Raw genomic sequence first — 72,089 nt, 5'->3', positions numbered from 1 at the left:
CCCGACAATCCAGGCGTGCGTGGGACGTGGAACAAACCCCAAAATTCTGCATGATGGCCACGTGTTCCTTAGATGCGAATCGCCAGGGGCACCTGTGTAATAACGCAGTGCCACCCCTGTACCTATAAATACACACTTCACGGCGGTCATTATCTCTTCTTCCACTCTCGCACGAACCCTAGCGCCACCGCTAGCCCTCGACGACGCCGGCGACGAAGCGCTTCGCTGCCGCAACCTCTCTGACGCCGTCTTCACGCCGACCGCGGACATCATCCTCTCCGCCGTCGTCGTAGTTGTCCTCCGTCGCCAAGTTAGGGCACGGAAGATCGAACTGCTCGGCCTCATCTTCCACTCCGTCTAGTAGTTCTTAGTGTGGTAAATAAAACTTCCTTTTTACGGCACCGTTGATCCTATGGCTTTGTCACTTTCTACCACAAGCAGTTTCTATTCACACAAGTTAGATCTCTCTCATACTGCATCTCATAACATGCCTAGTATATTCACTTATGCTTCACAAAGTAGTTAGATTCCTCACTTGTACTGATCTCTGGATTCGTACAAATCTGGAACCAACTCCTTATCTATGAGTGAATGTCTTCGCACGATGAGGTCAATATCTTCTAAACTGATTTATATTCAAAATCTTCTGAGAATGCATATGACCTCTTCCCCTTCCCTCGCACCTTAATGCTGTCACAGGTACATGTCCATGGGAGAATCCCTTGGTTCTCATAGTCTGCATTCATTTGCAGAATTCTTACAGCATCATATAAATTCTCCCGAAGCAAGTTCCTGTTTGTCCAGCAAGCGAAAATCTTTGAAGCCTTTGAACGTATTGAAGCCTTTCAGTTTAAAGTTCATGGCTTCAGAGAAATCAGCTAGGAAGGGTGGCAGAAAGCATCATGGAGAAATATCTAGAGATCTGCCAGATGATCTCTCAGAACTGTACAAGACAGATCCTGAAGAGGATTACAATCAGCGCAAGACCCGAATCCAATGGATTCGAAGATATTGGGCAGAACAATGGTTCAAATACCGATTTGTAACCCAGGAATATGCTGAGAAAAATGCCATCAAGAGACCGTGGGGAGACATCCTATACAAGAATCTTCAACCCAGGTCCAGAGATGAAGCCATTGAACAAGGCTTCTATCCCTGCATGGTCCGTGGGCCACAGCCTGTTGATGCACACCCATCGTCACTACTATGGTGTCGTGACGACATTCTGTTCAAGCGCAACTTCCAGTTTGCCCAGAACTCAGCGAAGCAAAACAAGAAGACATTGGGACTAGACTTCAACCCTGGTCCCTCAGCTCCAAGGGCTGATGGCACACGAGATGCAGAACCCAATGTCGTCGGTCCTTTCTACAACCTTGAAGGCCTCATCACCCATATCTTGGTTCAAGGGACTGCAGTGAATGAGCCTGCAGCTGACGCTGAATCAGATGAAGCGCCTGCAGCGCCGAAGCCAAAGAAGTTGAAGAAGCCTAAAGCTTCAAAGTCTGCCCCTTCACCAAAAATCTCACGGGCGAAGCCACTGGCAACTACACCTCCTGAAGACAGTGTGTAGTCCGAAGATTTATCACGCATCTCCAAGCCCCAGAAGGTCAAGATGCCTCTGCCACACACCGGCCAAGAGCTAACAGCTGCTGCCATCCTACGCAATGATGCCATTGATCTGTCAAGTGATGAAGATCTTGCAGATGACGCTCTTGAGCAACTCATCAAGAGCAAAGAAGAAGCAAAAATCTTCAATGATCTGCCTCTCTTTGATGTAACAGTCATTCACAACTTCATTGATGAATGGTTTGACACGCCAAACATCAGCTTCGACGATCTCCAACTACCCATTGGCCTCAGTGTCGCCTTCCATGGCGCCATTGCTTCAGAGTTAGCTATCGCCTAGCGCATTGTTGAACTGAAGCAGAAGATTGACTTTGAGAAATCTCAGTTCAAGAAGCATATGGCCAAGCTCAACGTGCAAGACGTGAAGAATTTCAAGATTATGCTGCACGAGCTCAAGGAAGCCTTTCTAAAGAAACGTGCAGAAGCTCAGGGTTCTCGTGAGCGCATGAAGGTCTTGGTTGATAGGTGTGTGCAAGCCTACAATGAGGCTGAGAAGCGCAAGGCCCTTGGGCGTCCTAGCATCGACCCCAGGATGGCTGCCAAGAAGCAGAAGAAGCCCGCTATGGCTGAACTTGAAGCACCACGGCAGGAGGCAGATCACATGACTGGCCCGAAGCCAAAGGCCAGGTCAACCGCTTCAGAACTGAAGAAGACCAGGACTGCTGAGGCTGAAGCAAGGAAGAGAAAACATCCTGAAGCCTCTGCTACTGCCCCCGCCAAGAAGAAAAGAAAGACCAAGAAGGAACGGGCTGCTCCCACAGAGCCCTTGATTGTTGAACCCATTTCCATGGTTCACCTCGACGCCGATCCACAAGAACGTCAACTGACTGTCCATGAGCCTGCTTTCACAGAGGCTCATGAAGCTGAAGACTTTCCAGTAGCTGATCCCATCACTGCTGAAGACATTGGTCATCATGACCATGTTGAAGATGATGCAGCCCTTCCTCAGCTAGAACACCAACAGGTATCATCGCCTGTGCTAACGCACAGTGAACTCATCAGCATTGGTCGTCCACTAACGCCAATTGCACAGGATGCTTCATGGGCGGATCGCCCACAAGAGAATGAAGACCTTGAGGCCCAGCCAACAGCAACTCCACAGGCGTCACCCGCATTGCGCAGGCTTCACAAAGGTCCAAGGCCTCAAGTCTCTGCTAAAGACAATCCGGCTGCATCAGCCGCGGAAGAAGAAGTCCCACAAGTTGCCACTCCCCTGTCCCACCAAGAAGCAGTTCTCGAGGAGAACGTGATTGAAAATCTTGCGGCTGCCACCACCAACACCACTGAAGCTACTGACGCTGTCATGGCTGAAGCTAATGTGGAGCCCTCACCAACAAAAGCACCAGAAGTCAGCGAAGCCACTGATCCCGCCACTTCTGTTCCTGCATCAGCTGCCGGTCCCCAATTCGACTATCATGTTGAGCACAGGCCTCAGGTATAGAAGCCAATACCAAGATTGCCAAGGTTCCCAGGTCCTGCATCAGCACCTGGCTCCTTCAATATCAATGGCTTCAGAGCAAACAACACATTCTTCAATAGCTCCAGGAACCCCTACTCCAGGGAAAGAATATCATCTGATCGGTTCTGGAGTTATCCGCAGCGAAGCTATTACTCATGTGTTCTTTACAACCAAGGTCGCATCTTCCCACACAAGCGCCTTGACATTGAAGCAATAGCTGGTCTGCCCAGTCTGGAAGAAGCTCTGGATTGCTTCAAAGAGGTTGGACTGCTGTCGTTCGTCACTGACCAAGAGCATTGGAATGAAGAGTTGCTGCTCCAATTCTATGCCACACTTCACATCCGCGGGTATAGCAGAGATCCGAAGACTTGGGTCCTGGAGTGGATGACAGGAAACGTTCATCACGAAGCCAAAGCCTTTGACATCATTGAGCTCACTGGTTTGCCCACTCCCGGTGATCTCTACGAGCATGGCTGTCAGCTTCATAGTGAAGCTATTGAGAGCATCTTTCAGAAGACTGAACCTAATATGAGTTAGATGCTCAGTATGATGAAGCCATTGCCCCAAGATGCTGCTTATCCCACGGAGTTCTTCGTTGAAGACCTTGAGTATCTGCCAAGAACCATTTATCACATCATAAGGCGAACTCTCTGGCCAATCAAAGGACATTATCCCCATGCCAAGCTGGAAGGTGCAATGAAGTCTTTGGTCTTCTACATTCTTCATGGAAAATGCTTCAATACACAGGATTTCTTCATTCGCCAACTTGCTGCATCTGTCTCTGATCTGTTTGGTTTGAAGTTCTACGCCCCTAGGGTGATGCGGCTGATCAAACTTCACTCTGCTATCTCATATCAGCCCTCGGCCCGCAACCATCGGATCTTTTTTCCTGATGTGGATATGTCTATTGAAGCCATCTATCCTGAGCCTGCCAAGGAACCTCTCAGTCTTCAGAATGCAGAGCATCAAAGTTTCACTCAGAACATTGAAGGCGTTGAAGCCGTAACTCATGTGTATCCTTTGGCTGGCACTACACGTGCACCGCATCCTGCTCTCACTGAAGCCACTGACAGTACAACTGCTCCACAACCCAAGAAGCGCACTCGTGTTCTCAACGACCGAGAGCTTCTTTTGGCTCTTCATCAGAAACAGGATAGGCATCATGACTGGCTGAAGCGTCAGATGCAAAGCCTCTTGGTGGATGTTAATCGCATTCGTAATCTTGCCACCAAGAATGCTTTTGTTGCCCATGAAACCTCTCGCCGCACATGGAAAGGGCTAACACTGATGTGTTCTGAAGATGATCTTCAAGAGGATGGCTTCACTGAGCGATTCAAGTTTGACTCCACACCTCCTCGAAGGACAGTGCTGCGACGAACTCCATCCCTTGAAGACTCTGAGTTCTCTTCCTCTGCTGCAACTGTGAATGCCAGAGTAATCGAGGATGAAGACGATGCTACTTCACCGCCACCTCCTTCAGCACGCTTCGACTCTGCTCCAAGCTCTTCAGCACCGCCAAACACAACCAACGACCCTGCTGCTTCACCTACTCCTCATGGGAACGAGTAGATGCTCTATGTCTTCAAACCTTTTTGGTCCTTACTGACAAAAGGGGGAGAAGCATATGAGGTTGATAGTCTTCAAGCGGGTCCATATGGGCGGGTGCTTTATATTTTGCTTCATGCTTACAACTCTCATTTTGCTACATTTGGTTCTTTGAGTTGTAACACTTAAACTCGATGGTCGTCTGCTACTTATTTGCCACCTTGTGTGTGACGATAAATTCCGCACTTAGATCATTCTGCAGACGTCCATTTTCCATTATGCATGTCATTATCTTCATATACTTTCACATGCATAGTGGATTGTCATCATAAATTGAAGTGGATCTCCACAAGTACAACCTGCCATGTGCATTTGCATTCCAAAAGCAAATTACTTATATGCACATCTTCAGGGGGAGCCCTTGCAACTTATGAAGACAATTCCTTATCCTTTACAATTTCACAGATTATATTCCCCGTTGAAAACTTCAACTAGTTTGTCATCAATCACCAAAAAGGGGGAGATTTTAAGTGCATCTAGTGCCACCCCTAGTTGGTTTTGGAGTATTGACGACAAACCTAGTTGAGGGACTAATGTGTTTGTGAGAATTGCAGGATAACACAAGTAGAAGTCCCTCATTGATTCGGTTTTCCTACCAGAGATGACCCCTAAAAATGTATGAAGACATTGAAGTCAAAGGTGGTATATGAAGATATTCACATTGAAGACTATGACAAGAAAAGACACCACATGAAGCCTATGGAGCTCGAAGACTTAGATCTTTCGTAGTTCTCTTTCTTCTGTGTTGAGTCATAGGAACCACCGTACTGTTAAGTGGGGTCCAAGAGAACCAGTCAGAATGACTGAAGTGATGCTTAAACAAAACCTATGTCTTCGAGTGAAGACTTTGAGAGCGAATCTTGTCCAGAGTTGGACAAGTCAGCTTTGCTTGTAGCCCAAGTAAAGTTGTCGTGTGAGTTTGAAATCTGACCGTTGGAACACGTGTCAGTTCCTTGTGACTCAGGGTCATTTCGGACAAATCAGGTCGGGTTGCCAAGTGGCTATAAATAGCCCACCCCCTACAACCATAAACGGTTGGCTGCTCAGATTCAGAGTACGGCTTTTGTCGTTTGAGAGCAACCCACCTCGAAGCCTTTGAGAGAGAATTCCTTGCGAGGATAAAGCCCTAACCACCCAGAGCTAAAGAGAATTAGGCATCACTTAAGTCTTCTTGTCTGTGTGATCTGAAGACTTATTACACTTGAGGACTGTGCATCCTCCAGCCGGTTATGCGTCGCGTTCTGAGCATCCAAGAGACATTGTGGATTGCCGGTGAACGAAGTCTGTGAAGGTTTGGGAGTCTACCTTGAAGACTTACCAGAGTGATTGGGCGAGGTCTGTGTGACCTTAGCTCAAGGGGAATACGGTGAGGACTGGGTGTCCTGAGCTGCGTGTTCAGGACTGGGTGTCCGGGACTGTGTGTCCTAAGGTTTAAATACCTAGCCGCCCTAACCAGACGTACAGTTGTCACAGCAACTGGAACTGGTCCAACAAATCATTGTCTTCAGCGAGTCACTGGTTTCATCTTCCCTTCCCTTTACTTACTGTTACTCCTTGTGAAGTCATTGTATGTTCGCACTATCTTTTGTCTTCACTGAGTGACTGCGTGTTCTGTGTGGCTTCACAATATCTTCCTACCTGATCCTTACTACATTGCTGCTATTAGTCATTGTGCTTTCACTCTATTGAATACTTGACTATGGCTTGCCTAGTGTAGTCTACCTTCCGCTGCAGGGTAATAGGTTTATTTCTATCGTTTGTCTTCATAACTTCCACGTTTTGAAGACTTTCATAAAAATCGCCTATTCACCCCCCCCCCCTCTAGTCGATATAACGCACTTTCAGGTGTGCAGCGCCTCCGTACTGGGCTATATCGCGACGCAGCTCAAATGAGTCTTGTCCGCTGTGTTCGGCCCGGCCGGATTTACTTTTACTGTATCCGGCATGACGGTTATCGTCTCGCATAGTGTCGTGCCCTTGTGATCCGTAGATCGATCTTGCATGTTTTGCTTTGTCCTCCAATACGTCTCGCAGGTCTGGCGTATTTCCCCATGCCTTGACATTTTTATTTGAGTGGCGTCGGGGTGCGGGCTGAGCTTTTGGCTGAAATGCCTCTTTGTCATGGCCACGAGGTGGCAGATCAGCCACGTCATACGCTAGAGATGTAGGTTTTAGTGCTTCCTCCTCCAGTCGGGGTAGCAACCTGCGCTTTGGGTAACTCTTGGAGGGGCGTTCGAGTTTATATTCCTCGGCCGCAAGGACTTCAGTCCATCTGTCAGCTAGCAAATCTTGATCAGCATGAAGCTACTGTTGCTTTTTCTTAAGGCTATTTGTCGTGGCTATAAGCCGGCGCTTGAAGCGCTCTTGTTTGACGGGATCCTCAGGCACGATGAATTCGTTGTCATCTAGGCTTGCCTTGTCTTCGGAGGGAGGCATGTAATTATCATCCTCCGCCTCTCCATCCGCTGCTCTCTCGGGAGGGCTGGCTTCTCCATTCTCCTGTTCTAAATCTTGCTGGAGGGGATTATTGTCATCTTCGGCACTGTCCGGAGTGCTATTATTCCTGTGCCGGTATCACCGCTTTTGCCTTGGCGAGACTTAGAGCGGCGCCGCTGACGTCGGCACTTGGGTTGCTTCTTGGAGGGGTCATCCTCCGTTGTCCCGTCGCCATTGCCTTCTTTGGGTGTGTCCACCATATATATGTCATATGACAAGGTGGCTGTCCAGTGCCCTGTGGGCAGTGGTTCTTGTTCGCCTCCTGCATCGTCGTCCATGCCGTCGATGTCTTCGAAGTCGAAGTCGAGCATGTCTGTCAAATGGTCGACAATGGCTACTAAGTGGGTGGTGGGTGGGCGGCGAATTTCTTCATCATCTGCATCCCAATCCTGCCTGACATAGTTCGGCCAGGACTCTCCTGACAATGAGAGAGACCTTAATGAGTTCAGTATGTCGCCGAAGGGCGAGTGCTGAAAGATATCCGCGGAGGTAAACTCCATGATCGGCGCCCAGTCGGATTCGATAGGAACGGGCGCAGGCGGTTCGGAGTCCGTGGACGGGGAAGGATCCGGCAGCTTGGCATCATGGCTCTCGTGAAGGGTAAGGTCGATACTCGGCTCGATCGCCGCTGAGGATACGGCCTCCGTGGCGGGGTCTATCCACCCGTCCATGGATGGCGCGACTGGTTCCGAATTGAGGGTCGGAGCGGTTGCCGGTGCGATCTCCTGAACACTGTCTGATGGTAGAGCTAAATCATGCTCATCGCGACCGTGTGGCGCACTAGGCAGGGGCTCGAATCCGTCGAAGATCAAGTCTCCGCGGATATCGGCCGTGTAGTTTAAGCTTCCAAACCTAACCTGGTGGCCAGGGGCGTAACTCTCGATCTGCTCCAGATGGCCAAGAGAGTTGGTCCGCAGTGCGAAGCCGCCGAGTACAAAGATCTATCCGGGGAGAAAAGTCTCACCCTGGACTGCATCGCTATCGATGATTGAAGGAGCCATCAAGCCTAATGATGACGACACAGAGGAACTCTCAATGAAAGCACAAATGTCGGTGTCAAAACCGGTGGATCTCAGGTAGGGGGTCCCGAACTGTGCGTCTAAGGCGGATGGTAACATGAGGCAGGGAGACGATGTTTTACCCAGGTTCGGGCCCTCTTGATGGAGGTAAAACCCTACGTCCTGCTTGATTTATTCTTGATAATATGAGTAGTACAAGAGTTCATCTACCACGAGATTAGAGAGGCTAAACCCTAGAAGCTAGCCTATGGTATGATTGTATGTTGTCCTACGGACTAAAACCCTCCGATTTATATAGACATCGGAGGAGGCTAGGGTTACACAAGGTCAGTTACAAAGGAGGAGGTATGCATATCCGTATTGCCTAGCTTTCCTTCCACGCCAAGTAGAGTCCCATCCGGACACGGGACGAAGTCTTCAATCTCGTATCTTCATAGTCCAACAGTCCGGCCAAAGGATATAGTCTGGCTGTCCGGAGACCCCCTAATCCAGGACTCCCTCACCCATCAATTGATGTCAATGCAAGGAGTAGTGATTGCCATGCAACGGATGCACTAGAGCTATAAATGTATGAAAGCTCAACAGAAGAAACTAAGTGGGTGTGCATCCAACTTGCTTGCTCACGAAGACCTAGGGCACTTGAGGAGGCCCATTGTTGGAATATACAAGCCAAGTTCTATAATGAAAAATTAACACTAGTATATGAAAATGACAAAACAAGAGACTCTCTATCAAAAAGATCATGGTGATACTTTGAAGCACAAGTGTGGAAAAAGGATAGTAGCATTACCCCTTTTTATTTTTATTTTTTATTTTTTTGGGCCTTCTTTTTTTATTTGGCCTTTCTTTTTTTTGGAAATTCTCTATTAATGATGATCATCACACTTCTATTTATTTACAACTCAATGATTACAACTTGATACTAAAACAAGATATGACTCTATATGAATGCCTCCAGCAGTGTACCGGGATGTGCAATGACTCATGAGTGATATGTATGAAAGAATTATGAACGATGGCTTTGCCACAAATACGATGTCAACTACATGATCATGCAAGGCAATATGACAATGATGATGCGTGTCATAATAAACGGAACGGTGGAAAGTTGCATGACAATATATCTCGGAATGGCTATGGAAATTCCATGATAGGTAGGTATGGTGGCTGTTTTGAGGAAGATATAAGGAGGTTTATGTGTGATAGAGCGTGTCGTATCACGGGGTTTGGATGCACCGGTGAAGTTTGTACCAACTCTCAAGGTGAGAAAGGGCAATGCACGGTACCGAAGAGGCTAGCAATGATGGAAGGGTGAGAGTGCGTATAATCCATGGACTCAACATTAGTCATAAAGAACTCACATACTTATTGCAAAAATCTACAAGTCATCAAAAACCAAGTATTATGCGCATGCTCCTAGGGGGATAGATTGGTAGGAAAAGACCATCGCTCGTCCCCGGCCGCCACTCATAAGGAAGACAATCAAATAACACCTCATGTTTCAAATTTGTTACACAACGTTTACCATACGTGCATGCTACGGGACTTGGAAACTTCAACACAAGTATTTCTCAAATTCACAACTACTCAACTAGCACGACTTTGATATCACTATCTCCATATCTCAAAACAATCATCAAGTATCAAACTTCTCTTAGTATTCAATGCACTTATATGAAAGTTTTTTTATTATGCCTAAAAGCAAATTGCCATGTTGTTATAAAGGACTCTCAAAATAATATAAGTGAAGCATGAGAGATCAATTATTTCTATAAGATTAAACCACCACCATGCTCTAAAAGATATAAGTGAAGCACTAGAGCAAAACCTATATAGCTCAAAAGATATAAGTGAAGCACATAGAGTATTCTAATAAATTCCGATTCATGTGTGTCTCTCTAAAAAGAGGTGTACAGCAAGAATGATTATGTTAAACTAAAAATAAAAGACTTAAATCATACAAGACGCTCCAAGCAAAACACATATCATGTGGGGAATAAAAATATAGCTCCAAGTAAAGTTACCGATGAACGAAGACAAAAGAGGGGATGCCTTCCGGGGAATCCCCAAGCTTAGGCTTTTTGGTGTCCTTGGATTTTACCTTGGGGTGCCTTGGGCATCACCAAGATTAGCCTCTTTCCACTCCTTGTTCCATAATCCATCAAACCTTTACCCAAAACTTGAAAACTTCACAATACAAAACTTAACAGAAAATCTCGTGAGCTCCGTTAGCGAAAGAAAACAAGACATCACTTCAAGGTACTGTAATGAACTCATTATTTATTTATATTGGTGTTAAACCTACTGTATTAAAACTTCTCTATGGTTTATAAACTCCATTACTAGCCATGGATTCATCAAAATAAGCAAACAACACACGAAAAACAGAATCTGTCAAAAACAGAACAGTCTGTAGTAATCTGTAACTAACGCAAACTTCTGGAACCCCAAAAATTCTAAAATAAATTTATGCACGTGAGGAATTTATCTATTAATCATCTTTAAAAAGAATTAACTAAATATCACTCTCCAGTAAAAAATGGCAGCAATTCTCGTGAGCACTAAAGTTTCTGTTTTTTACAGCAAGATCAAAAAGACTTTCCCCAAGTCTTCCCAAAGGTTCTACTTGGCACAAACACTAATTAAAAGCATAAAACCACATATAAACAGAGGATAGATGAATTATTTATTACTAAACAGAATCAAAAAGCAAGAAAATAAAATTGGGTTGCCTCCCAACAAGCGCTTTTCTTTAAAGCCTTATAGCTAGGCATAAGATTTCAACGATGCTCACATGAAAGACAAGAATTGAAGCACAAAGAGAGCATCATAAAACACGTGACAAACACATATAAGTCTAACATACTTCCTATGCATAGGCATCTTATAGGCAAACAAATTATCAAGGCAAGCAAAAACTAGCATATGCAAGGAAGCGGAAAGAAACAATAGCAATCTCAACATAACGAGAGGTAATTTAGTAACATGAAAATTTCTACCACCATATTTTCCTCTCTCATAATAATTACATGTAGGATCATAATACAACAATATATCTATCAAAAAACATATTCTTAACATGATCCATATGTATGCAAAGTTGACACTCTTCCAAAATAGTGGGATTAACATTAACTAAAGTCATGACCTCTCCAAACCCACTTTTATGAAAAACTTCATAAGACTGAACATTCTCCAAATATGTGGGATCTAAAGTTGACACTCTTCCGAACCCACTTTCCATATTATTGCAAACATTATCAATCTCATATTCATCATGGGGCTTAAATAAATTTTCAAGATCAAAAGAAGAATCACCCCAATCATGATCATTGCAACAAGTAGAGGACATAGCAAAACTAGCATCCCCAAGCTTAGGTTTTCCATATTATTAGCACAATTGACATTAAGAGAATTTATAATAGCATCATCGCAATCATGCTTTTCATCGAAGGAACTATCAAATATGGGTGCCATAGCAACGATCTCATGTTTAACATAAGGAACTATAGCAAACTCATCTTCATAAATATTGGCATCATGGCCACAAGAATAGCAAGCATCATGTTCATCAAGGGATATTTCAATCAAATCATCAGAATCATAATTATCTATATATTCATGCATATCATTATTTTCTTCTGAAGCAACGGTCATTCTTTCAATAAATTCTTTGACATAGACATTATGAGCATAGTTTTCATAGCAATATTTAAGTATGTCAAAATTTTCAGATTCGTAGAGAGTAACATCATATTTTTCAATCAAAGAAGCAACTTCATAAGCACCCTTAAAAGCAACAAATTCTTCAATTTGTTCGATATCGTAGTAACTATAAACACCCTTTGCATAAGAAGATAAGATTTCATTGTCATTAAACTCACATAGGTAGGGCAGGTGTTTTTTAGGGTTCTTAGGGCAACAAGTAAGATCACAAATTTCACAAAGATTCCAAGCATAACATAGCAATCTGTTTATTTGATCCCATAAGAGTCTCCCTTTTTCAGACAAACGGTGACGCACAAAATGAGCACGCTCGTCTAAAGATTTCCCATCAACTAGGCTAGTTGGGGTTTCAGCACGAGCGCATAAGGATCAAAGATGATCCAAGTATAACACTTTAAGTGGATCCATAGCAATAGATTTTTAGCAAGCAAAGATGCAAGCAAATAGAAGGCACACGGAAACACAAAGAAAGATACATACGGGAAGAAGGCAAATGGAAAAAGTGCGAATAAAACGGCAAAGGTGAAGTGGGGGAGAGGAAACTGATAGGCAAATGGCAAATAATGTAATGCGAGGGATAAGAGTTTGTGATAGGTACTTGGTATGTCTTGACTTGGCGTAGATCTCCCCGGCAATGGTGCCAGAAATCCTTCTTGCTACCTGTTGAGCATGCGTTAGTTTTCCCTTGAAGAGGAAAGGGTGATGCAGCAAAGCAGCGTAAGTATTTCCCTCAGTTTTTGAGAACCAAGGTATCAATCCAGTAGGAGACCACGTGCGAGTCACCTTGTACCTACACAAACAAATAAGAACCTCGCAACCAATGCGATAAAGGGGTTGTCAATCCCTTCATGGCCACTTGCAAGAGTGAGATCTAATAGAGATGATAATAATAAGATAAATATTTTTGGTATTTTTATGATATAGATTGAAAGTAAAGATTGTAAAATAAAATAGATTGGAAACTTCTATGATGGAAAATACACCCAGGGGGCATAGGTTTCACTACTGGCTTCTCTCAAGATAGCATAAGTATTATGGTGGGTGAACAAATTACTGTCGAGCAATTGATAGAAAAGCGAATAATTATGAGAATATCTAGGTATGATCATGTATATAGGCATCACGTCCGTGACAAGTAGACCGACTCCTGCCTGCATCTACTACTATTACTCCACACATTGACCGCTATCCAGCATGCATCTAGAGTATTAAGTTCACAAGAACAGAGTAACGCCTTAAGAAAGATGACATGATGTAGAGGGACAAACTCATGCAATATGATATAAACCCCATATTTTTATCCTCGATGGCAACAATACAATACGTGTCGTTTCCCTTTCTGTCACTGGGATCGAGCACCGCAAGATTGAACCCAAAGCTAAGCACTTCTCCCATTGCAAGAAAGATCAATCTAGTAGGCCAAACCAAACTGATAATTCGAAGAGACTTGCAAAGATAACCAATCATACATAAAAGAATTCAGAGAAGATTCAAATATTGTTCATAAATAAACTTGATCATAAACCCACAATTCATCGGATCTCGACCAACACACCGCAAAAGAAGATTACATCAAGTAGATCTCCAAGAGAATCGAGGAGAACTTTGTATTGAGATCCAAAGAGAGAGAAGAAGTCACCTAGCTACTAGCTATGGATCCGAAGGTCTGAAGTAAACTACTCACACATCATCGGAGGGGCCATGGAGTTGATGTAGAGGCCCTCCATGATCAATGCCCCCTCCGCCGGAGCTCTGGAAAAGGCCCCAAGATGGGATCTCTTGGGTACATAAGGTTGCGGCGGTGGAAATAGGGTTTCATGGTGCTCCTGGATGTTTTCGGGGTATGTCAATATATATAGGAGGAAGAAGTAGGTCGGTGGATCAACGAGGGGCCCACGAGGGTGGAGGACGCGCCCAGGGGGGTAGGCGCGCCCCTGCCTCGTGGCCTCCTCGATTGTTTCTTGACGTCCACTCCAAGTCCTCTGGATCATGTTTGTTCCAAAAATCACGCTCCCGAAGGTTTCATTGCGTTTGGACTCTGTTTGATAGTCCTTTTCTGCGAAACACTGAAATAGGCAAAAAAAACAACAATTTGGGTTGGACCTCCGGTTAATAGGTTAGTCCCAAAAATAATATAAAAGTGTAAAATAAAGCCCATTAACATTCAAAACAGATAATATAATAGCATGGAGCAATCAAAAATTATAGATACGTTGGAGATGTATCACTCTTCATCGGCCGTGAAGGTCATTGCCATGTCGTTCCAAGGATTTACTGCTGCTACCCGGTTGACTTCGGCAAGGTCGCGCAGCGCCCTCTTTCGCCAGTTGTTGGAACAAAAGGTCTTGAAGACCGTAAAAAGTTGAGATCGGCGTTTTCCGAAGAGTGCCTCTCTTGAGGAATGCTGGTGAGGATGGCCTCACTGCTTGTAGCCATCTGCTGGAGTACCCAACATGCCCGAAGGCTATGTGTTGGTTCAGTATTCGGGGTTGTGTGTATCTGGCAAGGTTTATCGAGCAGGTCATCGAGGACAGTTCTGTGCCCCAGAAAGGGATTTGCTTTTTTGTCCATGGGATGATGATCGGGTACCCCATAGGGGTGCATCCTTTTTGTCCGTCCGGTGGGCTACTTGAAGGCCAGAGGATCCCACCGAGATTTTTGTGCCCTCCAGGTGCTTTCCATTGCACTAAACTTCTGGACGATGTGTGCCAGATCTGAAAAGTGTGGTATGCGGTGGCGGTTGAGGGCGTTAAGGATTCCCTCGTCCATGCAATTGTAGTGAAATATTGAAATCACGTCACCGTCAAGGCAGTCCTTGATCTTGTCTTTAACAAGGAGGAACCTGGCCCAAAAGTGGTGGACTGTTTCCCCAGGTTGCTGCCGCACGTACATTAGGTCGCATACATCTGGAAGACCTGAGTTGTTTGGGGAATATTGTATGTGGTGGGTGGGCGGGCTGAAATCCTAATCCTGACCCATTGTTGCATCCAGAATTTGAAGAATATGTGAAGTCACCGGTCCAGGGTCCGGAGCGTCCTGGCGGTCTTCGGGCTCAACGCCTGGTTCTATGTTAGGAGGACATGAGGTCTCTTCCCGAAGATGGGTATCCGGCTCATGCGACTCGGAAATCCAAACATAGTTTGTTCTCAACTTTCGGGGAGAAGTATCATCGGCCTGTTCTTCCATGACCGCAACCGTATGGGTGATCGGCGGGGACCTGATTTCCCTCTGATCAGGTTTAAGCCCAATCCGATCTTAGTCTGTTGCTACTCCCAGGGCGGCGATGCAAGTAGTTTGTTTAAAGACGAAATATTTGCTGGATCCATCTTTTCAGGGTGTTCGAGGCCGACAAGAAGACGGTGTTTAGCGATCTCGAGGGCTGCCCTTGGCTTAAAGACCATATGGGTGCCCATGGTGAAACCGTCGAGCTGGAGGAGCTGTACCGGAGCTAGGGTTTCTCCTGAGGTGATGTTGTCATTAATGACGAGGCGAGCCATCGATCCCATCTTCGACGGCACAGTGGAACTCTCAATGAAAGAACCAATGTCGGTGTCAAAACCGGGCAATCTCGGGTAGGGGTCCCGAACTGTGCGTCTGAGGATCGAAGGAGACAAGGGCGACACGATGTTTACCCAGGTTCAGGCCCTCTTAATGGAGGTAAAACCCTACATCATGCTTGATTATATTTGATGAGTATAGGGGTTACAAGAGTTGATCTACCTCGAGATCGTGATGGCTAAACCCTAGATGTCTAGCCTATGTGATTTGTGATAGCCTTTATGGACTAAATCCTCTAGTTTATATAGACATCGGAGGGGCCTAGGGTTGTACAGAGTCGGTTTACAAAGAAAGGAAACTACACATCCGGACGTCAAGCTTGCCATCCACGCAAAGGAGAGTCCCATCCGGACATGGGGGACGGCCTTCTATCTTGTATCTTCACGCCCCATCATTACGGCCCATGCTACACAGCCCGGACACCCGAGGACCCCATAATCCAGAACTGCCTCAGTCGTCCCTGGTGTAGGCCCAGGTCCCCATGAGTCGACTTTTTCTAGGTATTTTCCTAAAAATGTAAAAATAAAATAAAATAGGAACTGAGATTGGTCACTGAATTAATACATTAGTCCTAAAAATTCAAAACTATGCTCAAAGTATTTTTTTTTATTGATAGCAAAGTAGCATGAATCATGCGAAAATTACAAATATGTTTGAGACATATCAGTTGTGCAATTAGGAGAACCCTATCGTTCGAATGGCATCTTTATTCATCTCGAAGTAATCATCATAGGACATGGCACCTTGTAGATGTGTTGGAACAAATGTCATTGCATCCAAAATTACCAATGGAAATATGATTCAAATTGTGCATCACAGGCAAAGTAATCGTCGTACAATATCACATGCCTCGTTGCCATCTGTCGATTAAACACTCGATGTCCCTTCGTTGAACCTTTGTAGTTGTGAACATGCTCTTTTGCATGCTCAACATCTTTAAGAATAGCCCATATCATCGTCGTTTCACCCTCATCCAATGAAGACAAACACATGAACTCGTTGTAGAAGTACTCCTTTGTTGACACCAGATTTTGGCATGGTTAAGAACTTATTTAAGATGGCCTCAAATGGAGAAGTGATCTACACCAAAGAGTACCGTATTGTTGATATGAACATCCTTAAAGTTTGGGTCATCACCGTCCGATTTGATCTCGAAGGCCGAAACTATGCTCAAAGTACTAAAATCTTATATTCAGAGTACAGTTTGGCCGATTAAGCCCCAAAACTACCTCAAATGGAAAAAGTTTCAACATGAAAGTTGGGCGCCTCGTCGAAACGGTTGATTTTGATATAAAAACCGTATCAATCCGAATTCGTATGCAAAAGTTAGAACCATCGGTATACAGCCCTATCAAGAGGCAAAAAATGGCGCACCCCACCAGGCACCCTGTCTGATGGGTAGCACGAATAATAGTCTGTTTTGCGCAAGCGATTTGACCCTCAAGATGACCTTGATCAAAAAACATTCAACATGAAAGTTGTTCGTCTCGTCGAAACGGTCAAGATTGATTTTGGGCTCGTTTCCATCCGAAGTTGTTTACTGCCACAAAAAAGACCCATAAGGTGCAGCTAGTTTAATCCGAGCAGTTTTGGAAAGTTCGGACAAAACCAATCCGAATTTGACTAGGGTTTTGGACATGAATCCAAGCTTTTTCCTTGCATGGTAAGTCCAGCCGCCTCTTATATACCTAAGGGGTGACGACTGATTGAACAACACACAATCGATCAATTCATCTACCACTTTTACCTTACTTTTATGTCTCTCCCTTGTTCTTCTTCTTCCTCGTTCTTCGTTCGTTCTTCTTTTTGCAGGGCGGCAAACCTCGAGGCCCTAGGGGTGGTCAGGCCGACCTAGGGCAGCCCATAGCCGCCGCTTGTCCAGACGGGGTCCCTCCCGGGCGCGTGGGGTTTCGGGTCCTCAAAAGCACCCGCCGGATTGCCCGCGTACCGCGCTTCCGGGCGGATCTCCTTCGACGTGAGCTGCGGTGCATCACCCCCGGCATAGAGGGTACATGGTGATGTGTTCGTGTGCGAACATCCTTGTCGGAATCCATCAAGTTTGCTTCAAAGTTAACAACGAAAAACATCAAAAAAGTGTCTATGACATTTGACCTAACACTAACTGTGTCGTGGTGTACGCTATGGATGGCATCGGCATGGCAGAGGGTATGTTGGCGACGGCAAGATCCATCATGAAAGCGCAGTGTAGGCAAAATTGGGCAGGCGCCTAAATGGAGTGGCGGAGGTCCGTCAAGGCCTGGGCAACATCCAGTGTGGTACACAACGGAGACGGACTCTCAGACTGTGGATACAACCGGCAAGTGGATTGATGGTTTGTGGGAAAGGAGGTCTTCAGGTGGGGGTTTTGGATGAGCCGAGGCGGCAGAGTTCGATATAGCGGATGTTCGGACTTCCCCCTACCTTCCATTAGTTTGGTGCTGGTTTGGAGGATTTCACACATGTAGACCTGTCCGGGCAAATTGGAAGACTACCGTTGGATGGCCTAAAATTTCTAGAATCCGAATATTTGGGGGAAATTCCGTGATCCACGTTGGTGATGCCCTTACGGCAAGGACAACGATAGGGGAGACACCATCCGACTAGAGTGACTAAATGCCCGGTCAATTTGAACGAATGTTTAACAAAAGCGGTATTGGACGGTGACCTCATAAGCATGGCCTCCGTCTCCGCTGATGTCCAAGCCGTCGTCGCCAACCTTCAAGTGGCACAGACACGACCAGGTGTTGCGGCAGCCCTGATCGGCCTCTGTTGCACGCTCGCGGCGCAGCCGCTAGGCCTCCTCCACTTGGCACAAAACCTCGGCCCGGCCCCGCCCCCTTTGAGTCGGGCCAAGTGTGTGTGGTCTGCTAGGACCTAGGATGACATCGTGGCGAACCTCGCGGATGATGCCTTATGTTGTGCTTTGTGTCGCTCCGGGCAAGCTGTTTCGAAGGCCGCCGTCATTGTTGAGGGTGAGTCGCCGTCGCCACCATCGAGGTAGTAGGCAAGGCGACATTGACGACCGTCGGGGATGGCATGCGGAGAACCAGTTGCTTCCGTCAGACTTGCCCATCGCGGCAGCCGGTTGTAAAGGTGTGCGGAGGAGAGGAGAGGAAGAACGACGGTGTTGGTAGGGCATTGATCGGCACTAGTTCAATGCGGGCACATCAGCAGGGGTAGTCTTTAGGATCCCTGCGTTGATGTGAATGCCCGCTTGGTCAGCCCTCCAGGTCACTTCTGTCTGACCGGCATCAATCCAGATAGGTGCCTCTCCGGGCACATCCACTTTATAAGAGCATAGTTAATAATATAGCCAAGAGTAGGCTATGTGGAGTTGCCATGTCACTTAGAGCATCTCCAACAGATGCGCGGTTGCGCTATATTTTTTTGCAGCGCTGAAATAGCGTTTTAGTGCGCTGGGCAGGTATTTTGCTTCACGAGAAGCGCAAGAACACGGCGCCCAATCTGGCGGCCCCACCTGCAGCAGCTCAGCTTTTGCAGCACGCGCGAGCGGGCGCACCAAATAAGCAGCGCATGATGCCGTTTTTCTTCGCGCGCTGAACCAACTTTACCGCGCGTGCGATTTTAGCGCGGCTGCTAGAGCACCCGTTTTGGTCCCGGGCGCACAATAAAGCAGTTTTTTAGCGCGCGGCTAAGATAGCGCGCCTGTTGGAGATGCTCTTCTAGCCAACCTAATAGCCCACCCATACAATAGTTAGCCATACTAATATGTCATACAATTAATATATGGCCCATCTCTTTATCTCACAAAGCTTCCTGGGTCTCGTGCTACAGCATGCTGTAAGCTTGTAGCTTGCTTCTCTTCTTCCCCTCTCGTCTCTTCTCCAACCAGACACAAATTTGATGTGGCATCTCTTATTTTTTGAAACGAAAAGGTAGCTTGGTTACTACCTTATATCTTTCAAAGCAGGCAGAGCCTGGGGACCCTAAGGTCGATTACATGAGTTTGTGATAGCACCATGGTGCAAGGCCACAAACAACCTTGGAACAGAAGACAGAAGGTAGGGGGTGAAAGGGCAGGCAAGCGAGTAAGTTACACTAAGAAGGCATGGACATATGCATTAGCCGTCAAGCAGATTAGCCAGAAAAGAATGTCGCTCTTATCTTGCGGAAGTTTAGCACGGAAACGCCACAGGCGAAGTAGATCCGCTGCGTAGAATCTAAGGTAAGGATCAGACCAAACCTTGCTGTTGAAGACCTAGTCGTTTCGGGCATGCCAGAGCGAGACCAAGCAAGCAGCGAAGGCCACATTCTACTTACGCTTGAAACCCAATTGCACAGAGGCATGCATAGCAAAGTTTAGCAAGTTGACTGAGGAAAGTGCCAGGGGCTCCAAGTGCAAGAACTCCCAAAGGGTTTGTGCCGGTCAGCAGCGCGGGATCAGGTGCTCAATAGACTCCACCGCAGGGCATAGATCACAGTGTGCATGCGGGGCAATGGCTGACTAGCCCTTCTTTACCATGTTATTGCTGAAATTTGAGATGGGCTTTAGGCCCATATAGCAATATCTGAAAATCTCTAAGGGCCCATGTGGGTTTATTGGCACTAGGTGTAGTGGGAAGTTTAGTCCCACCCCGCTAGTGGAGAAGGAGTTGGACCTCTTTATAAGGGATTGTCTTCCACATGCTATTGGAGCTTGAGAAGAGAAGAGGCCCTCGCACGCTCCTCCGTCGTTGCCCACCTCGCCACGCCACGCCACGCCACGGGTTGCGGGATTGAGCCGAGCCGAGCTCACACCTACGCGCTTATTTTTGCCAGTCACTACCAGAGAATTTCTGACAGCTGGGCCACGATCTGAGACGTCGAATCATGGGCTGTCACGGACGTGGGTCGAGCCCACGTCTCTCCACGCGGCTGCGCCTATATAAGTGTGCGGTGTCTCCCAACCCTAGACACCACGATCAGATCGCATCTGCTCACGTGCACGCCCATCGTCGTTCTTCTGCTGCTGCTGCCGCCGGTGACTCCATCCCGTTCCCCGCGTGCACGATCGACGGGAGAGCAGGTCTCCGAAACCCCGTCCCTCCGGTTCCTGTATGGGAGAGGGATGAATAGGTTTTTGGGAAGCGACTATGTGACTGCTCGCTGTTCGTCTACTTCCTCTACATCCGCGTTGCCCTCGTCATCACCATGTCCACCGACGCTGAACGTGCCGCCGCCAAGAAGCTCGAGGCCGACAAGAAGGCCACCAAGGACACCGCTGCTGCCGCCACCGCCGCGGCGGCTTCTTCCTGCCCTACTAGAGGGTATAACATGTTTATCGCGCTCCTATTTATTTTCGTATTAGCAGTACTAGCAGTATGTGTAGATTTGCCTACTGTTTGATTAGTACATGCATGTTTAGATCAGAGTCAGTACGTCGTCAATTCAGTCAATGCCATGCTAGTGATTTATTTATGGATTAAACTAGTCGAAAAATTGCCTATTTACTCAACAATCCAAAAACCTATTATGTGTAGGAATTTTTCGGCAAGTGGCTTTGCCGCTGCTCTGAAACCCGGATAAGTTTACCGGTACATATTTTAAGCGTTGGCAGACTAAGACCACTTTATGGCTCACTGCTATGAACGTGTCCTGGGTCACCGGTGTCTCCACGGGAACAATTGCTCCTGAACAAGAGAAGGCATTCAAGGAGGCCACTGTAGTGTTTCTCGGAGCAGTTCTTAGTGTGACCGGAGATAAATTGGTCGACGCATATTTACATGTGCATGTCGCCAAGGACTTGTGGGAGACGCTCGATTCCAAGTTCGGGGTCGCGGATGCCGGGAGCGAGATGTATATTATAGAGCAGTTCCACGATTACAAGATGGTTGAAAACCGTCCTGTACTGGAGCAAGCTCATGAGATAATATGCATTGTTAAGGAGCTTGAGCTTCTTAAGGGCGAGTTACCGGGCAAATTTGTCGCGGGCTGCATAATTGCTAAGCTCCCTAATTCCTGGAGGAACTTTGCCACCACTCTGAAACATCAGAGGCGTGAATTCTTTGTGGAGGATGTCATTGGCCATCTGATTGTTGAGCAGAATTCAAGGGCAAAGGACTCGCACGGAAAAGGGGTCGAAGGAACTTCTATTGCCAACATGGTTAACCAGAGGAACCATAACTCCCACAAGCCCAAGGGAAAGAACGGTGTCCAACACAATACCGACTTTAAGAAGAAGGGTAAGAAGACCTTCAAGAAGAAAAAGAAGGATGAGGGCTGCTTTACTTGTAGTTCAGTTGAACACTAGGCAAACAAGTGCCCTAACAAGTACAAGACGCCAGAACAAGACTCCAAGTCTGTCAACATGATTGTGGGCAACAATGAGAATGGTGCATGTGGGTACGGTAATTTATTTACTGTTTTTCAGTGTTTCAGCCCGCCGATTGGTGGGTGGACACAGGTGCAGGCATTCATGTGTGTGCTGATATTTCATTGTTCGCTTCTTACCAGGTCAAAGGCCACGGGTCCGTATTGATGGGGAATGGCGCGAGTGCTTCTGTTCATGGTGTTGGCATGGTCGATCTGAAGTTTACTTCGGGAAGGATCGTGCAACTGAAGAACGTGCAGCATGTCCCCACCATCAAGAAGAACCTCGTTAGTAGCTCCCTCTATGTAGAGAAGGGTTTAAGTTGGTTTTCGAGTCTAATAAATTAGTTGTTACGAAATATGGACTCTTTGTTGGAAAAGGTTATGAGAGCGGAGGGATGTTCCGCCTTTCCCTCGTAGATTTTTGTAATAAAGTCATGAACCATATTCATTCAAATGTTAATTACTGAATCTGAAGTTTGGCATTCACGTCTTTGTCACATTAGTTTCGGTGTTATGACGCGGCTAGCCAAGTTGGATTTAATCCCGAGTTTCACCTTAGCCAAAGGTTCTAAGTGCCTTTCATGTGTGCAAGCTAAGCAACCTCGCAAGCCTCGCAAGGCCGCGGAGGAGAGACACTTGGCACCATTAGAACTCATACATTCTGATCTTTGTGACATGAATGGTGTGTTGACTAAAGGTGGAAAGAAATACTTCATGACATTGATAGATGATTCCACTAGATATTGCTATGTGTATCTGTTAAATACTAAATATGAGGCTCTACACTACTTTAAAATCTATAAGGCAAAAGTTGAGAATCAACTTGAAAAGAAAATTAAACGAGTCCGGTCAGATCATGGTGGAGAGTACTTCTCGAGTGAGTTTGATTCCTTTTGTGTGGAACATGGCATTATTCATGAGAGGACATCTCCCTATGCACCCCAGTCAAATGGGGTTGCCGAGCGGAAAAATCGTACTCTAACTGATTTGGTTAACGCCATGTTAGATACATCGGGTTTGTCCAAGGCATGGTGGGGGAGGCTATATTAACGACATGTCATGTCCTGAATAAATTTCCGACAAAGGATAATGAGATCACTCCCTATGAGAAATGGACGAAGAGAAGGACAACACTCTCGTACTTGCGTACTTGAGGTTGTTTGGCGAAAGTCAATGTGCCGATCCCCCAAAAGCGTAAGCTTGCACACAAGACTGTGGACTGCATTAATTTGGGCTACGCTAAGAACAACGTTGGCTATAGATTTATAGTAGTGAAATCTGAAGTACCTGACCAGAAGGTCGGTACAATTATGGAGTCTAAGGATGCTACATTCTTTGAGGATATTTTTCCTATGAGAGATATGCAAAGCACTTCTAGACAGGAATCTAAGGAGACTCCTGAGCCTGCCATTCCTATGGATTATTATTAACAAACACATGATGAAAATCCTGAGGAGCATGACGAGGAAACCCTTGGTAGGGGCAAGATACAAAGGACTGCAAAGACCTTTGGTGATGATTTCTTCGTGTACCTCGTGGATGATACTGCCACTTCTATTTCAGAAGCGTATGCCTCTCCAGAAGCTGACTACTAGAAGGATGCGGTCCGTAACGAGATGGATTCCATCATGGCTAACGGGACATGGGAGATCACTGAGCGTCCCTATGGTTGCAAACCATTAGGATGTAAGTGGGTGTTCAAAAAGAAGCTTAGGCCCGATGGTATGATTGAAAAGTACAAGGCTAGGCTTGTGGCCAAGGGATATGACCAGAAAGAAGAGGAAGATTTCTTCGACACTTATTCACCTGTGGCTAGACTAACCACCATTCGAGTATTACTCTCGTTGGTGGCCTCACATGGTCTTCTCGTCCACCAGATGGATGTTAAGACGGCTTTTCTGAATGGAGAGCTAAACAAGGAAATCTACATGCAACAGCCAGATGGCTTTGTGATAGATGGTCAGGAAACAAAGATGTGTAGGCTACTGAAATCTTTATATTGACTGAAGCAAGCACCTAAGCAATGGCATGATAAGTTCAATACAACTCTGACATCTATTGGTTTCGTTGTTAATGAGGCTGACAAATGTGTATACTATCGCCATGGTGGGGGCGAAGGAGTTATAATGTGCTTGTATGTTGATGACATACTGATATTCGGAACCAACCTCAAAGTCATTGAGGAGGTCAAGTCGTTTCTGTCTCAGAACTTTGAGATGAAAGACCTTGGTGTAGCTGATGTTATCTTGAACATCAGGCTACTGAGAGATAATGAGGGTGGGATTACACTTCTGCAATCCCACTATGTTGAGAATGTGTTGAGTCGTTTTGGATATTCGGACTGCACACCATCTCAAACACCATATGATCCTAGCGTGTTGATTCGAAAGTCCAAAGGCACGGCTATAGATCAATTGAGATACTCTCAAATCATTGGTTCACTGATGTACCTAGCGAACGCAACGAGGCCTGACATCGCGTTTGCTGTGAGCAAACTGAGCCAGTTTGTTTCCAAACCGGGTGATGTACATTGGCATGCTGTTGAAAGGGTTATGCGCTATCTGAAAGGTACTATGAACTATGGACTTCACTACACCGGAGACCCGTCGGTACTTGAAGGGTATAGTGATGCGAATTGGATCTCTGATGCTGATGAGATGAAGGCCACAACTGGGTATATGTTTACTCTTGGAGGTGGCGCTGTTTCCTGGAAGTCTTGCAAGCAAACGATCTTAACGAGATTGACAATGGAAGCTGAATTAACCGCATTAGACACATCTGGTGTCGAAGCAGGATGGCTTCGAGACCTTTTGATGGACCTGCCATTGGTTGATAAACCGGTTCCGACTATCCTTATGAACTGTGACAATCAGACTGTCATCACCAAGGTGAAGAGTTCAAAGGACAACATGAAGTCCAACAAACACATAAGAATGAGATTAAAAGCTGTCAGAAAATTAAGAAACTCCGGAGTGATAGCGTTGGACTATGTCCATAAGGCTAAGAATCTGGCAGATCCCTTTATGAAAGGGCTATCACGTGTTGTGATAGATAATGCATCAAGGGAGATGGGTATGAGACCCACATGAGTTGTCATGGTGGTAACCCAACCTATGTGATCGGAGATCCCGTGAAGTAGGACCTGGGAAAACAAGCCGGTGGTGAACTGAGGAGAGTAACTATACTAACCCACTCCATTGGAGATGCAATACTCTTAATACTGTATGGTAGGATGACTATTGTCTTAATGAGTTCCAAAGTTTATGTAAGCAAGACGCTTTCCTATAGAGCGATCTTTGGAGGAACACATCTATGTGAGCCCGACTGCTGGTCACAGTCTATGAGATTGAGGTGATCTCTAGTAAGCTCATGAATAGGCCAGGAGTGTGACTTATATGCTCCATCTGAGGGGTCAGCCTTCGGCAGCCCAGTACTAGTAAGACATGTGGTGAAGCTTCTTTAGGCCAAACTGACAATTTAAGGTATAGTCCATTGTTCAGTTGTGAAGGAGTGTAGCTACTTGCTCTAGCTGAAGCTCAACCTTAACAGGTCTTCATTGAAACACTGGTATATTGAAACAGCAATTGGAACAGAAGACACAATGGGCCCTCAAAATCTGGTGGGGGTTGCTGAAATTTGAGATGGGCTTTAGGCCCATATAGCAATTTCTGAAAATCTTTAAGGGCCCATGTGGGTTTATTGGCACTAGGTGTAGTGGAAAATTTAGTCCCACCCCGCTAGTGGAGAAGGAGTTGGACCTCTTTATAAGGGATTGTCTTCCACATGCTATTGGAGCTTGAGAAGAGAAGAGGCCCTCGCGCGCTCCTCCTCCGTCGCCTACCTCACCACGCCGCGCCGCGGGTTGCGGGATTGACCCGAGCCGAGCTCACACCTACGCGCTTATATTTGCCAGTCACTAACGAAGAGTTTCTGACAGCTGGGCCATGATATGAGACGTCGGATCGTGGGCTGTCACGGACTCGAACATGGGTCGAGCCCACGTCTCTCCACGCGGCTGCGCCTATATAAGTGTGCGGTGTCTCCCAACCCTAGACGCCACGATCATATCGCATCTGCTCACACGCACGCCCACCGTCGTTCTTCTGCTGCTGCTGCCGCCGGTGACTCATCCCGTTCGCCGCGTACACGGTCGACGGGAGAGCAGGTCTGCGAAACCCCGTCCCTCTGGTTCCTGTACGGGAGAGGGACGAATAGGTTTTTGGGAAGCAACTACGCGACTGCTCGCTGTTCGTCTACTTCCTCTACGTCCGCATCGCCCTCGTCATCATCATGTCCACCGACGCTGAACGTGCCGCCGCCGAGAAGCTCAAGGCCGCCAAGGACACCGCTGCTGCCGCCACCGCCGTGGCGGCTTCTGCCTGGCCTACTGGAGGGTATAACATGTTTATCCCGCTCCAGTTTATTTTCGTATTAGCAGTACTAACAGTATGTGTAGATTTGTCTACTGTTTGATTAGTACGTGCATGTTTAGATCAGAGCCAGTACGTCGTCAATTCAGTCAATGCCATGCTAGTGATTTATTTATGGATTAAATTAGTCAAAAAATTGCCTATTTACTCAGCAGTTATCCCTAGTGTTTAGCCTTCCCCAAAAGGCAAGCCAAAGGAAGGTTATGTACTTCAAGGGAATAAGCTTGTCCCAAACCCACTGCTCGTACGGATATTGAACCCCTCGGAAAGTTAGCAGCTTGTAGAAGTACCTCATGCACACACCCTTACCAAAAGTGGTAGCAGGCCGGGCATCCTCAGAATCACTGACGGGGACAACGTTTGTCAGAATCTCATGCAAAGTTTGCAGCTCAGAGCGCGCGGCCCTTGAAAGATTTGGATGGAGTTGGACCTCCCAGCCATTTTGGGAGAACTGCGAAGCAACGGAGCAGCACGGATCCCTCGCAAAGGAGTAGAGGACAGACGGCAAAAACTTCAGACGGCCGAAGTCAAGCCAACAATCATGCCAGAAGGAAACCAGGCCCCAGAGCCAAGCGAGCAGCAGGTAGAGTTGACAACCAGAGGAATGCATTGTTTGAAACCTTTCCAGAAGGCCGTATCAGCACGGTGTGCAGCTAGGGACAGATCCTCTGTGCAATACTGCGTGGCAAACCAGATATAGTAGGGGACGCCTGAGGGTTGTAAAACCTTTGCCACAAATTTGCACAACATCGATTGATTGTAGGCAGCCAAGTCTCGAACATCAAGGCCACCAGAGCTGTGTGGGAGAGTAACATGATCCCAGGCTACAGGGCATTGGCCGTCCTTGATCTTGTTCTTGCCCTGCCAGAGGAAAACGCGCAAGAGACCCTCCAGCTTGCATATGGATTCCTTCTGCCATGGGAAGCAGATCATGAAATAGCTAGGTATGCCAACAAGGACAGAGTTTAGGAGGATGAGGCGGGCCCCATAGAAAGTAATATGGCAAGCCAACCCGACAGGCGCTTGTCCACTTTATGGATGACTGGCAGGAGCATCTCTTATAGGCCGGTTACGCCATTTTATTGTACTTGTTCTAAGCTGCATGAATGCGGTGGGATGGTTCGAAAGCGGAGAGATTCTGGTTTACGTGATCTCAACTTTCATACCATTTCGAACAATTTATATGATCGCCGTTGGATGGCAAAAGATATTTAGAGTGTCATGTTTAGACATTTTAGGGACGGTTTGGTGTTGCGCCTTGAGGCTGTCCTTGGTTGGAGTTGATAAATGGCTCTCCGTCCTCCGGGTCAGAGGCTCCCTGACGCCGGTGCTCCGCCCGACGAATTGACCGGAGTTTCCTTTCCGTCCAGGACCGACCGGCATCACGTGCCGCTCCACCTCCCGCCTCCCGCAATCCGATGCCTGCCTGCACCCTCGCCACAACGGGCCCCACCAAGCCTCGGCCCGCCATTGGCTCCTCCCTGCCCTGCGCCATCCTCCATCCATCCCCTCTGCGTCCCGCGTGAGTGCGAGTGCGAGCGACCGGCACTGCCTGCCCGGCGGCCCCCGCCGCTCAGGGACCACGCTGGCGCGGGGTCGGCCTCCGTACGGCGGCCAAAAAAATATGACGACGGGGACGCACGCGACCGTGTTCCGTCTCTCGCTCGCACCGGAGCCGGAGCTCGGAAGGGATGGGGTGACTGGGGCACACACTCCCAGCGCGCGGCTCATCGGTGCGGGCTTGACTGGGTGAACCAGAACCACCGCCAGTGGCAGTGAGGAGAGTGTCGACGAGGAATCGGCCGTCCACACCGCCGCTACGCCCGAGGGACCGGGAATCGTCGACCAACGCGTGCAGCGTGGGGAGCACGTCATGCCTTCGTGGCATCACTCCACCTATGTTCAGCGAGGAAAACAGTGCAGCTATCATCCGTCTTTCTCAAAGAATTCACAACGCGCGGTGGAGTGATGCTCACGGCGTCACAGTTGGAGCAGGCCAGCCCGTACTGCCTACCCAGCCCATACCCGTTACGCATTGCCCCCGTAGTTCTTCTCCCCTTGCGCTGCGGCACTGCACACATCCAGCCAGCCAGCCAGCCGGCGACCACGGCACCAGTTACCCACAGTGCCAGACACGGCAGCAGTTTTGCAGGCGCCGCGCACAGTTTACAGCTACGAGTAAAATGGACGGAGGCGTCCTCGTCCTCCTCCTCGGGGTTGGGTAATTAAACTAGTGGCGCGGGATTTGAAATGGAACCTGCCCCGTAAACCAATGCCATCGCATTGCAAGTAGCAGCAGTAAACGCGGCCGGAGGAGAGGTTAAACCCGCAGGCTTTAATTACGGCCGGCAAGGCAGAGATAGTTAAAAACGCTTTCACGGCGGGATCGGGCGTGGGCTCCCGCAGGGCCTGTCGGGCCGGGGCATCCTATAAGACGGCGCTAACGAACCCCAGCCAGTCCACTCTCCCAAAAACCTCCCCAAACCCCCAAATCTCCCGTCCCATCCCATCACCGCTTCCCAGCTCAGCTCAGCTGAGCTCAGCCATCTCCGAGTCCGAGGCTCTGCTCTCATTCTCTTCTCTTCTCTTCTCCACTCCCCTCCTTGTTCCTCGCGCCCTCGTTGCTGCGCTCCACGCTCCTCTGTTCCTCTCTCGTCGAGCCAAGATTTTACGGAGTTCGAAAACCGTTAGTATTATCCCGGCGCCTCGCGGCACGCAGAGCACGGCTCGCGGCTTTACTGCTCTGTTACATTTCTGCTCGCCTTTTTAAATAAAAAGAAGGTAAAGAGGAGGAGGAGGAGGAGGCCGTCTTTATTGCCTTCCCCTGCGCCCGCTTCTGCTCGCATCGTCACTCCGTCCTCCTCACTGCTGCCGTTCCTTTGGTCTTTATCCCCCTGCCGATCCGCGCGCGGAGCAGGAGCGAGCGATCCGCCCGCTCAATCGATCGTCAGCTTGCCCGGTTAAGGCTGCAGCTTCCTTTCCTGCTGGGGCCAGGGGGCTCGTTCTGAGCTTTCTACCTCGTCTGTCTTCAAAGGGGTTTTGGGCGAGAGAGACATCGGCATCCTCCTTTCTGTGTGGTTTCCGGTGGTGGCGCGTGCCATGTCGCGGTCGCGCACGGTGCGAATCTACTGGGACGATCCCGACGTGACGGACTCGTCCAGCGAGGAGGAGGACGGCTGCGCCGCTCGGAGGGTGGGAAGGATGGTGCGGGAGCTCCCGCCGGCCCCGGCGCCGCTGGTGCACGCGGCGGCGGCGGCGGCTGCTGCTTCGCCGGAGCAGTGCAGCGCGGGAGACGACGACCTGCCGAGGCGTGTTGGTGGGTGCACCGGTGCGCGGAAGAGGCTGGCCAAGGGCGGCGGCTCCGCTGCGCAGAGCACCAAGTTCCGCGGCGTCAGGCGGCGGCCGTGGGGCAAGTTCGCGGCGGAGATCCGCGACCCGTGGCGCGGCGTGCGCGTCTGGCTCGGCACCTTCGACACCGCCGAGGAGGCCGCGCGCGTGTACGACAACGCGGCCGTTCAGCTCCGCGGCGCCACCGCCACGACCAACTTCTCCACGTCCACCAACTCGGAGGGCGGCCAGGAGGACCTGACGGCGGCCGGGTACGAGTCCGGCGCCGAGTCCTCGCAGGCGGTGTCGTCCCCGACGTCCGTCCTCCGCAAGGTGCCGTCCATGTCGTCCTTGGCGGAGGACAGGGGCGACTCGGAGGCCTGTCAGGGCGACGCCGCCGCCGGCAGCAGCCTCAGCGTTCCGGAGGAGCTGGGCGAGTTCGTGCCGTTCGAGGACGCGCCGGTCTACTCCAGCAGCAGCTTCTGGGACTTCGAGCCGCAGTCCGGGTTCCTCTACGCCGAGCCGTCGTCGGCCGAGGAGGCCTCGTGGGACGTGTCCGCCGGCGGCGAGCCGTGGGCCGCGCCGGTGCAGGAGAACGACTACTTCTTCCAGGATTTGCGCGACCTGTTCCCGCTCAACCAGCTTCCCGCGATTTTCTAGTTGGGAGCGGCGGAGCTTGCTTCCCTATCTTTTTTGGTGTATGTCGAGGGTATTTTGTCGTGTACGTGTGGTGCGTCCCCGTGTATTTGTAACATGTCCGTGTGCGTTGCTGCTGTGTTGGGTCGACAAGAAGAGAAATGTATGATCCGGGTAGAGTTTTCACTGCTGTGCTGGGTACTATACTACGTCAAAGTTTTGTGTAGTACTGTCCACTCCGATACGCTGCAGGGTGTACGTACATGTACGTACGTATAGGTGTTGTTCACTCTCCACTCCACTCCACAGTCCACAGCTAGCATGGTGCATGCGTGCTTTGGCTGGCACGGCTCCGCGGCGTGGTCCAAACGCTCACTGCTCCAAATGGGGAGGCCATGATTTAGTTGCGCGGAAAGCTTGCGGGTTTTGGTGGTCGGTCGGGGCCAAGCTGCGAAATTATCTGCCGGATCAACGGGGCCCGATCACGCTCACTCACACCACCCCGACTTGGGATCGAGGCAGTGCCGTGCCGGAGTTTGCATCGGTACAGTGTCCGCCTGCCGGGCCGGACATGTCCGTGCGATAGATACAGACATGGCCGCTGGCTTCCCTTGTAAGGAGCAGGTGTTTGGGTATTCATGGCGGGCATTTACGCCGGGTGCAGCAGCGGCGCGTTTTCCCTGAGATCGGGCTCGGCTCCGGCCGGCCGGCCGGGCAGGGAGTTATGGCGGCGAGCCCCGTACGCGTGCGCGTGTGAATCTTGTGACCCGACAGTGGCGAGGGCGAGGGAGTGAATGCGAATGGAGCGAGCGGGCGATGGCGCGGCGTGCAGGGGGAGTGAGAGCGGCGTGGTCCTGCAGGCTGGCTCCTGGCTGAGGCGGTCGGGTCGACCACCACCCACGTAGCGCCCCCGAGCAAGAACACGTACCCAGGTGACCACATGGGGAAGGAGACAGCGCAAAAGATAAGGGGGAGCTGAGATCGGCGGCAAGGAGCGACGTGGCGGCGAGGACGAAGATGCGTACTGCTTTTTTTTTTGAGACAAAGATGCGTACTGCTTTTTTTTAGACAAAAAAAAAACTTCTCCTTAATATGCGTACTGCTGAAGTGACGGCTCAGTGCCGTTTCGTTTGGACCCTGTGCACTCGTCTCCACGGCCTGCCCGTCAAACAAACGGTGGGCCGAGCCTGCGGTCCGACGCACTAGCTTGCGCCGGGCTCAAGACTCTTTTTATTTTTATTTTTAGATACATGTTGAACAAGCCTAAAGAAAAAGATACATGTTGAACAAATTTTGTTCATGGCTTGAACATTCTCTTGATACACATTAATATTTTTTAATACACGCTGGACATCTTTTCTAAATACACATTTAACATTCATCAAATGCAAATTGAACATTTTTTATATAAACAGTGATCAATTAAAAATACAAGACGTTAATTATTTAAACACATGTTGAAAATTTTCTAAATACTAGTCAACATTTTTCCATATATATACGGTGAATACTTTCTAAAATATGTAGAACATTTTTAAATACACGATTATCATTTTTCAAATAGAAAATGAACATTTTCGCATAAGATGAGTATTTTATAAAATCACAATGAACATTATTTTAGTGCAGAATAAACTTCCTTTAACTCACGGTTAACATGTTTTTTAAGATACACACTGATAGGTATTTAAATATCATAAACATTTTTTTGAATGGTTTGATTTTTATTACAAATTACACCAATTTTTTTTATTTTCATGTTTTTATGACAAATGTTATGGACACATTTTAAAATGTGGGAACAAAATTTAATGTCTCAAGCACTTTATGAATGATAGTATTATTTTATAAAAAAATTGCATGACTAATAGTTTGACATTTCATGAACATTTTTTAATGCACAGTGAATGTTGCTAGTGGCTTGCGCGCGTGCTCCCGCGGGCGGCAGCCCAAAATGGGTTTTGCTCGTTCGCTGCTAGCTCTTTTTTTTTCTCTCACGCCTCAATTTTATTTTTGTTTTTTTGGCTTAGTTGGTTCGTTTGTTCCTCTGCTGTTGACTTAAAAAAATTCACTGATTAAAAATATTGGAATATCTTAAAAAATGTTTATGAATTTGAGAAAAGTTTTTGTATTAAAAAATCTTGAAATTATAAATTGTTCACGAATACAAAAAATGTTCCTATATTTGAAAATATTTGAGATTTCGGAGAATTTCATCAATTTTAAATATTTAACTAATTGTAAAATGTTCAATAATTTTAAATAAATTTATTTTTTAAAATGTCCATGTTTGAAAAGTTCATGGAATTTGGAGAAGTTTTTGAATATTGAAAAGAGTCCACCGATTTAAAAAAAACATCACAAATTTGAAAGAAAGTTCATGAATTCTAATACAAAAATTGACAAAATTTGAAAGAATATTCACATATTTGAAAAAAGTTCACTGGTTAACTCCAATTTAGCCTTCTTTCTTTAGAACTCTAGGATAGGATTTATTAAACTCAGGAAGTGAATTAAGCTTGACAAGGAAATTTTTGTAATATTTTGTTATCGCAAATTGTTCCAGTTTTCCGGACCGACAAATGTATGAGATGTTGTAACAATATAGAGGAAATAAGCCAGGGCTAAGGTTTTACATGCAATTGTGTACACATACTTGGGATATAAATTAGGTAGATTAAAATGAAACTTGTAAACACTATTATATCTTGTAAACACATTACACCAATAACACCCTGACCGACTGTCGACCCATCAAGGATCTGGTATTCAATTTTGGCCTTATTAGACTCACGGGGTTACCTCGGTTATTAAGTTTAATAAATTAGACCAACACATGAGCGTTTCATGACCGCATATTAGTCTCGACCAGAGACTTGATTCTGGCTAGATTACTCCTGGTACCATCATCGGCTTTTGGTATAGCTTTCCTCTCCTCTCTGCCCTTAACCTCTCCTTGTTTCAATCTTTGATATCTCGGGTATCAGGCGAGCCTTAGGATTGAGATAGAGACGAGGGACAAACTATCATTCTCTTCTTAAAGTAAAACATCAAACCCTTTTACGTACACCGGGATGTGAGTCTACGCCTCGGCTCTTAGCCCAAGGGAACTACTCACACATATTAATTGAATTACAAAAAGGTGTAATCATGTCGGTTTTCGACCGTCAGCCAGTCCGTCATAGAAGCGCAGTCACAAAAAATAAAACGGTTCTAGGTTTGTTATCGAAGTCCAATTTTGATGACGACCTGTCATCTTTGATCGGCCGATTTGTCATCTAATTGCTCATTGCTATCCTCCTTCACCTCATTGCTCTCCGTCTTCAGATTCCTAATTGAGTTTCCTTGGGCCATAATAATGTACTTCAGATCACTCGTGATTAGTTGCTTCTTCTTCAACTCCTTCTCCCTGCCTTCACTATCCTCATACGGTATCTTATGGTTGTTCATTTGATGCACTTGTTTCTCTTATTCATTAGATAACATTTTGACACTATGAATAAGCTTGTTGTACTAAAGCTCCGCCTCCTTAATCTTTTCTGTAAGCTTCAAGACTTCCTCTGCATGATCAAGCCCATCCTGGATTATTTCATCCCTGCATTCTTCATATTTATCCCAGAGCTTGTAAAGTGCCGTCGTCGGTGGTTTAGGTCACTCCTTATCAACCCAGTGAACAAAGCCACCGTTTATGCCTCCCTGCATGACCAAACAATAGCATCAAATTAGAAACTTGACAACAAAAATCTAACAGTTAAGTTAAACACTTGGCAAAACCTACAATTTCACTAACAATTTGAAGGAAATATGCCCTAGAGGCAATAATAAAGTTATTACTTATTTCCTTATTTCATGATAAATGTTTATTATTCGTGCTACCATTGTATTAACCGGAAACATAATACATGTGTGAATACATAGACAAACATAGTGTCACTAGTATGCCTCTACTTGACTAGCTCATTGATCAAAGATGGTTAAGTTTCCTAACCATAGACATGAGTTGTTATTTGATCAATGAGATCACATCATTAGGAGAATGATGTGATTGACTTGACCCATTCCGTTAGCTTAGCACTTGATCGTTTGTTTACTGCTATTGCTTTCTTCATGACTTATACATGTTCTTATGACTATGAGATTATGCAACTCCCAAATACCGAAGGAACACTTTGTGTGCTACCAAACGTCACAATGTAACTGGGTGATTATAAAGGTGCTCTACAAGTGTCTACGATGGTACTTGTTGAGTTGGCATAGATCAAGATTAGGATTTGTCACTCCGATTGTCGGAGAGGTATCTGTGGGCCCTCTCGGTAATACACATCACTATAAGCCTTGCAAGCATGATAACTAATGGGTTAGTTACGGGATGATGTATTACGGAACGAGTAAAGAGACTCGCCGGTAACGAGATTGAACTAGGTATTGGGATACCGACGATCAAATCTCGGGCAAGTAACATACCGATGACAAAGAGAACAACGTATAGTGTTGTGCGGTTTGACCGATAAAGATCTTCGTAGAATATGTAGGAACCAATATGAGCATCCAGGTTCCGCTATTGTTTATTGACCGGAGACGTGTCTCGGTCATGTCTACATTGTTCTCGAACCCGTAGGGTCCGCACGCTTAAAGTTCTGTGACGATCGGTTTTATGAGTTTATATGTTTTGATGTACCGAAGGTAGTTCGGAGTTCCGGATGTGATCACGGACATGACGATGAGTCTCGAAATGGTCGAGACATAAAGATTTATATATTGGAAGCCTATATTTGGATATCGGAAGTGCTCCGGATGAAATCGGGATTTTACCGGAGTACCGGGGGTTACCGGACCCCCCCCCCCCTGGGGGAGGGGGGGTTTAATGGGCCAAGATGGGCCTTAGTGGAGAAGAGGAGGGGCGGCCAGGGCAGGCCGCGCACCCCCTCTCCCTCTAGTCCGAATTGGACAAGGAGGGGGGGCGGCGCCCCCCTTTCTTTCCTCTCTTCCTCCTCCTTCCCCCTTCTCCTACTCCAACTAGGAAAGGAGAGAGTCCTACTCCCGGTGGGAGTAGGACTCCTCCTGGTGCGCCTCCTCCTGGCCGGCCGCCTCTCCCCCCGTTGCTCCTTTATATACAGGGGCAAGGGGGCACCTCTAGACACACAAGTTGATTATAGAGATCTCTCCAGCCGTGTGCGGTGTCCCCCCTCCACCATAATCCACCTTGGTCATACTGTAGCGATGTTTAGGCGAAGCCCTGCCGCGGTACCTTCATAACCATTGTCACCACACCGTCATGCTGCCGAAACTCTTCCCCGAGCTCTACTGGATCGTGAGTTCGCGGGACGTCACCGAGCTGAACGCGGAGGTGCCGTACGTTCGGTACTGAGGATCGGTCGATCGTGAAGACGTACGACTACATCAACTGCGTTGATAACGCTTCCGCTTAACGGTCTACGAGGGTACGTGGACGACACTCTCCCCTCTCGTTGCTATGCATCACCATGAACCTGCGTGTGTGTAGGAATTTTTTTGAAATTACTACATTACCCAACACAATTGATATACACATGCACAAAAAATTAACATATGTTTTAACTATGAATGATATCTTGAATGCAATGAACACACTGTAAGCACCAAGAAATCATGGACATAACGCACAAATTTAACTATGAACTACAATTTATGTGCATAAAAAACTGCACATAATTCATTACTGTCTATGTGCCCATGGACACAGAGCACTTTGTTCAGTTTACAAAAACTATGATTTAACTAACGGTACCTAAATTTCTATCTCTGCAAATAATTAACATCAAAACTAACAACGAGCATTTTCAGCACATAGACAGAGGGCAAAATGTAAGGAAATTTCTTTACAGTTTCAACACATCCATAACCTCCTACCAGTGAAGTTGCCTTCAAAGGTAACCGATTTCTTTGGGTTTTGCTTGTGGTAGCACAAGACAGGGACCTCTTCATACTCCACAATGCCTTCAAAACAGTGGCAGCAAGTCAAATCGCCTGGATTCAGTTCAAATTGAAGGTCCAGATTGAAAATGTCCCAAATCGTAGCCATACCCATAACCCTAATCCTACCCTATGCGACCAAAGATAGAGGGGATTACATTTGAATCGAAGTCCTCCATGGGCTCATCACTGCTCTCGCTGTCTTTCCAAAAAACCATGGCGGCGACGAGTGGGCGGTGGCGGTCACGAGAGCGAGAAGCAGAGCGGCATAAAAGAGTGAGAGTAGAGAGAGAGTGGTTGGATTGTGCATCGATTCGGTCATGGTGATTTAGTCACAGTTGGGCCTAACGGGTGCGTCCAACCGAGCCGTTAACGACCGTGAGCCCCAGTGTTGGATGATATAGTGATGAGCCAAGCTAATTAGCTAACTAAATAGGCATGGATATGATGGGAGTTAGCTAGCATGAGTAGATGCATGCATGGATGGAAACGTCACACTCTATGGCGTCTTGGGTCAAGGGTTGAAACGCCATTGAACGTGGTGTTTCCCATATAGCCAAAACTGCAGGGATGTTGACATGACCAAAAAAAGTCAGATCTGAAAAAAAAACTCCAGACGCGTCATATCATGCTAACCTTTGCGTTTGAGGTTAGAACAGTGATTTCGGCCACACCCGATGTACCATATGAAGGCCATAGTTAGATGCCGAGCTATTGTATGTCTGGGGGGGGGGGCGAACAAGTCTGGCGCCGTCATTGGCACGATGTCTTCCGCTTTTGGCTTGGCTTCGGCATCGGTGGGACTACCCGTTGTTGTCAACCATCATCATGTCTGAGTACCCCAACAAGAAGACCCGTCGCGTATTCATCGCCATTGTATTCGCCATGCAGGACGTCGACATCATATTCGCAGGGCTTGTGTCCATGATCGTCTCAGGCCTTTTCCTCCACTACAACCCTGCACTCTGGAAAGAGAGCCCTCGGGGGACTACATGTGGTGCATCGTGCTGATGCTCGGGGCGGTCCCGACGGTGGCGACCTTCTACTAGCGGATGAAGATGCCGGAGACTGCCAGGTACACAGTCGCCCTCATCAACAAGATGGAAAGGTATATGCATGGATACACTCATAAACAATCCATATATACTATTGAATTTGAATCACTAGACCGACTTGGTTGGTTACACTTACACATTTAAACATGAGTAATTTTAGCATGCTTCCTCTTACCCCATCTTTTCACTAAAGTTGGTAAGAATCACTTGACACATATTGCACACTTTATGGTTCAACCAACTCAAACTACCTTCATGCCTAGACGACACATTCTCGAGGGAGTGGTCGTTCTACATGAAACATTGCATGAAATCCATTCGAAGAAACTTGATGGAGTGGTCTTCAAAGTGGATTTTGATAGGCTTATGATAAAGTGAAGTGGCCATTCTTCCGGCAAGCTTTGCGTATGAAAGGGTTTGATCCGGCTTGGAGAAAGCAGGTCGAATCCTTTGTACAGGAAGGCAGCGCTAGAATCAAGGTTAATGACGATATCGACCATTACTTCCAGATGCAAAAAGGATTGAGAGAGGGAGATCTGATGTCTCCTATCCTTTTTAATGTTGTCGTTGATATTTTAGCCGTTCTTGTTAGCAGAGCAAAAGAGGACAACAAGGTAGGTGGTCTTATCCCACATTTAGTGGATGGTGGGGTATCCATTCTACATTATGCAGATGACACCATTATTTTCATGGAACATGACCTAGCAAAGGCAAGAAACATGAAATTAGTTTTATGCCTTTTTGAACAACTTTTCGGACTGAAGATCAATTTTAATAAGAGTGAGTTGCTCTGTTTTGGACGCGTCAAGTCAAAGAAGAATAGGATAACTATAAACAGTTATCCGGGTGTGAGCTAGGTTCATTACCTTTTACTTACCTGGGGATCCCGATTCATCATCACAAACTCACTAATAAAGAGTGGAAATGCATCGAAGATCGGTTTGAAAAGAATTTGAGTTGCTGGAAGGCAAACTCTTATCTTATGGAGGGAGGTTGGTTCTTATAAATTCGATGCTCACGAGCATGCCGATGTTCCTCCTTTCCTTATTTGAAGTACCGTAGGCATACGGAAAAGATTGGATTTTTATCGATCTCATTTTTTTTTGGCAAATCGACGAAAACAAAACTAAATAGGTTAGCCAAATGGGACATTATCTGTAACCGAAGGATCAAGGTGGCTTGGGTATTGAAAATCTTGAAGTGAAAAATAAGTGCTTACTTAGCAAATGGCTATACCGATTGGCGGCAGAGAGGGACAGAGTATGGATTCAACTGTTGCGTAATAAATATTTACATTCTAAAACGCTGGCTCAAGTCACGACACATCGTCCGACTCGCATTTTTGGAAGGGGCTTATGAGGACAAAGGTTGCCTTGTTTAACAGGAGCAAGTTTATTGTAGGGAATGGACATGCTACTAGGTTTTGGGAGGACACCTGGTTGGGCGAGATTCTACTAGCCTTGCATTACCCTTTCTTATATAACATTGCACAACAGAAAGAGGTTTCTGTTGCTACAGTGTTGGGATCGGTTCCTCTTAACATTCAGTTCAGACGATTGTTAGTGGGTTAAAGATGGGATAGATGGCTGCATATCGTGCGCAGGTTAATGTAGGTTAACCTATCTGATGCAGCAGACTCCTTACTTTAAAAGTTGTCCGTGTTAGAAGTGTTCTCGGTTAAATCTATGTATATAGACTTGATTAACATGGGGCATGTCTTGAGGTAGATCCGCATCTGGAAATTAAGGTGCCATTGAAAATCAAGGTGTTTATGTGGTTTATGCATAAAGGAGTGATTTTAAAAAGATAACTTGACCAAGCGTAGTTGGGAAGGAATTAAAAGATGTTGCTTTCATGATAACGATAAAACAATAGGGCATCTTTTTCTCCAATGCCCACTTGCTAAGTTATTGTGACGAACAATTCATGTTTCTTTTAGCATTGTTCTGCCCGTTGCATTCTCACATTTATTTGGGACTTGGTTAAATGGGATAGAGCCCAAGACCATGGCACATATACGAGTTGGAGTATGTGCTTTACTTTGAGCCATTTAAAATTGTCGGAGCGATGTTGTCTTTAACAGACAAACCATGATCAATTTTTTGCAGGTTATCTTGAGAGCGTCTACTTGGATCCATATGTGGCCGTTACTCAGTCATGTGGACCACAAGGAGTATATGGATATTGGGTGCAATCGATGAGAGATGGTTACATGGGATACTTACAATCGGTTTGAATGGCGGTTCAATAATAAAATAGGTGTTTAGTCATCTTACTCTATTTTCGCTGGTTGTGGCAAATTTATTTTTTGAGATTCATATTATTGTTAGAGACTTCGTGTTGAACATGGATTTTTAATAAAATGATTGTATGCATCAAGAGATGGAGAGCCCGGGGGCATTTTTTTTCGAAAACACATGAAAGGTAAGAAGGTAAGAGTTAATCAAATCAATAGCTCAGATCTATTATGCATTTTTACCTCTCATGTGAAAAGGAAAGGTAAGAGGGAGCACATGCTAAAATTTTCCAACATCCATGTTAATTCCTGGTACTTTGATCCAGTTCCTTGGTTTGTTCATAATGTCCCTGTTCCTGCTGGTGACGGGCATCAAATACAAATACCTCAAGAACCACTAGCGCATCCTCTCCGCAATCCTGGAGGCGCTCACGTTCTTCTTCGTAAACTAGGGGCCCAACAACACCACCTTCGTTCTGCCGGCCGAGCTATTCCCGACGCGTGTGTTGTCTACATACCACGCCATCAGCGCCGCATCGGGCAAGACAGGCACCATCGTCGCGGCCTACCGGCGGGGACGGTAACGCTGCCGGCGAGGGCGCTGGGCGTGTGGACAAGGATGACAAGTTCCCTCCTTGGAGCACCGAACAGCAGCCGCCGCCACCGTCGACGAATGCATGAGAAGACGCAGCGATCGAAAGGGGACAAAATAACCATGCCAAGCATGCATCTATGCATGCACTAGTGTGTGTTTTTATCTTCAGTTTTTCTAAAGCACATCTAGATGTGCCATAATTATTGCACATCTAAGTCCTATGTCATTGATTTTACATCAAGATTCGTGTGGATATTTTCTTTTTTTTTCTTTTCCTCTTTATGCTTGATTCACTCACTTAGATATGCAATAACTAGGGCATATCTAGATGTGCCTTAAACACACCCTTTTATCTTCTGCGGGGATATTTCCGGACAGAGAATAACTGCATTACATCTCTAGAACTAGAAGTAAAGGAATCGGCATCATTTTCCTCACTCGCAAATCTCCAACTGAGAAGCTAGAAAGAAGAAACTACATGGACTACAATCCTGGTTTCCGGAACGAACGATTAAGCTGGATGAACTGATTACACACACGGCGGCGTCGAGTTACAGAAGAGGGGGAGCTCGGTTCAGAGGAGCCTGTAGGCGGAGGCGGCGTCCAGCGGGTGGATGAGGTAGGTGAGGGCGAGCGCCACGAACATGAGCACGTACGCGATCCCTTGGTCCACGCTCGTTCCTGCCAACATTGATCCACAAAACCAAGCAAATCACTAATAAGCATCACACGCACGCACGAGGAGAGGACAAGGAGAGGAAGAAAACACTAACCATCGCTGGCGGTGGGTGCCGGGGCGGGGCCCTGGGCGCTGGCCACGGAGGCGAGCACGACGACGATGGCCATGGCGACAAGGGACGACGCTCTGGGGATTGACGCCATGTCCTCTGGTCTCTCTGGATAACCGAAACGGCCGGGTTTGGAGCTTCTATCTAGAATCTAGATCCCCCTCCCTCTCGCTCTGGAGATCAGGAGAGGAAGGGGAGGCAGGCACAAGAGAAGAGGCTGGCGTTTCTGTTGTGCTCGCATGAATTTCGGCGAGACCCGGATTTATATAGCCTTGATCAGAAATAGGGGGGCTCGTGCATAAATGGGAGTGGCCAGCCTTGCTCCTCGTTGGCTTGGATAGATTCAGGCATAGTAACGTTTTGACCTGTAATCAGTACTATCAGATCCTCTACCCTAAAAAGTGGGACTCACAGATCCTCCCATCTCTACCTGGATTGGATAGACGGTCGCTGTACTTTATATTATTTTCCTTTGATGAAATGAGGCAAAAGTTTTTCCATTTCATTGATCAAGGAGAAGAGGGGTCCAGTTGAAAAAAAAGGGGAAGAGGGTCCAGACAACAGCGACAAAGTAGCGAAAATAAAACCATTACCCGCAAGGTAAAACAACACCGTACCCAAGCCCCCTAGCACCTGTAAATCACCCACAACCTCGCCGCCTCAAGGATTTTGTCAACAATGGTCGTAGTTGGGGTAGATGTGTTCCGGAAGACCCTAGCGTTAAGCTCTTTCCAAACATCCTAGGCTATAAGCATCATGAGGGAGGTCATTGCTTTCCGATTTGAAGATTTTTTGAGGGCAATATTGGTCCACCAATCTTCCAACGCGACCATAGTCGACCGTTCATTAGTCATGATTTCACCAAGCCCAATCTGCACCTTGACTGCGTTTCAAACAAAATCGTGTTGCAACATTGGAAAAGAAGGTGGGGCGATGTTTCTTGAACTTGGTTGCGAAGGGGGCACAAACTATAATTTGCCACCCCCTATGGTGGAGCCTATCAGCCGTCCAAAATCTATTGTGGATGATCAACCAAGCGAAGGACTTACATTTTGGAGTAGCTCGTACCTCCCAAACGGTCTTTAGCAAAGGTGTGATAGTGATCCCCTCGAATTGCATCTTGTAGGCCGAGGACGTCAAGGGGAGGTCATTATCCATAAACTTTCACGTGATCGTATCATCTATTTCATGGTCAAGAATACACCATCCAACATCTCTCAAAGGGTGGTGAACTCCTGGATGTTGTCAATAGTAATGTCATCTGTCATGTCAATTTGGAAAACCTAAAAGTTATCATGTAGAGCCTTTTACACCGTGCTACCCTTCTTTCTAGAAATATCAAATATTCTTTTGCATGATATCCCTTGGCCTCAAACCGTCAAGCCAAGGTAACTCCTAAAATTTTGCCTTCGCGTCATTCCCAGCTAGACTTTATTAGCCGCCGCGAAGAGGTCTTTATCTCTATCATCACATGCCGTAGGGATACCCTAACCGCGCCAAGGCTTGGATGGCTCAGACCAATCAAACCAAAGCCATCGGAGGTGGAGAGCAGTGGCGAACTTGTGTTCAAGTCAAAAACTCCGAGACCTCTCATAATCTTTGGCTCACTCGTTTCCAGTTAACCTTGCATTTTCCTTGGTGACCTTATCGCAACCCGCCCAAATAAACACATGTCTTAGGGCATCGATCCTCTTCGACACCTCAGCCAAAAGGACTGGCAAGGTGATGTGGTAGATGGCAATGACAGAGAGCACCGCCTTGACCAGATGGCTGTATTAGTAGTATCATCAGGCAGAGGAAGACTGTGTATGTGACCGCGAATTTGTTGCCCAGAAATCGAGGGGCGTTGTGGACGGAAAGGTTCAACTACGGGCTCGTGATCCTTCCTTCCTGTCGAGGTGCCATGGCATGGCACACTAGACTGAAACCTGAAAGTCTCGAACTGCAAAAAGGACCCATACGGCTCCCAAGCCAACTGAAAAGATTAGAGTAAAACATGCGAGCTGGGACGAATTTGAGCAAGCAGAGAGACGACAATCAAGAAGAAATGCACAGGGTCCACATCAACGCATCTTATGATGGTAATGATTCGCAGCTCAGAGGATTCATAGAACACCCCTGCAAGGGAGTCACATGACTACATCATACTGTACAAAAGAGATGCACCCCGGCATCAGCAATTCAAATCCTAGCAGAAAACAAAGTTCGACATGAGAGCCGCCATGTCGATGCTTCTTCATCAACGGGTTCAAACCATGGTTCAACGAGGAACTACTCCTAATTAGGATCACTCTAATCCATACTGTTTGGTTTCGGTACCACCTGCATCACAACAAAATATGCCCCTCTTCCATGACAAGTTATGGAGTCTGCATCTTATCCACGTACTTACTGCTTCGTTGTCGTCAACAGAAGTATGGATCTTCTTTCTTCCTGAAAATATCGTACAACTGCCCAGAGCAACTGATTGTTACTTGGATAAGAAAAAGTGGATTTGTCGCATCATGATTCTCTAGTTCCGCAACAGTTCTTCTCATTGGTCCCTGCAGATCACCATCCAAAAGAAATTCCGCCAAGGTACGTGCCCTGAAATGAACAGCAGAAACAAGTATAGTTTCAGATATCGGTGTCATCAAACAGCACTTAAGCATCACATGCATATAGTGTTACTAAGAAAAATGCACTGCATATATCAAGGTGGTATACAGCAATCACCTACTCATGTTATATTAAAAATGGCAGTCAATGGTTTTATAGAAGTGAATGGTTGCACAGACAAATAACACGGAAATTCTACCTGAAATGCCTTATTCTAGTGATGCTTTGCAGCATTTAAAATTGCATTCATAGACATATACCACGATATGTACTTGTTTAACTGGGATGCTTTCACACGTATGGGTGGGATAACAACAATATTGCACGAGTAAATTCAGGGCCATCGACTTGCCAAAGTTCAACCTAAAATCACATACTAAAAGACATTTGTGGGGAAAAAACACTACAAAATTCAAAATTTAAGATTGCAACTTGGCTTCAGAACCTAGTTGCAAAATTTAAAATCAAATCTTAAGATTGCGCTGAGTGATGTGACCAAATTAAAAGCCAATTTATTATTATTATTATTTTGCTCAAGTGACTTCCCTACTGGGTAAGTGATGTTGAACTTAACCTTTAGGCCTCTTTTGGTTCATAGGATAGGATTATCGTAGGAATAGGAATCTTGTAGGAAATGAGATGACATGTATCTCAAATCCTATGAATAGGAATAGGAAACAAGATGTCATTTGGTTGACACCAAAGGAATTTTTCCATTGAGTCTAGGCTCATTTTTATTTTCCTATGAAATGTGGAGGATAGGAACCAATCCTATGTAGGAATAGGAATCCATTCCTATGAACCAAAGGGCTCTAAAGGAAAAAATCATATAAGAATCCTATCCTCTAGAATTCCTATGAAATTCCTCCAAACCAAAGGAGGCCTTAAAGTTTTTACTGAGTTAACATATTTTCAAACCAACCTGCTGAAGCTGAATATATCACATAGAAGACAGAGTACAAAGTTCAAAGATGTAAGATGTTGCCCTCTAATATCTTATGTGCTGATGGGAATTGCACAAAGGCAATACAAGATTGACTACCAAGCATTATTTTTATTTTCATTTTCGAAAGAAACATTGGACAATAGTGGACCTTGTAATATACTACTAGTACAAAGTAAAATAAATATTGGTATCAATATCAGCTTTTATTCTGTGGCCTCTTATTTAATTGATTATGTCTCCTTGATTCTGCAGAAAACAAAACCCATCTCTTTCTTACCAAAAAACAAAACAAAAAACTAATGAAATTCACCATATAGAAGAATGGTTAAATTCCTTCAACAACTATCTACTTTTAGGATATTTATAAACTGTGCATTGAGAAAAAAGTCTAAAAAACGTCTTATATTAATGCACAGAGGGAGTACTAAACAATTTATTGGTCAAGAATACTTGACAAGATGATTACAAAGCATCGATATATATCAACAACTGGTGTGTATTATTACTTAAACTAGCACAGTGCTTGCGAGGAAATGTTTTAAATCATCTTCAATTTTTTTAATTTCATTGAACTTACATTGGCATGCATAACTTATGAAATATGCAAAAACAGCGTATTTAGACCAGATATGTCATTTCTGCTTGTATATGAAAATAAAAGGAAGTTTGGACCAGGACCAAGCGGTTGATTGCTTAAAAGAAAATAAAGATCAGAACCTTACCCGGCTGGTTATTTGTACGTGTTATTAGATCAGTACACAGAATTAATCGAGTTGACTATATCTAGAAGTACAGAAATATATCAAGCTGATTGCTCAGCCATTTGTAATGGGCCGGTTGTGCAGAAGTTGATGTTTATACTGATATTGGATTAGTACAGTGCATCACCATTTGGATCAGTGAAACAATTGGTGGTCCGCATATTAGATGTGGCTGCTCTACCAGTCGTTGGCTGAGCCAATAAATTGTTTGTAGATGATATTGTATCACACAGGATTATTAAGGCTCTGATCGCTATCTAGCAGATTGCCGCTGTATCTCTTGTATATGTTCAGGACCCCGATCGTTGATATAAGATCAGTAAGCACGCATAATTAAACTTGAGCAGTTTTTCACAGAGGAAACAAAATAGGAATAACATCGATTGTAGGGCACGGCTATTGTTAACTACAATGAGTTTGCTATCGCCGCCTTATTGCAGGGGACGTCCAGTGATCCAGACCTAATTCCTTTCTCTTTCTTTCTTGCACGAACTTGTTACAAGCATGCGCTATGCCCATCCTCGGAACAACCATCATACTTAAATTTACGCACAAGCATGCAGATCACAATTAAGTTAGTTTCTGCATGGTTCAAGGTATATCTTGATAACTCTTGTCATTTTATAGCATCCACACGGGTACGTACCTTCAGTATTCATGTATGGTGGTCTTGATTCGGAATTTGTGAATGTGATCAAATATGTATCGGTTCAGGAACCAATTTGCTAGGGGTGTATGTCTGTATGAACCAATTCATTAGCCTCGGATGTTTAAGTGGACTTACAGTGTCTCAAGGGCTCGTCAGAGGTTGTGATCCAAAGAATCGATTAATACCGGAAGAGATAAAATGAATTATTTTTCCGTGTAAGGAAATGGGAATTACAGGTATACACTATCGGATGTGATCTATTTAGGTAAAGTCATGAAGAACCACCAAATGCTATCTATTTAGATACAATAATGACGATCTACCAGGCTAAACCAAACTCAACGTCAGTTCTGATTCTACAATACAATTGATTACCAAATGTTTATGATTTCTACAACTTAACACAATTTGAAATGATTTAAGGTTTATTACTAGCATGGGCTAAACAAAAACAGTGATGATTGATATACACAAGATATGCAACAATATATAATTTTGTTTTGTTTAAACTTTCAGCAAATTCAACTTTTAACGCACCTGGATTCCTCTCTTGCATCCCCCATTGCTAACTTCCTTTGGCGATAAAGAGCACAGAGAGCTTGCATAGCTATCTCCACATGATTGCAAACTGAGCTACACAGATGTCCTTCAGAGTCCCACTCACTGGTAATTGTTGAAGGCAACGAGCCCGCCTCCCTCTTTACCTGGACATACTTGTTGTTGCCATTGCAAGGTTCAAATGGAACTCCAACCCTCGACATCATCCGTTCCTCACTCGGTCTTAATAGAGGTGAACATTTTTCAGCACCAATGACCTTGTTGCCACATTTGTCCGATGATTCAACCATTGGTGTCTTGTTCATTTTTGCATCCCCCTTCAATAGCTGACTGACTCCAGTAGCTGGAACAGCATCAAATGAGCCTTCTTTTTCGCCAGTTCCGGCTTTACAATAGTCACTCTTGGAAGGACCCTTCTGTAGAGGGCTCTTGCTAAGAAGCCCCGGAGAAGGAAGCAGCACTGTCCTGGGCATCTCATCATCAAACTTTTCTGATTTCACAACTACACTCTCCTGCACGGAAGCTGCCACCTTTGAAGCCTCGGGCATACAGGCCATCTTCCCGGTTCTTGTCATCTGCTCCTCCATCTTTACAAACGAAGATTTCTGCTGATCATTCCCCAGAGTACTGACAGAATCGATTTGCCCCTGTCCATCTCCCTTCCCCGATTCCAACTCACCAGGCTCGGCTCGCCGTAGTCGCTTGAAGCGCTGGCTCAGCGGCACTTTGTCATCCCCATCTTCGTCCCCTTCCATTTCCATCTCGCCGGCCACCGCCGTCCTATCCCCTTCCTCCCCGTCACTGCACAGGTCAATAATGTCGTCGTCGTCGTTCCCCTCCCCTTCCTTGGCCTCCTTGACGCGCCCCTCGTCCCGATGCACCGCTTCTGGGGCGGCGTCACCGGGCACGAACGCCATCTCGTCGGTCTCGTCCCACGGCCGGTGGTACGCGCCGGCTAGCGCCTTTTTCTTCTCCTCCTGTGCTTTGAGCTCCCTGAGCGCGGCCTTTAGGTTGGAGTGCACCTCGTCGACCCCCACCAAGCGCGCCCTCGCTGCCTCGAGTTCGGCCTCCGCAGCCGCCAGATTCGCCTCGAGAGTGGCCCTCTCGCGGTCCCGCGCGGCGAGGATGCGCGAAACCGCATCGAAGTCGGCTCTGCGGTGGGTCTTGGTGAGGTGGATCACGAGCTGCGGGCCGGTGAGGAGGGCGAGTTCGTCCTCGGAGGCGGAGGCGGAGACCATCGAGGCCGGCGGCCCGGAGGCGGTGCACCGCTGCGAGCTGCCTCGGGGCATAGGGCCTTCGTGGTGTGGTGGTGGACTGGTGGTGGTGGTGGGCGGAGGAAGGGGCGAATGGGGTTTCTGAGAATCAGGGAGCGACTGCCGGTTACGGTGTACGCATTGGCGGAGCCTCGTGGAGGCCAAACCCCCACTTCCAAAAGTGATTTTTTTTCTTTATTGGTATACTGAGCATCGGGCCAGTCTAAGACTAGCCACAATGAAGAGTAACATACATTAATAATATACACATATCACTAGACTATATTACTATCTTCATAATGGGTAATGATATAGGTGTGGTGTCATGCAAAACTCCATTTATTAGGTTATAGACTCATACTGCATTGAGACATGTGATGTTACAGTAACTAGCTAAGTTACTAGAACCACCTCTCTTTTCATTAACTCATTGCCACATAGACAAATTTGTTAAGTTGGACTTGAAGTTACTGCTGAAATTACTCCTTATTGTGGCCAGTCTAAATGGAATGACGCGATGTCAGTCTCGCACACTCGTCTCTCCTTTTCCAAACTGCGTTTCTTGCCTTTGTGACAATTAAAATTATGGTTCTTCATCCCAAGTCTCACTTTTCCAAACTTGTTCTTCCGTTTGTGCCCGTTCCATCGAGGCTCCGATTTCCAACCACGCCTACGCCACCTGCTGCTGCTAAATCCAGGAATGGCCGCTTTTGTATGCCACCTATGTTGATGCCCTTCGTGCTGCTCCTGTGCTGCGTGCACGGCGTGCCACGAATCAGTGTTTTTGTCTGCGGCTTGCTGCTGCATCTGCACGACTCAATGGGATGGCAGTCAATGAGCTGAACAGTGAAGTGCTACCTAAGGACTAAAGGAGCAAAGAACAATATGTTTCAAATTCAACTCAATAAAGTTGATTAAGAGATGTTTAGACTGGTGGTGTGCAAATTGTAATTGTTGCAATTTAGTCTATTTTAGGACAGTTCAATAACTATTTCAGAAATTCCTAAATAAATCCTAGAGACCCACTTAGCCCATTTGTGCAAGACAAGGGATACTAGTAAAGTTTAGTCCCACACTGCTAGTTTAGTGGGAGTTGAACCTCCTTATAAGGGAGGTTCTTTCCCCACTTGTATGAGCATGAGAACAAGAGGGACATCCACGCGCGCTCCCTCCTCCGCCGCCCGCCTCGCCACGCCTCGTCACGACGCGCCGCGGGTTGCGGGAATGAGCCAAGCCTCGCTTCGTCTCCCTCTGTTGCTTCACCTCCCGTCGCATCCTGTTCTCCTCCGAAACCGCACCTTTTGAGTCATGTACGGGAGAAGGGTGATAATGTTTTTGGGGAGCCTCAGCGTGACTACTGACTTCTTCGTCACAGACGCCCCGAACTCCGATGACTACTTCCCTGACGTTGACAACCTCCTCGACGACATGGCTAGCGAGGACAACCCCAAGACCGGTGCATCTGCTCCCATTCCGTATGTTCTCATACTCTTCCTGTTAGAGGTTCTGTCACAACTTCTTGCTCTAGTGTCAGTTCTAGATGTGTTCGGTTCTAGTTCATATATGCAGATGCTATTTACCTTCTCTTTGCCAAATTACATGACTTGTTTTATCTCTGCTATATTAGTCATGCTCTATCTAATATTTATATTAATAAAATCATTCGGTAAATTTCTCATATTTCCAACAATCCAAAAACCTTATTATAGGCAATTTACCCCGAGTGGTTTTGCTGCTTTCATGAAACCTCCTATGTTTGAAGGTATCCACTATAAGAGCTGGCGCGTGAGAGCAGTCCTATGGTTTCAAACCATGAGTTGCTATGAGGCCACTCTTGGCAAACCTGAAGGAGAGCTTGATGCTCAACAGGCACAAGCTTTTCAGAAAACGGATACTCTGTTTAAGGCTGCTCTCTTGAGTGTTCTTGGTGAGAACATAGTTGATGCTTATGCGTTAATTGATAATGGAAAAGATATGTGGGATGCACTCGAGGCCAAGTTTGGGGTATCGGATGCTGGCACTGAGCTGTACATCATGGAGCAATTCTATGATTACAGGATGACTGAAGAGCGCTCCGTGGTTGAACAAGCTCATGAGATACAGCCATTCGCTAGAGAACTCGAGCACTTCAATTGTATGCTACCGGACAAGTTTGTTGCCGGAGCCTTCATCACTAAGCTTCCTCCTTCGCGGAGGAACTTTGCTACCTTACTGAAGCATAAGAGGAAGGAGTTTTCCGTTCCGGATCTCATTGGTACTCTTGATGTGGAAGAAAAGGCGAGAGCAAAGGACACACGTGCTCGAGGTATTGAGGGAGGATCTAGTGCCAATCTGGTACAGAAGAAGAACTTCCAGCCCCACAAGTTCAAGAACAAGGGCAAGTTTGATGGTAAAGCAAAGTTTGATGGGAAGAACAAGGCTGTGCAACGCACGAACTTCAAGAAGAAGAATGACAAGAAGAAAGGTGTTTTTCATGTGTGTGGGGATCCTGATCATTGGGCTCCTAGTTGCCCTAATCGCTATGACAAGCGTCATCCTGGGAAAGGCGGCAAGACCGCTAATGTTGTCATTGGAGTCACTGACACAAAGGTACTCAGCAAGTCTTACATCAGAACCTAATATACATGCTCATTCTCAAGAAGGTGGTGGGGTTATTGCAGCAAGCCAGCTTTGACTCTTGGCTAAGCTATCCTACGGAACTTCACCAGTAAAATAGTTTTCGCACACGAGTCCACTACTCACCAACACAATACTCCACCGTGGATCCTCCCTCGTCATCCTACGAGAGGGCCATCCTCGGTACTCACACTTATCTTGAGTCTTTTAGTAGTATCCATTAACTTGTCTATGAACTGTATAGGCAACCAAGTAGTCCTTTACCGCGGACGCGGCTATTCGAATAGTTTTATACCCTGCAGGGCTGTACTTCTTCATACACGCTTTCACCACTTACCGCCGTCTACACGACATGTACTCGGCAACCTTCAAGCGGAAGCCCGGCGAGGGTGTCGGCCACGGCCTACCTAAACACTTAAGTCTCTAGTCCAGGTTTATCGCCTATCCAGGTTCCATCCGCAGGGAGTCCGGCCGAGGTTTCCACATACAGCCCCGAACGATGTGAACAGGGTTCCCGAGACACCAAACGGGTGACTCGGTACACCGTGCCACGCTGTATCTACCGCAACATAGCCCACCCCTAGGGTCAGCGCTACGCACGGCCGCCAACACATAACCTACAAATACCAGAAACTATTTGCAACTCCTGGACAGAGTACTAGGGTGATTAAGAAGCCGAGAGGGTCAATTAAGGATCCCAATGCATGGTAGTAGCTGAATCTTAAATCACACATACATATCTCAGTTCTTAGGGACGATCTCAATGAAACAACCCACCATGTACTCCTACATGGCCTCTCATCGATACCTTTACCAAAACATGTTCAACACATCCCTCATATTACCGACATAAGCATTTCACTCTAGCCCATCACCCAGATGAACCAGACCTGACACAACTCTAAGCATAGCAGGCATAGCAAGGTAGGAATCACATACATGGCTCAATCAACTCCTACACATGCTAGTGGGTTTCATCTAGTTACTGTGGCAATGACAGGTCATGCAGAGGATAAGGGTTCAACTACCGTAGCACACAGTAGTTTGAATCGCGTTGTCTTAATGCAGTAAACAAGAGCAGAAGCGAGAACATGGGTTTGTATCGGAATGATCAATGGGTTGCTTGCCTGATGGAGTGGTAGTGGGATACTGCCCTTCAGTTGGATACTCGTGAATATCCTCAGAGGCAGAACCTACCATGAAGAACACATCGGAACACAATCAACACATGACGATATGCAACAATATGATGCATGCTATGACATGGCAATATGAATGTGTCTTGGCCTAATGCAAGCTATAACAGAAAGGAATGTGCTTATTTGAATCAAAGGTTCAATTATTAGCTTATTAAACATGGCTTTAATAGTGCATTTCCTTATTCTGCTTAAACAGCAAGGTAAACTTGTTTTGTCATGCATGCAACCATTACAGATGGATAGATTGAATTTTTCTGATCATTTTTCATATATAAATCTTTGCATTTGGAGCTATGGTTGATTTTCTATGATTTTTAGAAGTTTTGACTAATTTCTGGAATTTCCTGAATAAAAATAAATCCAGAAAATGCATTACTGCATCAGCATTGCGTCATGCTAACCTCAGCAGGTGAAAGGCGCCAGCCCAGGTCAAACCTGACTGGTGGGCCCCTTTTGTCAGCCTCTCAGCTAATTAACAGGATTAGATTAACACTAATTAGCTGTCAGTGGGGCCTGGGCCCACATGTCAGTGACTGGTTTAATTAAAATTAGTTAAAACTAATCCTAGATTAGTTAGCAGACCGGCCCCACCTGTCATAGACTCAGGGGAGGGGTCTACCTGGGCCCACCCAGGAGTCAAACTGGGTCAAATTCGCCGGCGACTCGACGCCGGCGAGGCCCGAGACGGTGGTGCGGCTCGGAAAACGCCCACAGGGCACGGGCGAGGCCGTTCTTGGGCTCGTTGGAGAGCTCTTGCAGTCGCGCATCTAGTGGTGGTGGAGGCCGGGCCTACGGTGGCCGGAGACGACGACGGCGAGCTCCAAGGCGGCGGCTGGAGTTCGGCCATGTGCGGGGTGTGGGCTGCGGCATGCAAACACGAAAACTAAGGCGCTAGCGAGGCACTACGCGATGCGGCAGGCATGTTGCGTAGCACGGGAGGACCAAATGGTCGCCGGAGCGACGCCGGCGACAAGCTCGAGCGGAGACGAGCTTCGGCCATGGTGGAACTATGGCCTAGAGGGTGCAAATGCGTGGGAAAGAAGAGGGGAAAGGCGGCGGAGCTCACAGGGAGGTCGATGAGCAGCTCAGTGGGCTCGGGGGCGACCGGAGCGAGGCGAATCGATGAACGGCGTCCGGCGGGTATCGAGGTTGAAGACGGCCCGATGGCGGCGATGCAGGGCCTCCGGCGAAGCGTGGCTCGGTGGGGAGGGCGAGGGCGTCGCGGCGGAGCTTCTGGACATGTCAGAGAGGCGAGGGGGTGATGGAGGGCGCGACTACGGCGGTGAGACGGCGACAGGTGCGTCGGCCATGGTGCGGGAGAGGGTGAGGGAGACGAGGGGAGAGTGAGGGAGGATGAGAGGGGGATGTGGGGGTCGCGTGGCATCCCTGGACGTCTCCAGGCGTCGGCGGTAGCAGGAGGTGGCCGGCGTGTGGCCGCGGGCGCCGGCCACGCGCTCCGCGTCCTCCTGGCGGGAGGTGGACGACGATTGGCAAGCCAGTCGGCTGGGCCGAGCCAGGTGGCTGGGCCAGCACAGGTAAGGCCCAGGTGGGCTCCCTCTCTCTCTCTTTTTTTGATTTGATTCTGTTTTTTTTCTATTTAACTGCAACTGTTGGGCTTTAATTAAAATACTAAAACGTTTCCAAAAATCCTGAAAATAATTGTGGGCTCTGTTTAGAATATTTCCAACAGCAAACATTTATTTCCAGAATTATTTGAGCATTTAAATGCCCAAATTCAAATACTTATGATTTAATTCAATGACCTTCTGTTGACCTAGAAAATTGTGCACCAATTTTGCTAGAGGTTCTAATCCAAGACAAAGAGGGTGAACTTTTTAGAAGGGCATTTCAGGTTCATTGAAAATAATTTTAGTAAACCCTAATTGTTTCCAGGGGGGTGTTGGGGGTTTCTGCCTTCCCCACTTCAAATTTAAGAGAAATTTAAACATGATGCACACTCTAATGCTTGAACTAGCTAGGGTGTGACAACTCACCCCCACTCAAAAGAATCTCGTCCCGAGATTTAGGATCCTCTGGAAAGAAGGTGGGGTACTCGAGTCGAAGATGATCCTCCCTTTCCCAAGTGGATTCTTTCTCGGAATGGTGTGACCATTGAACCTTGAGAAACTTGATATTATGACGTCGAGTGGTACGCTCGGCTTGATCAAGGATACGAACGGGATATTCCCGATATGAGAGGTTATCTTGTAGATCAAGCGTTTCGTGGTCCACTCCACGGATAGGATCCGCGAAGCAACGCCTGAGTTGTCAAACGTGGAAGACATCGTGAACTCTGGAAAGATGCGGAGGTAGTTCCAATTGGTAGGCAACTTCTCCTCGTTTGGCAAGAATGCGAAAGGGTCCAATGTAACGAGGAGCCAATTTGCCTTTGATACCGAAATGATGGGTACCCTTTAACGGGGTAACCCAAAGGTAAGCCTTCTCGTCGACTTCATAAGTCATAGGCTTATGTTTACGATCATATTGACTCTTTTGACGAGATTGGGCTGTTTTCAATTTCTCACGAATAACGCGAACCTGCTCTTCTGCTTCCTGAATCATATCCGGGCCAAAGAGTTGTCTTTCCCCGGTTTCTGACCAGTTAAGAGGCGTTCGACATTTTCGTCCATAGAGAACTTCGAAAGGAGCCTTGCCTAAGCTGGCTTGATAACTATTGTTATAAGCAAACTCCGCGAATGGAAGGCATTTCTCCCAACTCATTCCGAACGAGATGACAGAAGCTCGGAGCATATCTTCCAGAATTTGATTGACTCGCTCTACCTGACCACTTGATTGAGGATGGAAGGCGGTACTAAAAGAGAGACGAGTTCCCATAGCATTTTGGAAACTTTCCCAAAATCGAGAGGTGAAGAGACTCCCACGGGCTGAGTTAATTTCCAATGGAACACCATGAAGAGACACTATTCGGGAGATGTATAAATCGGCTAGCTGGCTAGCGGTGATACTCTCACGAACAGGTAGGAAATGGGCTACTTTGGAAAGTCGGTCGATCACGACGAAGATGGCATTATTCCCTCTCTTGGTCCTGGGAAACCCAGTGATGAAATCCATACTGATTTTATCCCATTTCCACTCAGGAATAGCCAAAGGTTGAAGGGTGCCAGCAGGACGTTGATGCTCTGCTTTAACACGACGACAAACGTCGCAATTAGCAATGTATTGAGCGATTTCTCTCTTCATCCTAGTCCACCAAAACCTCTGGCGTAGGTCTTGATACATTTTAGTACTACCGGGATGAATGGTGAGAGGGGATTCATGAGCTTCCTTAAGGATCAACTGGCGTAGATGTTGTTTCTTGGGAACCACCAAACGGTTCTCGAAGAAGACAGCACCTCGCTCATCCATGGAGAAACATTTAGCAACTCCGCTAGCGATGTTTTCCTTAATTCGGGATATGCCCTTATCATACCGCTGGGCGGTTATGATTTGATCCATAAGGTTAGGTTTCGCTACCAGGGTGGATAGAAAACCTCGAGGAACAATGTAAAGATTAAGCTTACGAAATTCCTCATGGAGAAGTGGTTGACTTTGTTGTAACATCAGGTTGTTACAATAGGACTTACGGCTTAGCGCATCAGCCATGACATTGGCTTTGCCCGGGGTGTAAGTTATTCCTAAATCGTAATCCGAGATCAACTCAACCCAACGTCTTTGCCTGAGATTCAAATCTGGTTGGGTGAAGATATATTTCAAACTTTGGTGATCGGTGAAGATCTCGCAACGATTACCGAGAAGGTAATGTTGCCAAGTTTTAAGTGCATGGACTACAGCTGCAAGCTCTAGATCATGTGTGGGACAATTTTCCTCATGTGGGTGTAATTGCCGTGAAGCATAGGCAATTACCTGACGATCTTGCATGAGTATGCAACCTAGTCCTTGTCGCGAGGCGTCGCAATAGATAATAAAGTCCTTGGAGAAATCTAGTGGTACCAGTACGGGAGCAGATGTCAGGCGTCTTTTCAGTTCCTGAAAACTGAACTCGCACTGTGGAGTCCACTCGAACTTTTTATCTTTCTTGAGGAGTTCAGTTAGAGGTTTTGCAACCTTGGAGAAATTCTCAACGAAGCGGCGGCAATAGCTCGCTAAGCCAAGGAAGCTCCGAACTTGCTTAACCATCTCAGGTGGAGTCCAATCAAGGACGTCTTGAACTCGCTCGGGATTGACAGCAATACCCTTACCAGAGATTACATGGCCTAGATAGGTCACTTCTGGCAACCAAAATTCACACTTGGAGAATTTGGCATAAAGGCGATGCTCTCGGAGTTTCATCAATACCAGCCTTAGATGTTCGGCATGTTCCTCTTCGTTCTTGGAGTAGATGAGTATGTCATCGAGGTATACTACGACGAATTTATCCAAATACTCCATGAAGACCGAGTTCATTAACCAGGAGAAGGTGGATGGGGCATTGGTTAAACCGAAGGACATAACGGTGTACTCGTATTGGCCATAACGAGTAACAAAGGCCGTTTTGGGAATGTCCCCGTTTTTGATTTTGATTTGATGGTAGCCCAACCTCAAATCCATCTTGGAGAAGACTGAGGATCCAGCGAGCTGATCATACAGATCGTTGATCCTGGGAAGCGGGTATTTGTTCTTGATGGTGACCAAATTGACAGGTCGATAATCCATAACCATTCGATCCGTTCCATCCTTCTTCTTAACGAAGAGGACGGGGCAAGCCCAAGGAGAGGAACTAGGACGGATGAAACCCTTTTTCAAGGACTCATTGAGTTGGTTCTTAAGCTCGGCTAGTTCTAAGGGTGCCATCTTGTAGGGTCTTCTAGAAATTGGAACGGTTCCTGGAACAAGGTCTATCACAAACTCAACATCTCTGTCAGGTGGAACACCTGGCAGTTCTTCTGGAAAGACATCCGGAAAGTCTCGGACTACCGGAACATCCTCAAGGTCTGGAAGGGGGTTGGCATTTAAGGAGTAAAGTTGGCGCTTGGCCACTCGAGTTAAGACATTGACTGTCTTGCCCGATGGGTGAGTAAGTTGAACGGTTCTAGTGGCACAATCGATCTTAGCATAATGAGCTGACATCCAGTCCATACCCAAGATGATGTTTATGTCCGTGGACTTGAGAGCTATTAATGATGCAAGGAAGACAAGTCTATCGACAAGAATTTTGTTCCCATGGCTTACTCTAGAAGTTTGCCATTTGGAATCCGGAGTTTGAATTACCATGGAAGTGGGCATGTCACAGAATGTCGTGTTGTGCAATCGAGCATAGTTCTCGGATATAAATGAATGAGATGCTCCAGTATCGAAAAGAACAGATGCCGATGGCAGTTAACAAGGGGCGTACCAAGGACGACGTTGGGATCCTCATGGGCCTCCTCGGCTGAAACATGTTGACATGGCCACGGCCAGTGGTGACCGGCTTGGCGTAGAATGTCTTTCCCGCGGGCTTACCACGGCCAACAGACTTTCCAGTTTGAATGGGGTTGTTGTTCTGGGGACACTCTCGACTATAGTGACCCGGCTCTCCACACTTAAAGCATGTCACCACAGTGGCCCGTGGAGCAGCATTAGCAGCGGGGCCACCATAGGGCTTGGGTGGTGCAACTTGCTGGTTGGGACGAGGTGCCTCAAAGGATGGCCTCAGGATGAACCTGGGTGGCAGTGCCGTGCTTGGAATCCACACCCGACGCTTCTGGGTTCCAGAGTCGGATGAAGAGCCAAAATCACGGGAGTGCTTGCGTGAAGCGTCATAATCAGTCTGGCCTGTCTCAGCACTGATGGCTTTATTGACCAACTTCTGAAAGGATGTGCACTCGCGCAGACGGAGATCGCGGCGAAGCTCAGGGCTACGTCCCTTGTGGAACCTTGCCTGCTTCTTAGCGTCAGTAGATACCTCTTTAGGGGCATAGCGTGCCAGATTCCCAAATTCACGACTATATGCATCCACAGTCAGTCTTCCTTGGGTGAAGTTGCAGAACTCCTCCCTCTTGCGATCCATGAGACCTTCCGGAATGTGATGCTCATGGAAAGCCTCACTGAAATCAGCCCAAGTAGTAATTTGGCCGACCGGGCGCATAGCTTCAAAGTTTTCCCACCAAAGGCTAGCAGGGCCTTCGAGGTGATAGGCAGCATAAGTAACCTTGTCGGCTTCGGCTACGTTGGCAGAACGTAGCTTGTGAGTGATGCTGCGAAGCCAGTCATCCGTGTCGAGGGGTTCGACGGAATGGTTAAACTTTGGTGGGTACAGCTTGATGAAGTCATTGGTTGACACCAAGTCATTTCGCGGATGGCGTGCAGTGTTTTGTTCAATCCGCTCTAGCAGGCGGTTAGTCTCACGCTTGTTTCTTTCCGCCTCCAGCATCACTTCGGCCAGAGAAGGCGGGTGAGGCGGATTTTCACCCCTAGCTGCACTGGCTTCCCCCTGCTCCGAGGCAGCAGGGTTGCTGCGGGTGTTGACCATCCTAGGAGAAAACAAGACAATGGTTTAGATAAGGATGGCTCAAACTTAGCAAGGAGTGCAAAATGTAATGGATAACACAGAATGCAGAGATGTTCATCCGTATGTCATGGTAATAGAAAACTGCCATATATATACCAACGGTCATACACATCATACATAGTTTAGTACAAGCCCAGGCTATAGTACAACTATGATGAAAGACGTTACATCTCATCGGAGGCATTCCAAGCTCCTATACATTATTTGTCTACACCTCCGGAATTGACTACACGCCAAGTCATATTCCACAAGTCACACAGGACAGTGGAGATACAACTATTACAATACTAGTGATACTACTACTAACTCAGACAGCTCCGTAGTAGTCCTCATAGAAGTCACCTCCATAGCCTGGAAGTTCAACGTGACCATCCGGGAACAGACGGTCCTGAGGAGCCTGTGGACCATAGGGACTAGGATGAGGTCTTGGACCAACAAACAGTGGCCTGCGGGGACCACGGGGTGGGGGTAATGCCTCCCACATCACGCCAATCCACCATGTCTGGCAGAGCAGATCTCACAGGATATAGATCCCTTGTATCCATACATCCAGCTTGCACCGCGGGTGCAAACCAAGTCAATGTGGCCCAATGATCAGCACGGGTATTGAAAAGCTCCAGTCTCAAGGCCCGATTCTCTCGGTCCTTATCTTCGAGCATCTCAGCAGTGGTACGAGTTAATGAGTCCTCCTGAGTGGAGTCGGCATAGATAGCCTGAAGATATCCTTGCGCTCTCGGAAGTGAAGCTGGCATGTAACGGAAGTTGGTGTTCCGAAGCAGGCCAGTCCGGACTCGCATAATGGTCATCATGGAATAGGCAGCATCCTGCACAGCCATCTCAACAGTAACCCCGAGTCCATAGGAATAGTGAAGGGGCTCAATAGATCCAGGATAAGAAGGAAATATCCTAACGGTGCAGAAATATTGGCTTTGATTAAAGTCGCGGAATTGCTCTTCAACGGTGTATTCGGGATACCAACGGTAACTCATCTCGATCATTACCCGGACTAACATAGCAGTATGACCGGGCACGTCGAGGCACCGGGTCAGGCGAACCACTTGGTTTTGAGCACGGTTGGCCATCTGAAAGCACAACCACAATGCAAAGACATCAGAATTTCTAGGGAAAATTGGACAGCATAACAGCTGTAAATGCTCAGAAAAAGATTTGAGACATCCACAACAGTTCGCAATACCACTCAAAAACATCATATCAAGGTTCTGATCCAATTAGCAACATACTAAGAATAGTAGAAACTGAACTGGGACTTGTAACAACAATCCTATAAGCTACTACGGATTAGTAACACGTGAACCTGATAGAAGAAGAGAGCCTAGTCCTTAACCCACGTTGAATGAGAAGAGAATGACTCAGATCAGAGGCATAGGGTAAAGGAGTAAAAGAGCCATACGTTCCCTCCCACAATCAATTCCCCTACATATAACTAAAGCATTTCTAGACTCGACATCGACCAGTTTGGCTCAACGAACCTACAGGCAGTCCGGCTCTGATGCCAACGCTGTCAGAACCCCGATTCCAAGTCACATCGATCTAGCCGGTAACACCTCATATCACTTTGCGGCCTCACGCACGGTATCCCACGGGTGTCGCCTTACCATGGCCCGGGACCGTTTGTGCCTTTTGGCTCACGTATATGATAGTGTCGCTAGCATCCATATGACAGAGAACCCGGGCCGACATGGCTAGTCGTGAACCCAAAGCGGCACAGACCTATGGAGACAGGCATACATGAATCACATCGAGCATGTCGGTCATCAGCGAGTGATTCCGGGCTGTAGCACTGGGCTAACAGGACTCCGGGGGACCCAGGCTATAGCAGGCTGGGCAGGACTCCGGAAATCACCGCGTGACATTTCCCCGAAGGGACAGGCATAGGAACGAAGTGAAACACATGCCGGCCAGTCAAGTGTCCTGAACAGTAGTGCTGGGCTAGCAGGACTCCGGTGAACCGGGCTGTAGCGGACTACTATGGCTCGAGGAACACTAGACTACATTTCCCCATAAGAAAGGCTGCCAAGGATAAACAACTAGATTGTCGGATCCCACTCATACCAAGCATTTCAATCATACACACAATATGCCCGATATGAGTACATACAACATGGCATCACAACAAAACTCTACAACTCAAGTACTTTATTTAAAAGGCTCCAGGGAGCCATACATAACATGTTCATACAGATAGGGGTCACATGACCCGACACTCAAGTCATACAATCATACAAGCACATGCGGAAGCAACCGGTCTGAGTACAGACACTAGAAAGAAAGAAGGCTTCTCGAAGCCTGTCTATCTACATAGGGCCCTCCATGGCCAGGATCACCACCTAGGTGGCTAGTCACTCATCGACGTCAAGGTCTACATAAAACCCATCGGAGGGGGCAGTGTTGTCGTCTGAAAACAGTACTTAAGCAAACATGAGTACAAAGGTACTCAGCAAGTCTTACATCAGAACCTAATATACATGCTCATTCTCAAGAAGGTGGTGGGGTTATTGCAGCAAGCCAGCTTTGACTCTTGGCTAAGCTATCCTACGGAACTTCACCAGTAAAATAGTTTTCGCACACGAGTCCACTACTCACCAACACAATACTCCACCGTGGATCCTCCCTCGTCATCCTACGAGAGGGCCATCCTCGGTACTCACACTTATCTTGAGTCTTTTAGTAGTATCCATTAACTTGTCTATGAACTGTATAGGCAACCAAGTAGTCCTTTACCGCGGACGCGGCTATTCGAATAGTTTTATACCCTGCAGGGCTGTACTTCTTCATACACGCTTTCACCACTTACCGCCGTCTACACGACATGTACTCGGCAACCTTCAAGCGGAAGCCCGGCGAGGGTGTCGGCCACGGCCTACCTAAACACTTAAGTCTCTAGTCCAGGTTTATCGCCTATCCAGGTTCCATCCGCAGGGAGTCCGGCCGAGGTTTCCACATACGGCCCCGAACGATGTGAACAGGGTTCCCGAGACACCAAACGGGTGACTCGGTACACCGTGCCACGCTGTATCTACCGCAACATAGCCCACCCCTAGGGTCAGCGCTACGCACGGCCGCCAACACATAACCTACAAACACCAGAAACTATTTGCAACTCCTGGACAGAGTACTAGGGTGATTAAGAAGCCGAGAGGGTCAATTAAGGATCCCAATGCATGGTAGTAGCTGAATCTTAAATCACACATACATATCTCAGTTCTTAGGGACGATCTCAATGAAACAACCCACCATGTACTCCTACATGGCCTCTCATCGATACCTTTACCAAAACATGTTCAACACATCCCTCATATTACCGACATAAGCATTTCACTCTAGCCCATCACCCAGATGAACCAGACCTGACACAACTCTAAGCATAGCAGGCATAGCAAGGTAGGAATCACATACATGGCTCAATCAACTCCTACACATGCTAGTGGGTTTCATCTAGTTACTGTGGCAATGACAGGTCATGCAGAGGATAAGGGTTCAACTACCGTAGCACACAGTAGTTTGAATCGCGTTGTCTTAATGCAGTAAACAAGAGCAGAAGCGAGAACATGGGTTTGTATCGGAATGATCAATGGGTTGCTTGCCTGATGGAGTGGTAGTGGGATACTGCCCTTCAGTTGGATACTCGTGAATATCCTCAGAGGCAGAACCTACCATGAAGAACACATCGGAACACAATCAACACATGACGATATGCAACAATATGATGCATGCTATGACATGGCAATATGAATGTGTCTTGGCCTAATGCAAGCTATAACAGAAAGGAATGTGCTTATTTGAATCAAAGGTTCAATTATTAGCTTATTAAACATGGCTTTAATAGTGCATTTCCTTATTCTGCTTAAACAGCAAGGTAAACTTGTTTTGTCATGCATGCAACCATTACAGATGGATAGATTGAATTTTTCTGATCATTTTTCATATATAAATCTTTGCATTTGGAGCTATGGTTGATTTTCTATGATTTTTAGAAGTTTTGACTAATTTCTGGAATTTCCTGAATAAAAATAAATCCAGAAAATGCATTACTGCATCAGCATTGCGTCATGCTAACCTCAGCAGGTGAAAGGCGCCAGCCCAGGTCAAACCTGACTGGTGGGCCCCTTTTGTCAGCCTCTCAGCTAATTAACAGGATTAGATTAACACTAATTAGCTGTCAGTGGGGCCTGGGCCCACATGTCAGTGACTGGTTTAATTAAAATTAGTTAAAACTAATCCTAGATTAGTTAGCAGACCGGCCCCACCTGTCATAGACTCAGGGGAGGGGTCTACCTGGGCCCACCCAGGAGTCAAACTGGGTCAAATTCGCCGGCGACTCGACGCCGGCGAGGCCCGAGACGGTGGTGCGGCTCGGAAAACGCCCACAGGGCACGGGCGAGGCCGTTCTTGGGCTCGTTGGAGAGCTCTTGCAGTCGCGCATCTAGTGGTGGTGGAGGCCGGGCCTACGGTGGCCGGAGACGATGACGGCGAGCTCCAAGGCGGCGGCTGGAGTTCGGCCATGTGCGGGGTGTGGGCTGCGGCATGCAAACACGAAAACTAAGGCGCTAGCGAGGCACTACGCGATGCGGCAGGCATGTTGCGTAGCACGGGAGGACCAAATGGTCGCCGGAGCGACGCCGGCGACAAGCTCGAGCGGAGACGAGCTTCGGCCATGGTGGAACTATGGCCTAGAGGGTGCAAATGCGTGGGAAAGAAGAGGGGAAAGGCGGCGGAGCTCACAGGGAGGTCGATGAGCAGCTCAGTGGGCTCGGGGGCGACCGGAGCGAGGCGAATCGATGAACGGCGTCCGGCGGGTATCGAGGTTGAAGACGGCCCGATGGCGGCGATGCAGGGCCTCCGGCGAAGCGTGGCTCGGTGGGGAGGGCGAGGGCGTCGCGGCGGAGCTTCTGGACATGTCAGAGAGGCGAGGGGGTGATGGAGGGCGCGACTACGGCGGTGAGACGGCGACAGGTGCGTCGGCCATGGTGCGGGAGAGGGTGAGGGAGACGAGGGGAGAGTGAGGGAGGATGAGAGGGGGACGTGGGGGTCGCGTGGCATCCCTGGACGTCTCCAGGCGTCGGCGGTAGCAGGAGGTGGCCGGCGTGTGGCCGCGGGCGCCGGCCACGCGCTCCGCGTCCTCCTGGCGGGAGGTGGACGACGATTGGCAAGCCAGTCGGCTGGGCCGAGCCAGGTGGCTGGGCCAGCACAGGTAAGGCCCAGGTGGGCTCCCTCTCTCTCTCTTTTTTTGATTTGATTCTGTTTTTTTTCTATTTAACTGCAACTGTTGGGCTTTAATTAAAATACTAAAACGTTTCCAAAAATCCTGAAAATAATTGTGGGCTCTGTTTAGAATATTTCCAACAGCAAACATTTATTTCCAGAATTATTTGAGCATTTAAATGCCCAAATTCAAATACTTATGATTTAATTCAATGACCTTCTGTTGACCTAGAAAATTGTGCACCAATTTTGCTAGAGGTTCTAATCCAAGACAAAGAGGGTGAACTTTTTAGAAGGGCATTTCAGGTTCATTGAAAATAATTTTAGTAAACCCTAATTGTTTCCAGGGGGGTGTTGGGGGTTTCTGCCTTCCCCACTTCAAATTTAAGAGAAATTTAAACATGATGCACACTCTAATGCTTGAACTAGCTAGGGTGTGACAACTCACCCCCACTCAAAAGAATCTCGTCCCGAGATTTAGGATCCTCTGGAAAGAAGGTGGGGTACTCGAGTCGAAGATGATCCTCCCTTTCCCAAGTGGCTTCTTTCTCGGAATGGTGTGACCATTGAACCTTGAGAAACTTGATATTATGACGTCGAGTGGTACGCTCGGCTTGATCAAGGATACGAACGGGATATTCCCGATATGAGAGGTTATCTTGTAGATCAAGCGTTTCGTGGTCCACTCCACGGATAGGATCCACGAAGCAACGCCTGAGTTGTCAAACGTGGAAGACATCGTGAACTCTGGAAAGATGCGGAGGTAGTTCCAATTGGTAGGCAACTTCTCCTCGTTTGGCAAGAATGCGAAAGGTTCCAATGTAACGAGGAGCCAATTTGCCTTTGATACCGAAATGATGGGTTCCCTTTAACGGGGTAACCCGAAGGTAAGCCTTCTCGTCGACTTCATAAGTCATAGGCTTATGTTTACGATCATATTGACTCTTTTGACGAGATTGGGCTGTTTTCAATTTCTCACGAATAACGCGAACCTGCTCTTCTGCTTCCTGAATCATATCCGGGCCAAAAAGTTGTCTTTCCCCGGTTTCTGACCAGTTAAGAGGCGTTCGACATTTTCGTCCATAGAGAACTTCGAAAGGAGCCTTGCCTAAGCTGGCTTGATAACTATTGTTATAAGCAAACTCCGCGAATGGAAGGCATTTCTCCCAACTCATTCCGAACGAGATGACAGAAGCTCGGAGCATATCTTCCAGAATTTGATTGACTCGCTCTACCTGACCACTTGATTGAGGATGGAAGGCGGTACTAAAAGAGAGACGAGTTCCCATAGCATTTTGGAAACTTTCCCAAAATCGAGAGGTGAAGAGACTCCCACGGTCTGAGTTAATTTCCAATGGAACACCATGAAGAGACACTATTCGGGAGATGTATAAATCGGCTAGCTGGCTAGCGTGATACTCTCACGAACAGGTAGGAAATGGGCTACTTTGGAAAGTTGGTCGATCACGACGAAGATGGCATTATTCCCTCTCTTGGTCCTGGGAAACCCAGTGATGAAATCCATACTGATTTTATCCCATTTCCACTCAGGAATAGCCAAAGGTTGAAGGGTGCCAGCAGGCGAATCGATGAACGGCGTCCAGCGGGTACCGAGGTTGAAGATGGCCCGATGGCGGCGATGCAGGGCCTCCGGCGAAGCGTGGCTCGGTGGGGAGGGCGAGGGCGTCGCAGCGGAGCTTCTGGACATGTCAGAGAGGCGAGGGGGTGATGGAGGGCGCGACTACGGCGGTGAGACGGCGACAGGTGCATCGGCCATGGTGCGGGAGAGGGTGAGGGAGACGAGGGGAGAGTGAGGGAGGATGAGAGGGGGACGTGGGGGTCGCGTGGCATCCCTGGACGTCTCCAGGCGTCGGCGGAAGCAGGAGGTGGCCGGCGTGTGGCCGCGGGCGCCGGCCACGCGCTCCGCGTCCTCCTGGCGGGAGGTGGACGACGATTGGCAAGCCAGTCGGCTGGGCCGAGCCAGGTGGCTGGGCCAGCACAGGTAAGGCCCAGGTGGGCTCCCTCTCTCTCTCTCTCTCTCTCTTTTTTGATTTGATTCTGTTTTTTTCTATTTAACTGCAACTGTTGGGCTTTAATTAAAATACTAAAACGTTTCCAAAAACCCTGAAAATAATTGTGGGCTCTGTTTAGAATATTTCCAACAGCAAACATTTATTTCCAGAATTATTTGAGCATTTAAATGCCCAAATTCAAATACTTATGATTTAATTCAATGACCTTCTGTTGACCTAGAAAATTGTGCACCAATTTTGCCAGAGGTTCTAACCCAAGACAAAGAGGGTGAACTTTTTAGAAGGGCATTTCAGGTTCATTGAAAATATTTTTAGTAAACCCTAGTTGTTTCCAGGGGGGGTGTTGGGGGTTTCTGCCTTCCCCACTTCAAATTTAAGAGAAATTTAAACATGATGCACACTCTAATGCTTGAACTAGCTAGGGTGTGACATATAGTATGATGACCATTTTGTGGACAAGCCTTTGCCGGCCACACGACCAGCTGACGTCGGCTTACTGAGCTTATCCTTGTTTTTCATTACATTCAACGCCCTATTTAAAGGGGTGTCGAAAGGGGAGCTCTAAGACAACCCCGCGCTACTTCTTTCATTGTCCTGCGGAAGGAACGTGAACCATTTAGAAATATTGGGGATTAATTAGAATGCAACCATATGGAGCTAATTACGCGGGGGGTGTATTCCTTACCAGAACAAGCTCAAGTGCCCTGGTCTTTGGATCCGTGGTAAGCTCCTTTGTTACCGGGTCCTCCTTGTACCGAGCCCTGAGAAAGTTCCTGGTCTGCTTGTCACGGTATTTCTCGAAGCGGGGCGGTAGGCCTTGCTCGGCATGCTCCGCATCCTCCTTGTCCCATATAGGCTCTGCCACTCTGTAACCGCCGGGACCGAGTTGGTGGACCCCTAATTTTAACTTCCGCATTTCTTTCCCCCACTGACTTGATTCGGAGGTTGCGCTGCTCTCGCACTTGATCTTGAACTCCTTGTAGTCATCTTCGCTCATCAAAGGATATTTCGCCTTGATCTTCTCATAACTAGCACCTTTTTCAATCATTTCCTTCACCGTGCTTCTCCAAGTAGACAGGGTCGTGCTCATCCTCGTGAGGGCGGCATTGTTCACTTTATTCCCTGAGAGGCGTGTGTTTGCAAAGTCAGCGGGGAACTTGTATCGTTCGTGCAGCTTTGTGAAGAGGAGGCTGCGCAAATTCCCTCGGTCCTTATGCCTTAGGTTCTCGGTGTTGATCGAGACGGTGCTCCGGAGAATGCACCCGAGCTGAACCGAGTACCCCTTGACTACTTCTTTGGGCACCGTCGGATGCCCGTCGGAGTTCACTTCAGTAAATTCCTCCCTGACGGTGCCAAGAACGCTCGGGCGCCGGTTCTTTCGTTGCCTCTCCGGTTGGCTGCCATCTGTGCGTGCGCCGCCATCATCAGTGGTGGCATCCGCGGCGCCATCATCAGTGGTGTCATCCCCGACGCGACTAGGGGTTGTGTAGTCAGGATCGGTGTCTTTCGCGGCGTCCTCATAGCGGTGAGGTTCTTCCTCCAACTCCTGGGACAGCTCCCAGAATTGCTTGCCGCCCGAACCGCCGGCCTCATTGTTGTGGGCCATGTTTCGCTCTAAATAGGAAAAAAGTTTGGTCAAAAAGTTGGTTATTGTCAAGGAACAAGATCATGGTCTCATCATTTAGGGTTTGTCGACACTGAGGCATCCTAAAAGCTAAGCTTTTATCATTTAGGGTTTGTCGATGCCGAGGCACCCTAAAAGCCTAAGCGTACATCATTTAGGTTCTCATTGACACCGAGGCACCCTAAAAGCCAAGGTTTCATCATTTAGGGTTTGTCGACTCTAAGTTGGGCCTAATCACTTGGCTCTATTGCCACCTATGGTTTAATGCAGCAAGAATAAAGGGGCAGTTGATCCTACTTAATTAAGTACTAAGATACCCCGGCCCATGCATTAGTAGCAAGTACCCCATATGTCCGATTTTTAGCAAAGTCATGCTAAAATTCACGGAAAATTTCAGCATGACCTTTGCTGAAAATAGGACATATGGAGTACCCGAATTTGCTGGAACCGAAGTTAATCAACATTCCGGCAAACTCAAGGGCCTCTCGGGGTACCTGCAAAATCATCACGACACGAAGGTCGGAGACAAAACCCAGCAAACTAGCACCACAATGTGCCTCTACTTTCATATGGATGAAAAGGCCACATACCATATGGTCCTCTGCTTTTATATGGACAAAAATCAGCTCAACTTATGTGAGCTTCCATTCCAGATCTAATAGGTCACCCAACAAAAAATCATCAATATTTTAGCAAGTCTGTACAAACACAGAAAGAATAGAAAGTTTGCTGCCTATTCAAACACAGAAACAAAACACTACTTGAAACTTCTGCTACATTTGGACCATGGCAATTTACTTTCATGGAGCATGTGCATTGAGTCCAGAAGCAAAGACTCTACAGTGAAATGAAAAAAACCTTGGAAATATATTTATGATAACTCTGAATGGATCAGAAGGTGCAGATGCACTTGTAAAAAAAGGTATGCATTTGCAGCAGCTTTGTTCTGATGATGACACCATTCTGTTAAGAAGGCAAGATACACATACATACAGGTAGGAGCTGCAACTATCAATTGCAATCTGACCACCATTATAACATGTGCCTCCGTTGACACACACAATCAATGGGCCTCCCAAATTAAACTGGCCACCCAGCCAACTAGCTAATGATACTAGCCCATGATTATGCCCTGTTTTTAGCCATGAATTTCTCTAGAGATGATTCATGACACTGCACCAACGGTCAGAGCACATCTCTCTTTTATTTTTTGTAGCCCAAGGTATCCACCAAATAAGATCCAATTAAAAAGAAAAAATGGAGTTGTCTGCTTCAAAAAAATATGATGTCCCAGTGTTGTAAGATGGACCAACTGTATCAAATACCACCAAAGATTATAGTTGGTAGCGATAATCAGTATCAAGTTATTCAGAGAAAAGAACATTTTGGGGAGTTTTTTTAGCATATTTGTTATGATTCCTGTGGCAACTCTCAGCTTTCATATTCTAATGATACATGGCCATTATCATTGAAGATGTCATGAATCATCTCTAGAGAAATTCAATCACCTAGTACTAACAAAACATCCATACATTACTAATGAATTTTGTTTCCAGGTGACAATTAAAACCTAGTACTGAATTTACTAGTGAACTGATGATGCAGAGAAGCGTAGGAACAAAACCTAGTACTGAATCAGACTAGATAGATCAAATGTGCTCTTGAGATTGAACGAGATCGATCTAGGGTTTGAGCGAGGCGCACCAGGAGACGGCGAAGACGGCGAAGCAGAGGCAGCGGGTGACGCCGGAGACTAGCAGCTGCGCGAGGAGGAGCACGAAGAAGGCGCAGACGCCATAGATGATGGAGGCGTCGGTGTCGTAGAGGCAGTAGGAGCGCTCGTCGTACTCGTCCGGCACCACCTTGCCCTGCGAGACAGAGAAGGGGCCGTGAACCCCGGTGCAGGCGGGGGGCAAGGGGAGGAGGAGGGGTTGGAGGGTCGGAGGGGGCGTAAGGTGCTGCGTCGCTGCTCAGCGCCGACGGTGAGGAGGAAGGCGAAGACGTTGAGGAAGATGAGGAAGCCGCAGAGCGCGAGGGAGGCCGGACGCGAGGTGGCGAACCCAGCCGCGGGCGGAGGGGGGACGGCGAGGGAGGCAACGAAGCCGCGTGGGCTAGCGTTAGTCAGCCGCGGGGGCGCGGGGGCGGCGTGGGTGGAGTCCGGCGGGGGTCGGGGCGGCGGGGTGGGGGCGCGAGGGCGCGGGGGTCGGGGCGGCAAGGGTGGGGGGCGCGGGGGCGGCGGGGGTCGGGGCCGCGGCGTCGTGGGTCGGGGTAGCGCGCGGGTGGATCTAGCGAGGGAGAGAGGGACGAAGGGGATCTGGCGAGGGAGAGGGAGGAATTAGCTAGGTGGGAAGCTTACTAATGGCGCACCCCCCGTCGGTGCGCCATTAGTAATCCTTTTTTATATAGCAATGGCGCACCAGCAGGAGGTGCGCCATTAGTAATCTTTTTTTATATAGCAATGGCGCACCAGCCAGAGGTGCGCCATAAGTAATTATTATTATTATTATTGTTGCATCTAATAATTTTTAAGAAAATGAATATGAATATGAAACAGTAACAATTTTTTTATAAAAACAGTAATAATTTTTTAAAAAATATCATCAAATTTGTTATTTGAAAATATTTATGAATATGAAAAAAATATCATCAAATTTATTATTTGAAAATATCATCAAATTTGTTATTTGAAAATATAATCAAATTTGTTTTTTTGGATTTTTAGTTGCATTCATTTGTGACGGTGGAGCGGGGAGGGTGCGGGGGGTCAGCGGCGGCGGTGGAGCGGGGGAGGGTGCGGGGGGTCGTCGGTGGCGGTGGAGCAGGGGAGGGTGCGGTGGGTCGTCGGCGGCGGTGGAGCGGGGGAGGGTGCGGGGGGTGCTCGGCGGTGGTGGAGCTAGCGGGGGAGGGTGCGGGGGGGGGGGGGGGTCGAGATCGAGATGGAGGAGGATAGCGATCGAGATGGAGGGGGATAGCGATCGAGATGGAGGGGGATCGAGATCGAGTGTCCTCATGAATATTCAATATTTTTTCATATTGAATATGAAAAAATATCATCAAATTTGAAAAAATATTCATGAATTCAAAAAGTGCCCATGAAATTTAAAAATATTCATGAATTCAAAAAGTGTCCATGTAATACAATCGAGAAATGAAGACTACGATTTAAATACAATCGATCTTAGCTAGCTATCTGTTCACAATCTTCTTGCCCTTATTTTTCATAAATGGAGTTCTTCTCTTGAACGAACGTCCTTTAGGTAGGGTGGTCCTGCTTCTTCTTGTGGTGTATGCTGCTACTTCATCGTCGTCGTCATGTTCGATCTTCGGGTCATCGTACTTGTCGAAATCTTGCTCATCTGCTACTCCATCCATTCCGATGATCTTCCTTTTGCCTCTCCTCATGACAACACGACTGGGCTTTGATGGGTCGGTAATGAAGAAGCATTGGTCCACTTGGGAAGCCAGTACCCATGGCTCATTTTTCGCAGTGACGTTTGCGCCCGCGGTCTTGGATTTGGCTTCAGGTATAACCATGGTGGTGAAATACCGGTCTTCTTTTAGGACGCTCTTGGCCCATCTGACGCAGAACATCGGGACCTTCTCTCCAGCGTAGCTCAGCTCCCAGATCTCCTCGATCCTTCCGTAGTATCTGTCCTTGTCGTTACCAGTGTAGGATTCCATCGTTACCCCGGAGTTCTGATAACCATCGCTCTTCATGTCCTTGTCCTCAGTGTAGAATGTGTAGCCGTTGATATCGTACGCCTCATAGGTCATCAGGTTCTGCTCGGCGCCCTGTGACAAGGCGAATATGAGTTGTTCTTCCGTGGAAGAATCCTCATGTAAAGGGTACGACAGAAGCTTCTGCTTGAACCAACGCGTGAAACATGAGTTGTGCTCTTTGATTATATCTCCGTCCGTCCTCTGTTGGCCTCGGTCATTGTACGTCTTCTCAATAAAGGTTTTGTGCTCTACCACCCAAGGATCGACCACGTCTATGTGTTGTAGCGCGACTAGGTTTGCTCTTTCAAAGTCGGCGAGTCGACCCTCGAAGTCGACATGCATTTCGCGGCGACCCTCACGGTGACCCCATCCAGCGAGCCTGCCGAGGTGCCTGTTGACGGGCAGACCAACGGGGTTGTCGATGCCTATATAATTCGTGCAGTAGGAGATGCACTCTTCGGTCAAAAAGCCCCTGGCTATGCTTCCCTCTAGACGTGACATGTTGCAAACATATCCTTTGATGACACCATTCATCCTTTTGAATGGCATCATGCTGTGCAGGAACGTCGGCCCGAGTTGGATGATATCCTCCACGATATGGACCAGCAGATGCACCATAACGTCGAAGAATGCGGGCGGGAAGTACATCTCAAGCTCGCATAGTATCACCACGATCTCTTCCTGTAGCCTTCTGAGTTGCCTCACGCCAACCGACTTCCGAGAGATGACGTCGAAAAAGTTGCATAGGCCAAATAGCGTTTCACAGACGTGCGCGTCCATGATCCCACTGATTGCAACTGGAAGTATCTGCGTCATCAGCACGTGACAGTCGTGAGACTTCATCCCGCTGAACTTCTGCTTCGCTGGGTCTAGGTATCTGCTTATGTTCCCCGCGTAACCGTAAGGAAGTTTTACTCCTATGAGGCAGGTGAAAAACTGCTCGGTCTCCTCCTGACTTAGAGTGAAGCACGCGGGAGGGTAGTCATTTCCAGTCTTCTTGGCCTTTTTGCCTTTGCGATGACTTTCTATGTCCTGCTTCGCCTCATCATCATCCTCATCATCATCATCATTAGCGTGAAGCTCCTACCTGATGCCCATTGATTTCAAGTATGCCCTTGCTTTCGGCCCATCTTTGGTCCTCTCTGGCATGTTGAGCAGGGTACCAAGCAGACTCTCGCACACGTTCTTCGTGATATGCATGACATCAAGGCTGTGAGGCACACGGTGGATCTTCCAGTACGGCAAGTCCCAGAAAACAGACCTCGTTTTCCATACCTTCAGCAACGGCTCTGGCGCCTTTCGCTTCTTTCCTGGCTCTGGCGCCTTTTGCTTCTTTCCCAACAGTGGGCAATCTTTCCAATTTTTCAACAGCTCGTCTATTTCCTCGCCGCTCCTCGTACGCGGGCGTCTTCGGGGTTCGGTTTCACCATCGAACAGATCCTTGCGTTTTCTCCACGGGTCATCGTCGCGAAGCCACCTTCGATGTCCCATGAACACGGTTTCCGAAGACCCGGGATCTCTATCTAGCTAGCGATACGTTGTGTCATCCATGCACCTAACGCATCCAGAAAATCCGCGGACCACCTGCCCTGCGAGATATCC

General features: G+C 47.3%; 3 protein-coding genes across 3 annotated transcripts; 1 reads left to right on the top strand and 2 right to left on the bottom strand.

The window, feature by feature from the left end:
* Window positions 1-28,668: 28,668 nt before the first annotated feature.
* LOC125548457 (ethylene-responsive transcription factor CRF5) lies at window positions 28,669-30,420 on the top strand. The gene has a single exon (XM_048712047.2). It carries the CDS (start codon window positions 29,331-29,333, stop codon window positions 30,216-30,218), a length of 888 nt encoding a protein of 295 aa, XP_048568004.2. The 5' UTR covers window positions 28,669-29,330; the 3' UTR covers window positions 30,219-30,420.
* A 9,985-nt stretch (window positions 30,421-40,405) lies between these two features.
* Window positions 40,406-41,144, bottom strand: LOC125548456 (arabinogalactan protein 16). The gene is made up of 2 exons (XM_048712046.2): window positions 40,806-41,144; window positions 40,406-40,713 (listed from the first exon to the last, which is right to left on the bottom strand). The coding sequence occupies exons 1-2, from the start codon at window positions 40,912-40,914 to the stop codon at window positions 40,607-40,609; spliced, it is 216 nt and encodes a 71-aa protein (XP_048568003.1). The 5' UTR covers window positions 40,915-41,144; the 3' UTR covers window positions 40,406-40,606.
* A 1,715-nt stretch (window positions 41,145-42,859) lies between these two features.
* Window positions 42,860-47,733, bottom strand: LOC125544261 (uncharacterized). The gene is made up of 2 exons (XM_048707878.2): window positions 46,312-47,733; window positions 42,860-43,406 (listed from the first exon to the last, which is right to left on the bottom strand). Exons 1-2 carry the CDS (start codon window positions 47,619-47,621, stop codon window positions 43,226-43,228), a joined length of 1,491 nt encoding a protein of 496 aa, XP_048563835.2. The 5' UTR covers window positions 47,622-47,733; the 3' UTR covers window positions 42,860-43,225.
* Between the last annotated feature and the right edge of the window lie 24,356 nt (window positions 47,734-72,089).

Source organism: Triticum urartu, chromosome 3A (genome assembly GCF_056163025.1).
Source record: "Triticum urartu cultivar PI428250 chromosome 3A, HENAU_Tu73, whole genome shotgun sequence".
In the NCBI taxonomy this organism is placed as follows: Eukaryota; Viridiplantae; Streptophyta; class Magnoliopsida; order Poales; family Poaceae; genus Triticum; species Triticum urartu.
Note: the sequence above shows the minus strand (reverse complement) of the source record. Positions and strands in the feature narration are given on the sequence as shown.

What these genes read in the sequence shown, in the direction of transcription:
- LOC125544261 (XM_048707878.2), bottom strand. Translation starts at nt 47,621, where the DNA reads ATGCCCCGAGGCAGCTCGCAGCGGTGCACCGCCTCCGGGCCGCCGGCC. An exon ending in GATGCAAGAGAGGAATCCAG is followed by an intron (nt 43,407 to 46,311) that starts GTGCGTTAAAAG and finishes TGTTCATTTCAG; the next exon opens with GGCACGTACCTTGGCGGAAT.
- LOC125548457 (XM_048712047.2), top strand. Translation starts at nt 29,331, where the DNA reads ATGTCGCGGTCGCGCACGGTGCGAATCTACTGGGACGATCCCGACGTG.
- LOC125548456 (XM_048712046.2), bottom strand. Translation starts at nt 40,914, where the DNA reads ATGGCGTCAATCCCCAGAGCGTCGTCCCTTGTCGCCATGGCCATCGTC. An exon ending in GGCACCCACCGCCAGCGATG is followed by an intron (nt 40,714 to 40,805) that starts GTTAGTGTTTTC and finishes CAATGTTGGCAG; the next exon opens with GAACGAGCGTGGACCAAGGG.